The following is a 72089-nucleotide window of genomic DNA, read 5'->3' as shown; positions in this document are numbered from 1 at the left end:
TCAATATAGATTTAAACTGAGCCAAATTAGCATTTTTACCATCTGCAGAGAAAGATAATCAGGGATATGTGTCATTTACCGCTTGGTTCCTAAGGTCTGGTTGTTTATTCATTGTCTATAGGATGGTTCTCATAAGATGTACCATAAGATGATATAGTAGCAGGAAGCCAACTTTCCTCTCTTATACTAAAATCAATGGGAGGAAATAAAACATAGCCCCAAAAGTAGAAGTTAACAGAGGAGGCAAGACAGTAATATATGAAAAGATAACACAGAATTCACAGCAAGTATCAAAAAAATTATTATCAATATAGAATGCTGGAAAATTTGCTGAGCAGCATAGCTAGCCCTCCAAGTTAGGGAGATTTCAGTAGAGAAAAGAAAAAAAACTCAAATCTTAGTCTACCCACAACCAATAACAAGTTATAACAACAGATCCATTTATATTAGATCTAAGCTTTAATAACAGGTAAAACACATTGTTTACCGATGTTGGTTTCTTATACACTTAATGTGCAGTTTTCTTTAATTCTCATAGTTATTTTATGAGGTCAGAAGGAAATTTAAGCTCATTTTAAAGATGTGTGATGTTTAAGGTAGCTTAGTGACTGAACTGGTGAGTGTCAAAGAAATAACTCATGTTTAGATATTTCTTACTCCAACTGCATGCTCCTAACCACTACACTGTTCTTTATTTGCTGTTTTCAACTTATTTGGTATTAATTTGCAAATATGGCACATTTTCATATACTCAAATTTCATCATTCATGAGTGAATGAGAGGCTCATTGTGCCCTAAGTTTGTGTTTTGACTTCAACTTATAATAGCCATTTTAACATGAACAGGTCATTAATTTTTTCTGGGTCTCTATTTCCTCATCTATATAATGGAGATAAAATGGAGATTCAATAATTGCCTTGCCAATTATTTTGGCTAGCAAACTAGTTACTATATAGAGGACACTTAATAAATTTTACCAGAAGATGTTTGACATTCCACAAGGAAACAATGAAATATTAAAAAGGTAAGGATTAGCCTATAAAAGCAGTGTTCGTAAAGTAATTCTGGAACTACCAAGTACGTATAAAGCCTCCAAAAGAGAAGCATTTGGAAACTTATCTGATAATGTTGGATTATAATAAGGCAAAATATTAGTGTGAAACAAAAAGCATTTCAAAGACAAATTCAACTTCAAATGGCCAGAGAAGGAAAAAAAAAATTAACCATCTCCAAGTCCCAACTAATTTCATTGTTAGGTGCCCAATGCCTTACTGTTAATACCTTGAGGAAAATAGCTAAGTATTCTGTTTTCATTAGTGCAGTGAGTGTACTCCACCAACTAGACCTCAGTTTCCTGGATTGTAAAAATCATGACAACTTTCTAATTGATGCGTAAGTAAAAATTTGGGTAGCCTAAGGCCATGATGAACAGGATCCTTCACTTTTATTTTATTTATTTTATTTATTTTTATGTTTATTTATTTTTGAGAGAGAGAGAGAGAAAGAATCAGAGTGTGAGTGGGAGAGAAGCAGAGAGAGAGGGAGAGAGACTCTGAAGCAGGCTCCAGGCTCTGAGCTGTCAGCACAGAGCCTGACGCGGGGCTTGAACTCTCAAACCATGAGATCATGACCTGAGCCAAAGGTGGACGCTTAACCGACTGAGCCACCCAGGCACCCCAGGATCCTTCGATTTTAAAGCAATGTGTAGAAAATATTCAGTATAGAGGATAAAGAAGAACAGAACAAAACTGTAAACCACAGTCAATGTGAGAATTATACTAGGAAATGTGTAATGCTATACATTGAGAATAGCAGACTCATCCTCATAATTGTAGACACATTTCCTCTTACATTAACGGGTCTGTAAGTAATTGTACTAAAACACAATTGCAATACTGGAAAACTGCAGATATATCAATTTAGGTGATCTATAACACACAAGAATGGGAAACCACAAAGTACAAGTTTGTGTCGTGTTAATTAGCATAACTCTCCATTTCACACAGTCAATAAAAATTCAAGCTGATTTCCCGTATCTGTGCAGGATGTGAGAGTAATCAATGTTCACAGTCCAGTTGTGAGTTAGGAGATTCCAACGTTAAGATTTCTGACAAGAAGAGTCTGACTATATCTATGTGTCTTTCATCATATGTAAGTGCTACCAGCGCTAATAATAACAGGTCAGTGAATCAGCAGCTAGGTTTAAAATGTCTATTGTCAATAGAATTTGCAAGTACTCAAATAAAAGTCCAAATAGCTTTCTAAATTATTTCTATTAGTGCATGAGTAACTAGGTTTTGACTATCTACCATCTGTTCAAAATTGTGCTGTTAGCTTCTGTTCTGTTTCCTCTTCACTAATTGCTCAGATCTATACATTCACCCTTATCCCCAGCAATGTACATGTTTCAAATCTATTCTAGTTTGAATGTCAAAGCCAGAGCGGTGTGGTTGTCAATAGCCTCAGGTGTGCTCATCACTAGAATTAGTCCACTGATTGTAAACCTGTTCTGCCACAGTGAGTGCTCCCAAGGCACCTGTAGTATCCTAGCTAAAGCTTTCTCATGTAATCTGCTGTCACCTACTCCATTACACAAACACTCTATACTAACTGATTGTGTTTAGATTTGGATCTCACTACCTGTAACACACATATTTTCAATCAGCCTGAGCCCCTAAACCAATGGGAGTTCCCCTAAAATTTTTCTGAGCTTTTGCTAATGAAGTGACCTGAAACTTATTTCCTATAAGTAACACATTCCTCTCTCAGTCATTGCTCAAGATCATACCTACATTATATCAACTGTCTCAACCTAGGAAAAGAAGATCCCACCTTTCTACTCCTCTGACTTAGTAGGAAAAAAAAAGTGTCTTAAATTACATGCTGATGGGAATTCAGAAAGTCATCTATCATTATCCTTTCACAGAAGATAATGACCTGACATTCATAGTCACTGAGACATTGGTTGAAGAGAAGACTTCCATGATTCATTACTAGGATAGTCACACTACAAATCTCATGTTAATTCTCTTCCAGGAGAGCCTGACAGCAATAGAGTAATAGTTGATGTGGAGACATATTATGGAGAACTCTGAATACCAGGAATAAGAGTTTGCAATATACCTGATAAGTTGTTTCTTGAGTAGGAGAAATCCAAGTGAAAGTAGAGTTTTAGTATAGTGATCATACACTGATTTTCTCAGAAAAGATCTGGGTTTTACATATATCTGGTGTAACTTTTAATAGTGCTACCTTTCACTCTCAAGAAATTCCCGTTTGGAGAAAAAATTATTATCACTTTGTACTTTATGAAGTTGATGAACTGAGATAGTTTAGATTAATGGGCAAAGTGTTCATTGTGTGTAATGCCCTTGAAACAGACATTGGCCAAAAAAGTAATGTTTTGCTCAGTATCCTTTACCTACCATCTCTTGGCCAAACAAACATGCTCTTGGTTCACATGTCTCCTCAATTTTCCCACCTCTGCTTAGAACCATTTTTGTTGTGTGCAGATGAAAATATAATTTCTTAGTTCTGATTTGCCTGGAGGTTAATATTCTTTATTTTCTTATCATATTGCTCAAAATATCATTTTTTCCCATAATAATTTTACTTTTTTGTTATTGAAGCTTGATGTTTAATTATGCTACTCTCTTTTATTTTCCAGAGGCCTTTTGCTTTAGCATCTTGGCTTAAAGAATCAAAAAAAAAAAAAATCTGTGCCTGTTTCCTAATGAAGTGTCAATATAATTAACCATTTAAATCTTTGTTAAACAGTTACTAGGAAATGGGGGGATGTGTACTCAGTTAGTCAAGCTTCAATTAAAATTCAGATTTAAGTCCCAATAACTTAGAAATATCTGTATCAGCTGTGAAGACTGTGATAGGTGCAGTGCAAATCTCTTCTAGATATAAAAATGAAGAGACTATACTCTCCCATATCATCACACAATATCGTTCCATGAAAGACATAATGCCTCCTAAAATAAGTGGGATTAAAAAAAAAAACTCATGGAGATATATAAAGAACCTAATCAAACTATATATTTGGGTGCTGTACCTTAATAGCATCTAAACCCATCAGGGAAGCATAGGCTTTTCCTTGAAGCAGTGGACAATAGCACTGTGTTTATTTATAGGAAACTGTTGGCACATAGGTGGTTTAAGTACAAAGACAAATACGTACAGTTTGCTTTGGTGAAGGGACCTCACCTAACAGAGCAAAACATGGTGCAGAGCAAAACCTGACTGAGGTGGCCTGTAGTTCTGACTTTGTACATCATTCTTCGTCCAGGATTAGGATTCTAACAGCAATCATTTATACCAGGAGAAAACCAAAAGGAAATAAACTGACCACATATATGTACAGGTACCAATCCTTATTAGACATCCTTTTTTTCTTTTTAAGGGAGAGTGCATCAGGAAAAAATGGCTCATGAAAATACTTACTAATGGAAAGACAAAAACATTAATTCAAAGTGCAAAGAAAAAGAATAGTTTCAAGATGATTTACTATATACGTAAAAGAATACTTTAGGAATCACAATTCCACAGAATTTAAATAGATTTATGAGGTAAAAGATATTTTAAAAAAGAAGACAAATAACTAAAAATCTAAACGAGATATATGAAACAATGAAACCCAAGACATCGGACATCAAGCAATGGTGAACTGTGATCCCTAAGAGATAGGGAAAATGAATTGAATCCTGCATTGATTGTAGCTTCTTGTCTGGAGCAATTTCCAGTTGAGTTCAGGATGGGAAACACAGTCTTCATCAGTTGAGGAGACAGAAGTTTGGAGTCTGGAGAAGCTAAGGAGGCTAGAGTACACAGGGCAAAATAGCAGGAAAAAGCTCCACAAAGAGGGAATTTCATATATCTGCATAGCTCTTATAGCTTCCTGAATATATGGAATATAGTAATAACTTTTAATGTTCTTGTTTATTGATTCTGCTGTTACCACTTATAGGTTAGTTTTAATTTGTTTATTTTTTTCTTATTATTATGAGTTGTCTTTTTCTGAATCTTTCTGGTAATTTCTGATTTTATGTCAGACATGATTTTTACCTTGTTGGATGCTGGATATTCTTATATTCCTATAAAAATTGTTGAACTTTGTTTTTTTATACAGTAAACTTTGTAGAAACCCTTTGATCTTTTCAGACCTTGCTTTTAGGTTTGCTAGATGAGACAAGAACTATAGTGATCTAGGTTTAATTTTTTTCCTGCTGATGAGGTTTAGTTCAACATGATGCTCCCTCCAATATGGTGGTTTGAGTCTGGGTAGTGATTATAGCTGCTACTCTTGCTGTTGTCTGATTTCTGGGTATTGTTCCTGCTAATCCTTTTGGGTGGTTCTTTACTCTTGGGTATTTCCTCAGACGCAGGTAGTGGTCATTACTGAATGACAATAGAATTCTCTGTGAGATCATCAGAATGAATTAAAAAACCTAAGAACTGTATACACTGCCTAAAAAAAGAGTCATTTAAGTACAAAAACACAAATAAAGGTAAAAGGTTAGAAAAATAGAACACTAACACTGATCAAAGAAAGCTGGAGTAAAAATATTAATATCAGATGAAGGAGACTTCATGGCATAACTTTCTAACCAGGGATAAAGAAGATCATTTCATAGTGGTAAAGGGGTCAATTCATAAAGATAATATAACAATTCTGTGTATGCACCTAACACATAACATTAGTTTTTAAGTGTCTAAAGCAGAACTGATGGAACTTAAAGGAGAAATCTTATTGTAGAGAAATCCTCAAATATAGTTAGAGATTTCAATACTTCTATCTCATAATGAATAGTACAAGTAAGGAGAAAAAAATCAAATATAAAGAAGTATATAGAAATATAGAAACTTGAACAACACTATCAACCAATGTTGCCTAATTCATGTTTATAGAGTAATCCAAACAAGAACAGCAGCAGAATATACATCTTTTCCAAGTGCACATGGAACATTCACAAAACAGACCATATTCTGTATTGTAAGATGTTTTCAATAAATAAATTTAAAAGGATTCAAGCCATACAAGATATGTTCTTTTATCACAATGGAATTAAAGTAGAAATCAATAACAGAAAATAAAAATACCGAGAATCGCCAAATACTTGGAAACAAAATAACACGATTCTAAATAATGAGTCAAAGGTGGAATCAAAAGTAAAATTTATAAAGTACTTGAAACTCTAAAGTACTAAAAGTAGAGTTTAGTAAAGTACTAAACTTTAAGACAATCTTGATCAAAAACCAATGTTCAATGTTCAGAAGTTTTGAGGGACTGCTCTAGGGACTGGTTTCTGTCTACCCTGAATCTCATGTTCACAGGAAAAGGCTCTAGGATGAAGGCTTGCTGAGGACAAAAGCATGGTTTGGACTGGTACACACATACTATCATCCTTCCTTCCAGCTCAGTATGGAACACGTGGGAGGAAAACCACCTGCATTCTCCTTGGGAAGAAAGATTGAATCAATGTGTCCAATATTCAGGGTTTTTAAGTGGCCTGCCTGAAGGTCTGGTTTCTGTCTCATCTGAGTCAGGCACAGACAGAACCCAGCATATGCTAAAAGGGCTGCTTAGAACAAAAGCGTTGTGAGGTTTGTGGAAGTCCAGAGAACCTGCAGTACTGCCTGTAGACACTAGAGGGAGCAAGAGATCATAAGATCCTGAAAAAAAAAAAACTTTCAAACCTTTCTAATTGTGAATTTACAAGCCCAAGTCCAGTGGAGATTCATACACTGGAAATGTCTGAAAAGCTCCCAGAGTCTCTAGCTGGGCTGATTGGGGAAGTTCTTTCCCTATTTGATGCCAGTCTGTAAAGACTGGTAGAGATAGCTGGGGTTTTGTTTTGTTTTGTTTTGTTTATGTTTTTGTTTTTGTTTTTTTTTCAAGTAGGCAGATCCTAACACAAAGTTACCAGGTACATGAAAGAAAAGAAAAACATGGCACAAAGGAACAAAATAATTCTTCAGAAACTAACCCTAAAGAAATGGAGGAATATGAATTCCCTGAAGATAATTCAAAATAAGCATCATAAAGATGATGAAATGTTCAGTAAAACAATTGAACAAATAGAGAATATTAACAAAGAAAAAAAAATGAACAAAATGAGAATAGCAACATAAATGGAAATGATAAAAACAATAATGAAACAGAAATTTTGAAGTTGGACAATGCGATAACTGAACTGAAAAATTCACTAGAAGGGTTCAACAATAAAGTAGATCAAGCAGAAGAAAGAATCAGCAAACTTGACTACAGATCCTTTGAAATTATCCTGTCAGAGCAGTAAAAAGAAAAGAGTTAAGAGAGACTAAGGGACGTATAGAACATTAAACATTCCCACATTACTTATATTATCCAAATCCAGGAAGAACAGAGCAGGATGGGGCAGAAAACTTATTTGAAAAAATAATTATCAAAAACTTCCCAAATCTGGAGGAAGAAATTGTACATTCAGATTCAAGAAGACAAGCGGAATAACTATGATGGAATGAAGGAAGTTCAAACTGAGATACAATATATTTAAATTGTCAAAATTCAAAACAAAGATATTTGAAAGCAGTAAGAGAAAAAATGACATACAAGATGGCTACCAAAAGACCATCAGTGGATTTCTCAGAAGAAACCTTGCAGGCCAGAGGGCATGGGGTGATAAAAAGCAAAGTGAGAAATGAAAAAAAAGTGCCAACCAAGAATAATATAACCAGCAAAATTGTCCCTCAAAAAATGAAAGAGAAGCAAAGTCTTAAAAAAAAGCTAGGAGAGTTCATCACCAACAGAACTGGCTTACAAGAAATGATACAGAGACTCCTTCAATTTGGAGCAAAAGAATTCTAGATATTGACATGGAAACATAAAAGTATGTTGCTCACTGGTAAAGGAAAACATATAGACAAATACAGAATGCTGTAATACTGTAACAGTGGTAATTAATTTTAAAACAAGTTTTTTTAACTATAACTATAAAATATATTCATGGATAAACAATATAAAAAGATACAGTTTGTGACATCAAAAACAAAGTGTGTGGGAAGGTAAGTAAAATAATAGAGTTTTTATACTCAATTGAAGTTATTATCAGCTTAAAGATATTGTTATAATTATGCTTTAGGTAGCCCCATAGTAACCACAATACCTATAGAAGATGTTGTTTATAAGCCCAGTCAGTCTATGGCATTTTGTTATACCATCCCAAGTGGACTAAGGCACCACGGAAATGCAAATATAAACCACAAAAATACATCACCTCACATTGTTAAGATGGCTATTGTCAAAAAACAGAAAATAATATGTGTTGGCAAGGATGTGGAGAAATGAGAATCTTTGTGCACTGTTGATGGGAATATAAATTGTTTGCTGCCACTCGCAAACAGTATAGATGTTTCTCAAAAAATAAAAAATAAAAACAAAGTAATCAGCAATCCCACTTCTGGGTATTTATCTAGAAGAATACAAAAACAAGATATCAAAGAGATATTTGCACTCTTATGTTCATTATAGCATTATTTACAACAGCCACGAGGTGAACACAACCCAGTGTTCAACAACAGTGAATGGGTAGCGGAAATGTGGTATATATATACAATGACATGTTATGCAGCCTGAAAAGAGAAGGAAATAACATTATATGCTACACTATGAATTAATCTTAATGATATTATGCTAATTGAAATAAACCTATCACAGAAGGACAAATACTGTATAATTTAATTTATATGAAGTATCTAAAGTACAAACTCATAGAAGCAGAATACAGAATGGTGGTTATCAAAGGTTAGGGGAGAAGGAAATGGGGAGCTGCTGTTTAATGGGTTTATAATTTCAGTCCTAAAATATTTTCATAGGACTGCTGTAAAATAAAGTACACATAGTTAACAATATTGTACTGTCCTCTTAAACAATTGATCGATTTCATGTTATGTATTTTTTTTACCACAATAAAAAAAAAATAATGCTGAGGAGAATATAATCTACTCAGAAAAGCAAAGAGTGGAGCTTGGAAAGTGAGAAGAAAGTAAAAGAAATGGAAGTAATACCTAAACTTAAATGAGAAGAAATCACTTATTGGCCAAAGAAAGGTTTAAGTTCAGATCAAGCAATTTAATAGAATAACAGAATAATGAGAAAAGATAATAAAATGAATTGCTATACTATAAAAATTCTATCTGACAAGAATTCAGAGTTAAAAGGGGAAAAATGGTTATCTTTTGAAAAGAGACAAAAATCAGACCAGTTTAGATTTTTCCTTAGCCTCCCTAAATACCAGAAGCTAATGGATTCAATCTTGAGCAAGAGCAGATTGTATGATTCACAAAATAATAAGCCCCATCCATAAAAGCAATAGTGAGGCCCAGAATGACAGCTGTACAGCAGGCCTAGAGATCATTTAGAGCTGATGAAAATAAAAAGCTGTGGGTCTTTTGGGTAAGAACATGAATATACCACAAAGGCTTCCTTCTTATCTATCCTAGGCAATTGGTCTGAAACAGTTGTTACTAAAATTCAAATCTAATCATGTTTTCTCCCTAATCCAAGGTACTGGTATTCAGGGGTTGCTCATTACCTTCAGAAGAAAACTTAAAAATGATCTAGAAGGACCTACACACTTGATCCCTACTGCATTTTCAGCCTCACCACCTCCCTCTTATAATTCCTTAATTTTTAGCTGTACAAGTCTACTTGCATTTCCCTAGACTAATCATTTTTTCTCACCCTTTTTTATTTTGCTCCTATTATTCTTTATGAATTGAGTATTTTCCATATTTGTCCATTTTAAGACTCTGTCTAATGGTCTTTTTATCTTCTAAATGTTTATTATTAGTGCCAGCCTTAGTTAAATATTGCTTTTCTGTGCTCATTCTATAACATCCCATTGAAAAAAAAGTGAGTTTTGTTATAGCACATTACCACTGTGTTGTAATAATTGATTTTTTTCTGTCTACTATAAGAGATACAAATACCTTGAGGAAGATGTCTTATTTATCATTATTTTCCTAAAACATATAATGAATTCAAAATATATCTGTGTGCATGTGTATGTGTGTGTATATTTTTTTAGTAAATACTTGTTAAGTGAACCAATGAATGCAACTAAAATCTGTGGTTTCTTCCATGTTATTCCAGTGTTTTAGTATTCTTCAGAAAATAATGACTTCATTGAAATATTCTATTTTATTTTCTGCAGCGAAATAGAAAAACTATTCAATGTAATTTTCGCACAATTCCTCCTGTTCTTAAAATATCATTGTCTAGAGAAATGTTAACACTTCATGAAGGTAGAGAGTAACCAGGATCTAGATGCCGAATATTCCCATAGCTCATATAAGGATGGAAGACATTGAGGTCTCAATTGACATAATAAAGACTCTATTTGAACAACCAGGACATTCAGTAAGAACCTAGAATCATCAAATCATGGTAGTAGGGCTGAAGTTCCCCTAAATCAATGGGTTTCGACAAAGGGCAATATTGTCTTCAAGTGGACATTTAGAAATGTCTAGAGATATTTTTGGTGTTTCAACCATGGGGGTGAGGGGTACTACTCTTATCTGGTGAGTAGGGACCTGAGATGCTACTAAATGTCCTACAATTCCCTGGACAGGCCACTGAAACAAAGAATTATCTGGAGCCAAATATTAATGGTGTTGAGGATGAGAAACATTGTCCTATGCTAAAAGCTACTCTAGATTTTCCCTAACAACACTTAAAAGTCTTAAAGGGATCAAGCTGATTGGCAAGAAACTTAATAGCCTTGCTTTCCAAAACACTCTTAAATGAAGGCATCAAAATCCAGCATTCAAACAACATAGGATTCACAATATCCAGAAGTCAATTAAAAAAAAAAAATTCCAGGGAGCAAGATTCCAGGGAGCAAGAAATGTGATCTATTCCCAGGAGAAAGATCAGGTGGAAGAAACAAACCAGAAATGACAGAGATGATGGAATGACTTTAATAAAGACTTTAAGCAGACTTTAATAAGAACTTTAAACAGCTTTTTAAAATATACTTAAGAATTTAAAGAAAAAGATTAACATAATTAGGTTAGTCATCAAGGAATTAAAAGAACCAAATGGGACTTTAATTTTAAAAATTTACTAGATTTTATATTAATAGCAATTAGATATTTCAGAAATGATCAATGATCCTGACAACATAGCTGAAACATAGAAAAAAATGAAAATTTGCAAGGTAAGGTAAAAATTAAATGAAGAGAACCTCAGTGACTGTGGCCAAATAGCAACTACTATACTAAAAATTTTAGAAACACATATTTGAAGAACTACTAGCTAAGAACGACAACAGAAAAAAACACCACACTTGATAAAAACTATAAAATCACAGTTCTAAGAACATTTCAATAAGTAACAGCAGAATAACCATTTGTTTCAGGTATACATAGAACCCTTGCTAAGATAGAACATATTCTGAATTGTAAAGCAAATCTCAATACATTTACATAAATTAAATCATATAAAATATTTCAGAATTAAACTGGTTACCAATAAAATAAATATATATATTTTCCAAATCCCCAAATATATGGAAATTTTAAAATGTATTTCTAAATAGCCATCGGAAAACTGCAAAGGAAATTAGAAAATATATTGAAATATTTTGAACTGAACAAAAATGAAAACAAAATAAAACAGATCAAATGCATTGCTTCTGGCTTCTGCTTCAGGATTTAGAGATCTGGAAGAGTAAAGCTTCTACACTGAAAATAACAGCACACCAAACAAATGGCAGAGTCATTAGTTTTCTTGAACCTGTAAGAGCACTTTGGTCACAATGCAAGCAACCAGTCCAAAATCTAAGGAAGAGACAAGCAATTACAGGGAAGGATGTGACATGAACATCGGCTTATACAGATACAAGCAAGCATGAGAAAGAAGAGTAAGAATTAAGCTGGCAGAATTAAGCTAGAAGTGGTTGGCAGACTGATGGAGCCTCAGTCTGTACACTGGGGCTTTTCTTAGTGTCCCGGGGTGGCCATAACAAAGTACCACAAATTAGGTGGCTTAAAACAATAGAAAATTTTCTCTCACAGTTCTGGAGGCTGAAATTCTAAAATCAAAGTGCCTGCTGAGCCATGCTCTCTCTGAAGCCTCTAAGGGATGATCCTTACTGCTTCAGCTTCTGTTAGTCCCAGCATTTTGTGGCTTGTGGCAACATAAGAACTCCAGCCACTGTTTCTGTCTTCACGCAGCCATCTTCTCGCTTGTCTCTCTCCTTCTTTATGGGCACCTATGCTATTGGATCAAGTACCCACTGTACTCCAGAGTGACATTATCTTAACTGATTACATCTGCAATGACCCTGTCTCCAAATAAGTTCACAGTTTGAGGTACTGGGGGTTAAGGCTTCAACATGTCTTTTTTTTTTTTTTTAACGTTTATTTATTTTTGAGAGAGAGAGAGACAGATCATGAACAGGGGAGGGGCAGAGAGAGAGGGAGACACAGAATCCGAAACGGGCTCCAGGCTCTGAGCTGTCAGCACAGAGCCCGACGCGGGGCTCGAACTCACGGATCGCGAGATCATGACCTGAGCTGAAGTCGGACGCCCAACCCACTGAGCCACCCAGGCGCCCCTCAACATGTCTTTTGAAGGGATACAATTCAATCCATCATAGGGCCCAAAAAATTCTCCCTAAGACCTAGGGAAGTAGAACCTCAGCCCCTTGGGAGGTGGCAGAACTCCACCCACATCCTTCTCTCCTATTTTCTCTATGTTAGAAAGCTTTAATCTGTGAAGAAAGGCAAGAAACAGTGTCCCCCATAGCTGCTGAAGTGAGGAAAATAAACATTCCCAACTACACCAGAGATGGAGATTGATATATTCTTTTTTGTTAAGATACTCCTATCTATCCTTAGTCAAGTTTAACATGTGTGTGTGTGTGTGTGTGTGTGTGATTATATGGAGGAATAAATTTCACTAGCCTTAGTCATTTACCATGTAGTACAAATTTGGTTTCTTGCATCAGGCAGGATTGAGCAGAAAGAAAAGAGTATTTTCTTAAGCCAACTCCACCAGCATCACAGTTTAGCAGAGGGCATAACTCCATTTTTCACACTAGAGTGTTCTGGTCATCAGTCAATTTTTATTTTAAGTAGAAGTGTATTGGCAGCAGAGTTCTGGAGTGTCATCTGTAGGGGAATGTCTAACTCTGGGATAGGCTTGTTTTCTCATTGAAAGAACCATTGCTGTGATCCATCAAATAGTAGCTCACTCTATACATATTTAAAACCCATCCTTCATGAGAAACTGTGGTGTTGCTGAGTCGTCCTCACTGTGGCAAGACAAGATATTAATGGCCCCTGCTGCCTCTCTCTGAAGCATCTCCAGAATATACTATGAATCAAATGAAGAATTAGCATTGGACCAGAAAATTCAAAACAGAGGTCAGTAGCAATAAGTGAAGAGGAATTCTCTTTTCTACCTTCTGAAATTCCATCAATTACTTAGTACAATAATACTCTAAATTCCAAAGTATGAAACCAATGTTAGTTCCTAACCTAAACATTATTCTTAAGCAAATAGCAATGTTATTCAAAATCTGTTCATATTTATAATGACTTAGAAAGGCTGAGCCCTCACTGAGGCAAGTTTCAAATATGTGAATTAAAAAAAAACTTTATTTTTGGTAAAATGTATCATTAATGCAAGTGGAAAGTTGTGATCCTGAATCCCTCCAGTGCCATCATTCTCCCTGGTAACATCCGAGGACCCAAGAGAGGTACAGTTATCTTTGAAGCCACTGTGAGACACTTACTCCAACTAGGATTCAGATTCTAATTCTGATGGCTCAAGTTTTAAATAAAAGAATGACATCTGATTTTTAGAGTTATGACAAAGTGTGGATAGTGGATCTAAGTCTCAGCCTTGACGATTCTGAGAATGAGGAATGTATTATTGACCTCACACCTTACAGCTATCCAGGATTTCTTTCCTTAGCTAAAATGTACTTAGCATTTACTGTGTGTCAGGAATTCTGATAAGTACTTTATATAATTAATTTAATTCAGTTGTCGCAGCTACCTTTTGTGTGGGTACTGTGATTATTTTCATTTGTTATTTCATGCAAATCAGGGTACAGTCATACTTTGACCAAGTACCCACAGCTTTCTAAATTCTTTCTTCTTAACTTTAAGAATGAACTCTTAAATGCCATGTGCAACAAGTACAACAAAATCTCAGTATCTTACAAAATCCAAGTTTTGCTTTTGCTCATTTTTGACCATCATAGTTCATTTAGGACTCAGCTCCCTACTCTCTTCATTCCACATGTGCGCACTCTAGTTGTAGTACACCTGCCTCATGTCAGGGGGAAGACAGAAGATGGCCATCTACAGAATAACTGTCAAAACTTTGGCTTAAAAATGGCATATATCAAATTTGATGGCCAAGTCTGACATTAAGAGGATGAGAATACATAATCTTTTAGTTACATTAATATCCTGAAGAGAGGAGCAGTAAATATCTTGAACAACAGTACAATTTATTGAAATAATTGCATCTTATTATTAATGGCGTGGTATCATGAATTAAAATATGATTTAGAATCATTTAAAAGAATATCTACTTTTTAAAATGACAATGAGGGGGCGCCTGGGTGGCTCAGTCGGTTAAGCGGCCGATTTCGGCTCAGGTCATGATTTCGCGGTCCGTGAGTTCGAGCCCCGTGTCGGGCTCTGTGCTGACAGCTCAGAGCCTGGAGCCTGTTTCAGATTCTGTGTCTCCCTCTCTCTGACCCTCCCCCGTTCATGCTCTGTCTCTCTCTGTCTCAAAAATAAATAAACGTTAAAAAAAAATTACAAAAAATGAAATGACAATGAGTATAAGTAATCTAAGAGAAATTAAAGTTGATTTAATGTTTCAAAAACTATGATTAATTCAAAAGATTGGGCAAGAAAAAATTATAAAAAGCTTACTCTAAATGTATTTCATGAGATACTTTTAGATAAATTGTCCAGTGGTTAGGTGTGTGCTTGAAATAGGGGTTTGTGACCTTTTAAAATAGGGGTGAGCTTTTGAAATAGGGGTTTGTGATTAGTCAGCATATAACTCATCATTAAAATACAATAAGTGGATGGAATTCTCCTGGGAGAAAAATCTAGAGTAAAAAGTGAGGTGGCTGTAGATGGCACATGAGAGAATAACACAATTTAAGTAGAAATAAGAGGTAAGGAATCTAACAAGGTATACTCTAAAAGAAAATGACAGCTATAGAAAATCAGAAAAACAGGATCAAAAATCAATTTAATCAACTTAAATCTCTACATTTTCTACAGAATTGAGTGTTGATCATAGCTGGAATCTTGAAATTTCATGATGTATGCTGACTATCCTGTGGAAAAATGCTGTCCAATAAAAACAAGCCAAATCCTTCCTTTGGAGAAGAGGAAGTTCAATACCGCAGCTACCCTCCACCTCCCCTCCAACTGGTTTTCATCTTTCATTCTCTGACATCTGTTTCAAACATGCTCTGGAGTTTGGGGTCAGTTGGTGTGCACTACTAATCAACAGAGACAAGAAAAGGAGTGGTGAATGGAACTTTACTAAAAGTGGGAGCAGGATAGGTGGGAGCCCACCTTATGTGAATATAGGGCAAGTAAGTCAAAGTTCCTGCTTGTAGAATATTACTCTTATAGCTTAGGTCTCCACTGCCTGTTAAAACACAGAGCTGTCTGGGAGACAGAATGCTTTGAATGAACTGTACTCTCTTGGTCATATTCACAAAACACATCCAGCACTTACAAAATGTCTAGAGGCAGGAAGTTCAAAAAATGTCATTAATGGAAAGCAATTTTAATCTGATAGTTTTCTGAGAACAGATTTTGACAGGATATTGATAACACCATTATCCTTGCACTAGCTCAAGCTAACCGTATCGATCTTATCCTTGGCTTTGTCCCTCTCTCTCCTGCCCACATACAATCTATCACCAGCTCGGTGAATTCCACTTCCCAAATATTTCTGAATCCACCTGTTTATCTTCATCTCCTTGTCACCACCCTTTCAAATTCTTATCATCTGTTTCAAGGATGGCTGTTGATCTCTTGGCTTCCATTTTTTGCCACTTTTACAACAATGGATGATTTTTTTTAGAATGTAAGTCAGTGTATTTCACTCCTCTGATCAAAGGTCCTCAATGGCTTACATTTTCTCTTCAATTTAATTCTAACACTTTTACTCTAATCCATAATGTTCATCATGATCTCATTCCCCCTGCTCTCTTTTCCCCGTGTCTTTCTATATCAAGAGAATTCACTTCTCTTCTTTAAAACACCAATACCCTTTCCTGGTTGTGGATCATTGAACTTGCTGTTCCTTCTTTCTGGCTTGCTCTTTTTCCAATTCTTTTCACAGTGGGCTCATTTCATCCTGTAGATTGGTTCAAATTCTACCTCCTCAGAGGAGTATCTCCAATGTTCATATATAAACTGATTCCCCCTTGCTGTTTACTTTCTTATAACCTTGTTAATGTCCTTCATAGATTTTTCACAATTATCAGTGATCTAGTATATTTTTATAAATTGTTTATTACTGTATACTTCCCCCAGATAGAAGGGTAGAGACTTTATCTGACCTGCTTAATGTATCCTCAGAAACTAGCAGAGTACTCATTTCAAATATATATTTCATACACTTGTTGAATAAAATAATTAATGGATGAACAATAAGGAAAAGAATAGCTTCTGAAAAGCAAATGGGGAATAAAACTGGGAAGTGGAGAATTAAGAAGACAAAGTCCACAAAACCACAGTTTCGCTGAAGTCTGATTCTGTGTGTATTGCTTTTGTGTATTGAGCCAGTGTGTGGGTAAAGGAGAGAGCTATAGAGAGAGCTCAGATGATGCATCCTTCAGAGAAAAGCTTCCCAGATGCCCTTGGGAACAACAGATGGCTGCTAAGCTTCCATTTGTTCCCTCTGAGCCTTTAAAATCTCACCTTATTCCCAGCTCTGAGTCAAGGGGAAATATCAAAAGGAATAGAAATTTAGAAAAAAATTGTTTTAGCCTAGCATTGCTCCAGTCACATGTCTCCCAGAACTGTTCACGTGTAGCACTAAAGCCCTTAACATATTGCAGGAGCATCAGAGACGTACTTAAGGATATATATAAAGTTAGGAATGTACTTAAGACCAGACCTCTACATGCTAAGATATCTATCTTGCCTTCCTCTTTCTCCTCCTTACCTATTACAAATACATTCTAAACACTTCCCCATGAGCTTTGAAGAATTCAATCACCTCTTGTACCATATTAATAACAACTATTTTTCTATATAATGCACTGCAATGAGTAGTTCCCATGCATTAATTCATTTCATCCTCATTTAATCAACAAAATGACAGGTTGTCCCCGTGTACACATAAGAAAAGTGATGTTAATTCTTTAGAGCTTATAGAATTTACCTAAGATCATATATCTGGCAAGTGATAGAATTGGGATTTGAACACTGGTAGTTTGCACCTGCTTAATTGATTGTTTCTCAGTGCAGTATGATCAAAAGCAACAATTCTGTCCCCTACAGAGCAGGACATCTACAAGCCCATCCAGAATATGTAACTTTTCTTTAACCAAGTTTAACTCCTTTCACTCCTTGCAAAAAGCCTACCAGAATGCATTTTATGTCAAATGCAAAAGAAATAAATGTTTTTCTTAGACCCTTTCCAAAGGGAGTAAAAATTCAAACCACTCTCCACAACCCCTCCCCCATTTTAGCTTTAGATATTGCATAAATGTATGGGGGAAGCTGGCGGTAGCACTGATGGGTAGTGCCGGTGGACTAGAGACATATGCCTTTGCACACACTCTAATGGAAGGCATGATTAAGGTATTAACCCTTGAGGTTATGTAATGATGACTATGTGATCATTACCCTTATGATTACATGAGTCTCTGAGGGGCCATATGGAGCTAAGAGAGGTAATAATTGTATAATTTGCAGGGCCTGGTGTAAAATTAAAATGAGAGACCTATTCTTTAAAAATTATTAAGAATTTCACACAAACAGCAAAACATTAAACTGAGTTCAGGGCCCTCCTAAACACATGGACTTGTGTGACTACATAGTTGTGCACCCATGAAACCCTTCCTACTTGCAGACAAGCTCTGACGAAAATTGTCAAGATGGAAAAAGTTCCCTTTTACTACATTAACATCTGACTCCCTGAAGATTCTCATTTCCACCTTGCCCAATATCCCTTCTGTGGTTTTCTTCAAGAGCCTGAATTCAGCCAACAGTGCCCTTGTAGAGATTTTCCCTGCGTTGTCTCCCTCATCAAACTTTCTTGTCTTTTCCTTCTTGAAACATTGATTAATCACATATTATATGATCATCTTTAATTAATACTGGAGATTGAGAGACTAAAATTATATAAATTTGCAGGGAAACACAAAATAATGGGAGGGAAAAAGAGTAAATAATAATTTGCTATCTAATGGCATAGTGCTATTGTTTTTTTTTTATAATATATGAAATTTATTGTCAAATTGCTTTCCATAAAACACCCAGTGCTCATCCCAAAAGGTGCCCTCCTCAATACCCATCACCCACCCTCCCCTCCCTCCCACCCCCCATCAACCCTCAGTTTGTTCTCAGTTTTTAACAGTCTCTTATGCTTTGGCTCTCTCCCACTCTAACCTCTTTTTTTTTTTTTTTTTTTTCCTTCCCCTCCCCCATGGGTTTCTGTTAAGTTTCTCAGGATCCACATAAGAGTGAAACCATATGGTATCTGTCTTTCTCTGTATGGCTTATTTCACTTAGTATCACACTCTCCAGTTCCATTCACGTTGCTACAAAAGGCCATATTTCATTTTTTCTCATTGCCACGTAGTATTCCATTGTGTATATACCACAATTTCTTTATCCATTCATCAGTTGATGGACATTTAGGCTCTTTCCATAATTTGGCTATTGTTGAGAGTGCTGCTATAAACATTGGGGTACAAGTGCCCCTATGCATCAGTACTCCTGTATCCCTTGGATAAATTCCTAGCAGTGCTATTGCTGGGTCATAGGGTAGGTCTATTTTTAATTTTCTGAGGAACCTCCACACTGCTTTCCAGAGCGGCTGCACCAACTTACATTCCCACCAACAGTGCAAGAGTGTTTCCGTTTCTCCACATCCTCTCCAGCATCCATAGTCTCCTGATTTGTTCATTTTGGCCACTCTGACTGGCGTGAGGTGATACCTGAGTGTGGTTTTGATTTGTATTTCCCTGATAAGGAGCGACGCTGAACATCTTTTCATGTGCCTGTTGGCCATCCAGATGTCTTCTTTAGAGAAGTGTCTATGCATGTTTTCTGCCCACTTCTTCACTGGGTTATTTGTTTTTTGGGTGTGGAGTTTGGTGAGCTCTTTATAGATTTTGGATACTAGCCCTTTGTCCGATATGTCATTTGCAAATATCTTTTCCCATTCTGTTGGTTGCCTTTTAGTTTTGTTGGTTGTTTCCTTTGCTGTGCAGAAGCTTTTTATCTTCATAAGGTCCCAGTAATTCACCTTTGCTTTTAATTGCCTTGGCTTTGGGGATGTGTCGAGTAAGAGATTGCTATGGCTGACGTCAGAAAGGTCTTTTCCTGCTTTCTCCTCTAAGGTTTTGATGGTTTCCTGTCTCACATTCAGGTCCTTTATCCATTTTGAGTTTATTTTTGTGAATGGTGTGAGAAAGTGGTCTAGTTTCAACCTTCTGCATGTTGCTGTCCAGTTCTCCCAGCACCATTTGTTAAAGAGACTGTCTTTTTTCCATTGGATGTTCTTTCCTGCTTTGTCAAAGATGAGTTGGCCATACGTTTGTGGGTCTAGTTCTGGGGTTTCTATTCTATTCCATTGGTCTATGTGTCTGTTTTTGTGCCAATACCATGCTGTGTTGATGATGACAGCTTTGTAGTAGAGGCTAAAGTCTGGGATTGTGATGCCTCCTGCTTTGGTCTTCTTCTTCAAAATTACTTTGGCTATTCGGGGCCTTTTGTGGTTCCATATGAATTTTAGGATTGCTTGTTCTAGTTTCGAGAAGAATGCTGGTGCAATTTTGATTGGGATTGCATTGAATGTGTAGATAGCTTTAGGTAGTATTGACATTTTGACAATATTTATTCTTCCAATCCATGAGCAGGGAATGTCTTTCCATTTCTTTAAATCTTCTTCAATTTCCTTCATAAGCTTTCTATAGTTTTCAGCATACAGATCTTTTACATCTTTGGTTAGATTTATTCCTAGGTATTTTATGCTTCTTGGTGCAATTGTGAATGGGATCAGTTTCTTTATTTGTCTTTCTGTTGCTTCCTTGTTAGTGTATAAGAATGCAACTGATTTCTGTACATTGATTTTGTATCCTGCAACTTTGCTGAATTCATGTATCAGTTCTAGCAGACTTTTGGTGGAGTCTATCAGATTTTCCATGTATAATATCATGTCATCTGCAAAAAGCGAAAGCTTGACTTCATCTTTGCCAATTTTGATGCCTTTGATTTCCTTTTGTTGTCTGATTGCTGATGCTAGAACTTCCAACACTATGTTAAACAACAGCGGTGAGAGTGGGCATCCCTGTCGTGTTCCTGATCTCAGGGAAAAAGCTCTCAGTTTTTCCCTGTTGAGGATGATGTTAGCTGTGGGCTTTTCATAAATGGCTTTTATGATCTTTAAGTATGTTCCTTCTATCCCGACTTTCTCAAGCGTTTTTATTAAGAAAGGGTGCTGGATTTTGTCAAAGGCCTTTTCTGCATCGATTGACAGGATCATATGGTTCTTCTCTTTTTTTTTGTTAATGTGATGTATCACGTTGATTGATTTGCGAATGTTGAACCAGCCCTGCATCCCAGGAATGAATCCCACTTGATCATGGTGAATAATTCTTTTTATATGCCGTTGAATTCGATTTGCTAGTATCTTATTGAGAATTTTTGCATCCATATTCATCAGGGATATTGGCCGGTAGTTCTCTTTTTTTACTGGGTCTCTGTCTGGTTTAGGAATCAAAGTAATACTGGCTTCATAGAATGAGTCTGGAAGTTTTCCTTCCCTTTCTATTTCTTGGAATAGCTTGAGAAGGATAGGTATTATCTCTGCTTTAAACATCTGGTACAACTCCCCTGGGAAGCCATCTGGTCCTGGACTCTTATTTGTTGGGAGATTTTTGATAACTGATTCAATTTCTTCGCTGGTTATGGGTCTGTTCAAGCTTTCTATTGCCTCCTGATTGAGTTTTGGAAGAGTGTGGGTGTTCAGGAATTTGTCCATTTCTTCCAGGTTGTCCAATTTGTTGGCATATAATTTTTCATAGTATTCCCTGATAATTGTTTGTATCTCTGAGGGATTGGTTGTAATAATTCCATTTTCATTCATGATTTTATCTATTTGGGTCATCTCCCTTTTCTTTTTGAGAAGCCTGGCTAGAGGTTTGTCAATTTTGTTTATTTTTTCAAAAAACCAACTCTTGGTTTCGTTGATCTGCTCTACAGTCTTTTTAGATTCTATATTGTTTATTTCTGCTCTGATCTTTATTATTTCTCTTCTTCTGCTGGGTTTAGGCTGCCTTTGCTGTTCTGCTTCTATTTCCTTTAGGTGTGCTGTTAGATTTTGTATTTGGGATTTTTCTTGTTTCTTGAGGTAGGCCTGGATTGCAATGTATTTTCCTCTCAGGACTGCCTTCGCTGCGTCCCAAAGCGTTTGGATTGTTGTATTTTCATTTTCGATTGTTTCCATATATTTTTTTATTTCTTCTCTAATTGCCTGGTTGACCCAGTCATTCATTAGTAGGGTGTTCTTTAACCTCCATGCTTTTGGAGGTTTTCCAGACTTTTTTCTGTGGTTGATTTCAAGCTTCATAGCATTGTGGTCTGAAAGTATGCATGGTATAATTTCAATTCTGGTAAACTTATGAAGGGCTGTTTTGTGACCCAGTATATGATCTATCTTGGAGAATGTTCCATGTGTACTCGAGAAGAAAGTATATTCTGTTGCTTTGGGATGCAGAGTTCTAAATATATCTATCAAGTCCATCTGATCCAATGTCTCATTCAGGGCCCTTGTTTCTTTATTGACCATGTGTCTAGATGATCTATCCATTTCTGTAAGTGGGGTGTTAAAGTCCCCTGCAATTACCACATTCTTATCAATAAGGTTGCTTATGTTTGTGAGTAATTGTTTTATATATTTGGGGGCTCCGGTATTCGGCACATAGACATTTATAATTGTTATCTCTTCCTGATGGATAGACCCTGTAATGATTATATAATGCCCTTCTTCATCTCTTGTTACAGCCTTTAATTTAAAGTCTAGTTTGTCTGATATAAGTATGGCTATTCCAGCTTTCTTTTGGCTTCCAGTAGCATGATAAATAGTTCTCCATCCCCTCACTCTCAATCTAAAGGTGTGCTCAGGTCTAAAATGAGTCTCTTGTAAACAGCAAATAGACGGGTCTTGTTTTTTTATCCATTCTGATACCCTATGTCTTTTGGTTGGCGCATTTAATCCATTTACATTCAGTGTTATTATAGAAAGATATGGGTTTAGAGTCATTGTGATGTCTGTATGTTTTATGCTTGTAGTGATGTCTCTTTTACTTTGTCTCACAGGATCCCCCTTAGGATCTCTTGTAGGGCTGGTTTCGTGGTGACAAATTCCTTCAGTTTTTGTTTGTTTGGGAAGACCTTTATTTCTCCTTCTATTCTAAATGACAGACTTGCTGGATAAAGGATTCTCGGCTGCATATTTTTGCTGTGTAGCATACTGAAAATCTCGTGCCAATCCTTTCTGGCCTGCCAAGTTTCAAAAGAGAGATCAGTCACGAGTCTTATAGGTCTCCCTTTATATGTGAGGGCATGTTTACCCCTTGCTGCTTTCAGAATTTTCTCTTTATCCTTGTATTTTGTCAGTTTCACTATGATATGTCGTGCAGAAGATCGATTCAAGTTACGTCTGAAGGGAGTTCTCTGTGCCTCTTGGATTTCAATGCCTTTTTCCTTCCCCAGTTCAGGGAAGTTCTCAGCTATTATTTCTTCAAGTACCCCTTCAGCACCTTTCCCTCTCTCTTCCTCCTCTGGGATACCAATTATGCGTATATTATTTCTTTTTAATGTATCACTTAGTTCTCTAATTTTCCCCTCATACTCCTGGATTTTTTTATCTCTCTTTTTCTCAGCTTCCTCTTTTTCCATAACTTTATCTTCTAGTTCACCTATTCTCTCCTCTGCCTCTTCAATCCGAGCCGTGGTGGTTTCCATTTTGCTTTGCATTTCGTTTAAAGCGCTTTTCAGCTCCTCGTGACTGTTCCTTAGTCACTTGATCTCTGTAGCAAGAGATTCTCTGCTGTCCTCTATACTGTTTTCAAGCCCGGCGATTAATTTTATGACTATTATTCTAAATTCACTTTCTGTTATATTATTTAAATCCTTTTTGATCAGTTCATTAGCTGTTGTTATTTCCTGGAGATTCTTCTGAGGGGAATTCTTCCGTTTGGTCATTTTGGATAGTCCCTGGAGTGGTGAGGACCTGCAGGGCACTTCCCCTGTGCTGTGGTGTATAACTGGAGTTGGGTGCAGGGCCGCAGTCAGTCCTGATGTCTGCCCCCAGAGCACCGCTGGGGCCACAGCCAGACTGTGTGCCTTCTCTTCTCCTCTCCTAGGGGCGGGATTCACTGTGGGGTGGCGTGGCCCGTCTGGGCTACTTGCACACTGCCAGGCTTGTGATGCTGGGGATCTGGCGTATTAGCTGGGGTGGGTAGGCAAGGTGCACGGGGGCAGGAGGGGCAGGCTTAGCTCGCTTCTCCTTAGGTGATCCACTTCAGGAGGGGCCCTGTGGCAGCGGGAGGGAGTCAGATCCGCTGCTGGAGGTTTGGCTCCGCAGAAGCACAGAGTTGGGTGTTTGCGCAGAGCGAACAAGTTCCCTGGCAGGAACTGGTTCTCTTTGGGATTTGGCTGGGGGATGGGCGGGGGAGATGGCACTGGCGAGCGCCTTTGTTCCCCGCCAAGCTGAGCTCTGTCGTCCGGGGGCTCAGCAGCTCTCCCTCCCTTTGTCCTCCAGCCTTCCCGCTTTCCGAGCAGAGCTGTTAACTTAGGACCTCCCAGACGTTAAGTCGCGCTTGCTGTCGGAACACAGTTCGTCAGGCCCCTCCGCTTTTGCCCGCCAGACTCGGGGGCTCTGCTTGGCCGGCGAGCCGCCCCTCCGCCCCGGCTCCCTCCCGCCAGTCCGTGGAGCACGCACCGCCTCGCCGCCCTTCCTACCCTCTTCCATGGGCCTCTCGTCTGTGCTTGGCTCCGGAGACTCTGTTCTGCTAATCCTCTGGCCGTTTTCTGGGTTATTTAGGCAGGTGTAGGTGGAATTTAAGTGATCAGCAGGACGCGCGGTGAGCCCAGCGTCCTCCTACGCCGCCATCTTCCTCCTAACCTCCCATAGTGCTATTGTTAAACCAAGGAAAAGAAGCCAATACAAGGAAAGAAGGAAAGGAAAGGAGAGGAGAGGAGAGGCGAGAAGAGGAAAATAAAAGAAAGGAAAGGAAAGGAAACTACCAGTGTTCAAATCCCAATTCCACCATTTACCAGATATATGATCTTAGGTATTTTCTATAATCTCTAAAGGATCAACATCACTTCTCTTATGTATACATGGGGACAGCATGTGCAAGGTCGTTTTGCTGATTAAATGAGGATGAAATGAATTAATACATGGGAAATACTCATATCATTGAATAGGAAAATAGTTGTTATTAATATGGTACAAAGGAAAAGAAAAGAAAAGGGAAGGAAGGAAGGAAGAAGAAGACAAAGAGAAAGATCTTTAGTTGAAAAAGAGACATATGCACCAATTTGAAAATCTCAGTTCTCCATGTCAGCTGTGATATTCTAGGCAAAAAAGACATCATCTTCTTAGCATCCAGTTGTTTACAGCATGACAAATATTTGATGAATTCATTTGAAATAATATAGTGATTTTTCAAAGGGTTTGGAAAGAGAGTGGATAATCCTCATAAATACACAGGAAACTTCTTGGACCTTTTGCTTCACTCTAACGCCATTGCTTATTAGCCCGTCCTGTGGGAGCTGATTCCATTGAGACAAAGTCAAGATAGACTACCACAGCTAGCCATGTCTGTTAATAAGAAAGAATTGCAATTTCCTTCAGGTGGGTGATCACAAAAAGTTGAGAATTAATGATAACATACATGTACTCAATCACAATAAAATTAAGTTTTAGTCATGTTTCAGTCTCCATAACTAGCTAAGGTAGTGGAGGAGGGTTTAAGAGGAAGAGGGACAGATACATGTTCATAAGGCTAGCATTCCTAGTGTTATTTAAAATGTAAATCTGCATTTGTAATACTCTCCCCTCTCCAAAAGACCTAATGAAAATCTTGAGCAAAACAGTACTTTAAGGCCCCAAAGGCATTCCTCTGGAATTTACCTTCTGAGTTTTTTGTAAGCTCATGAAAATATACTCTAAAGTAACCCCATTCTTGGTTATGGGACTTTCAATGACTCTGCCCGATTAAAATAACTGTTCTGATAGCTTGAGGCCTTTTTGATGCTCCTTCTTAAGCACATATGGTGTTATGTATCCTAATGTAGTCTAGGAGTAACTTCATTCTATATACTTCTCACATACAGAGAACCCAAATATTTTGGTGTGTATGTGTCATAAAACCTCAGGTGATCTATTTTAATTTTTTAATGTTTATTTTTTTTGAGAGAGAGAAAGAGAGATAGCACATGAGCGAGTGGGGAAGGGACAGAGAGAGAGGGAGACACAGAATCCAAAGCAGGCTCCAGGCTCCCAGCCATCAGCACAGAGCCAAACACAGGACTCGAACTCATGAGTTGTGAGATCATGACCTGAGCTGAAGTCGGATGCTCAACTGACTGAGCCATCCAGGTGCCCCTCAGGTGATCTATTTAAAAAAAAGAGCACAGTTAAGATAATAATTCCCCTTATGAGTAGAATAATTGCTTTCCTTGGTGTTTTCATACACAGAGAGCCAATGCAATAACAATAGACAAATTTCTGGGAGTGGCTAGACAGGCAAATATAAAGGCAGAAAGTCAGAAACAATGATTAATAAGGAGATGGAATCTTACAAATTAGGCCTCAGTGGCCTACAAAACTCCCTATCAAAGCTGATCCCCAAATCTGATTCCATTGCTGTGGCTAATCAGAACCATGGGAAGGACCACGGGCATGTGTCTGTACCATAATGGCAAATAGGATAAAGTTCCTTTCTTCAAGATTGTGCAATACCCTGAGTGCCAAGATCAGGATCCCAGTCTTTAAATCTATCAAGAAGATAGAAAGAGAAAATTATTATCTAAGAAATATTCTAAAATTCATAGTACTTTATATTTATTTCTGAGAAAACATTACTTTACAGAAGATCCAACACTGTTTACAATGCACATGACAACACATCTTATGTTTGTGTTGTGTATGCAAATCCCCTAAATTTATGATTTTGATTCACAAGATATACAATATACTCCCAAAAGTCCCAAGTAGTGTATATAGAAGGTCAAGGGACTTTTTGAGGAAACTGACTTTCTCCCCAGAAAATGAGGAATATTGTGTGATTTGCCAAAAAGTATACAAACAACAAGAAGAAACACACTCATCCTTCAGCAGTTCTTGAATTCCCTTCATTTTCTTATGGTTTATGAAGGAAAGAGATCATATAAATAAGAAAATGGAACCCTTATGACTTACTGACATTTTTATGGGATCAGAAGTCAGATTTTGGCCCCAAAGGAGAAGATTTCTTTTCAGTGATTAACATATTACCCAGAACTCTCTGGCTTCCTGGAATTCTCAATAAAAATTCCAAATCTCTTGGCAATAACTTTCAAGCATCACAATATCTGCCAATAAAAGAATGATCATTCAAGTTGTGTTAAGCATGCTCTCACTTTGGTTTTCTGAGAGTCCGGTTAGGGAAGACCAAATTGCTATTGTTTTGTGAGTATTGCTTTACATGAAGAATGTATCTGGAGTGGAAATCACGGGGTGCTGCTTGGTGCAATAAACTAGGTGTGTACCTTGTTTGAGGAGAATGTTTATCATGGTACAAAGACCTCATTTCAAATGAGAAAAAAATTCAGGTTAAAAAGTATTTATGATTTAGAGCTCAGGATTTCCATCCCCTAAATTTATGATCTTTGGATAAATACATGTGGTAACACACTATGTGCAGCTTTCTTGGAAAACAAAATTTAACTTAGGGAACCTGAAGGTGAGATACTAAAGGGCACTAAGGCATTTGGAAAATTACAAATAGGCTATGGCAATGGAGGAAAGCTATATGGACCCACCCATATAAAAATCTTTGGGGAATGTAGCACAAAAAGAAAGTGAGCAAAGGATCCTGTGAGAGCCAGATGCTCATTCTTATATGAAGAGAACTACCTCAAGCAAGATCCACTTCATCTGGTTGGAAAGAAGTTTGATCTGAATCGGGAAATAATTGTTGTCATGTTCTATGTAGACAAGGAAACTACATGACATAATAAGCCATTAATTGTTTTGCATTCTGGTATCATTTTCCAGATGCATACAGTCAAAACAACTTAATGAAAACATAAAAAAGTAATCATAGAGACAATATTCACTGCTTTGGAACTAAACAGAGCAGGATTTGACTCCAGTTGTGTCATTTCATCTTTTTTTCTTTTTTTTTTTTTTTTTTTTTGAGAGAGAGAGAGTGTGTGTGTACCTGTGAATGGGGTAGGGGCAGGGGGAGAGGGAGAGAGAGAATCTTAAACAGGCTTCATGCTGAGAGCCTGACCTGGGGCTTGATCTCATGACCATGAGATCCTAATCTGAGCCAAAATTAAGAGTCAGAAGCTTAACCAACTGAGCCAGCCAGGTGCACCCCAGTTGTATGATCTGGATAATACCATCTAACTTCTTTGGTTCTTAGTTTACTCACTTTTTTTTTTAACCCAGGAATAATATTTCCTGCCTTCATGGAATTGTGAGTATTAAATGAGTTATTCCACATAAAGGATTATGTATGTTAACGTCAAAGTGCTGTAACACTTTTGAGTACTCAAAAAATATTTTCAGTGGTAGTACTAGAAGTAGCAAAATATATGAACTGAGGCCCAGAGAACTGATGATTTGTAAGGTCAATGGTTGGTGGCAGAATTGAGTTTCAAATTAGATCTCCAATCTCCCTTCCAGGGATTTTTCTACTACATCACATCCCCTAAAAAAGCTCATCTCTGAGCTTTGATGATTTCATGTTCCAATATGATCAGGACCTATCTGGCCTCTTCAACCATGAACTTCCCTTATAGTCTAATAAAAAAAAAATGACACAAATATATAGAGGCAAGCAGCAGTAGCAAGTCAGGATTTCATCAAGGAAAAATAACAAAGTCCAGTTAGCTAATGCTGCACTCAATTTGCCAGTTTAGCTTTAACTTCTCCAAGTATTTCCTACATGAGATACGCATCTTCATTCAAACTGTTGCATTTGAATTTGTAATATTACTTTCAAATTCAATTTTATTGAAATTGAAGCAAAAAAAAAAAAAGAAAAAGAAAAGAAAAACAGAGGGTGCCTGGGTGGCTCAGTCAGTTAAGAGTCAGTTAAGAGTCCAACTTTAGATCTTGCAGTTCATGAGTTCGGACTTCACATCGGGCTCTGTGCTAACAGCTCAGAGCCTGGAGTCTGCTCCCTCTCTCTCTGCCCCTCCCCTGCTTGCCCTTGGTCTCTCTGTATCTCAAAAATGAATAAACATTAAAAAAAATAAAGAAATTGAAAAAACCAAAGCAAATTGAAAGATGGGTTCTTTGAAATAAGGCAGAAGTAGAATTCAGAAACCACAAATGACCTCTTATTTATGCATTTACATACTTAAGTATTTATTCTCTTAAAAGATGTAAAAGAACTTATAATTAAAATCCTTCCATTTGTCAATTTTTCTGCCTCAACTGCTCCCAGGTGTCCTCTGATATTTTCTGGAGTCCTGCAGGTTGCCAAGCACTTGTGGTGCTGGATCTGTGGTGAATCAGTGAAGGTGTGGCAGCCTGAGATTTTATTCTAGCTATGGACCTGGATGTTGATAATTTTACCTTATCTAAGTATATTAGGCAGAATAATGACCTGTCAAAGATGTCTACACCCTGATCCATGGTATCTCCGAATACATTACTTTACATGGTAAAGGGATTTTGCAGATATGCTTCAAGTTGAGATGGGAGAGGAGCCTGGATTATCCAGGTGTGCCCAGTCTAAGTATATGAGTCATTAGCAGTGGAGAATTTTCTCTGGCCACAAGGAGAGATGAGGCAGAAAGAGGTCAAAGAGATTTCAAGCATAAGAAGTATTTGTGCCATTGTTGCCTTTCAAGATGGAGGAAGGGATCCACTAGCCAAAGAAGGCAGACATCCTCTAGAAGCTGAGAAAGTCCCCCTGGGCCAACAGCCAGCAAGGGAATAGGGCCTGCAGTCCTATAATAACACGGAACTGAATTGTATCAACAAGTTGTATGAACGTGGAAGCAGGATTTTCCCTTGAGCTGACACTCTGATTTCTAAGCAGACAAATCAGCTGGACCCACTCGGCTTCTGATCTGAAGAAATGCAAGATACAAATTTGACTCATTTTTAGATACTAGCTTTATAATTTCATCACAACAGTATGCATATAAGTTTTTGTTGTTTGTGTTTTTTTTCTTTTAATTTTTTTTAACGTTTATTTATTATTGAGAGACAGAGACAAAGCATGAGCATGGGAGGGGCAGAGAGAGGGGGAGACACAGAATCTGAAGCAGGCTCCAGGCTCTGAGCTGTCAGCACAAAGCCCGACATGGGGCTTGAACCCACAAACCGGGAGATCACGACCTCAGCCAAAGTCGGACGCTTAACCAACTGAGCCACCCAGGTGCCCCAATGTTTTTTGTTTGTTTTGTTTTGTCTCTTAATGCTATTTTGACCCAGTTTTGATGCCCTCAGTAGAGGCAGGTCAGTTCTCTTTCTTAAGCAGCTGAATCCAGGTTCCAATCAATTCCCCTATCTGGCTCTTACCCTCTGGGCCACCACACACCCACCCTAATACTCCCAGGTTCAGTTACCAGACTCTCAGGGACAGCCCCTGTGCTCTAGAACCTGCTCACCTCACCTATTCCTTTCCATGGAAACCCCAACAAATGCGCCTGCCAGTGGTTTCCTTCTCTTTGCCTCCTGACTGACCCCAGCGCTTCCCCCAGAGTGTCATGGCCGTCTTCTTCTCAGGCAACTGTGAGCAAACATAAAACCCTTACCAGTGTCTCTTTCTTCAGCTGTATCTGGTCTCATTATACCTCACCTGAACTAATGTGGGTAGAACACAGGGATAGAAAACTAATACATGAGGTTACACCAAGGTTATACAATGACTGTCATATGTTCCAACCCTCACAAATTTACTTAACTGTCCTGAAAAGGAGGCCATAGGTTTATTGGGGTACTTGATGGCACTTTCTTCCCTTCCCCCTCATTAGCAATTCTGCTGCAACTCTGTCCTGTTGTAACATTTTTATTTATTGGTGAGACAGAATTAAGAATATAGGCTTCAGAGTGATGTTCAACCTATTTCTGTGAAACTCTAATATCTCTAAACATGTATTTCCTCATCTATGAAATTAATAAAGTTGCCTTACCAGGTTGCTGTGAGCATGAAGTGAATAAAATGTGTTAGTATATGCCTTTGCTTGGTAGAGTGCCTGATATTCAGTAACATAATATAGTAGCTACTGTTTACTATTATAATTAACTTTGGGATTATTCTTGTCCCACTGAGTCTCTCCTTTCCCTTTTACTGGCTCTCTATTCTCATCTTTCACTTAAAAGATAGATTCACAGCAAAGTTTATGTATCAGCATTCTCACCATCTTCTCCTTCTCTTTTTCTCCCTTCCCCAACCATATTCAGGGGTAAAGGCCAAAGAAGCAAATGCTTCAGTAATTTGACAAACATGCCAAAAAAGTACCAAAATGATTTAAAGAACCATAAAAACATTATTCGAAGTGAAAGAAGTCAGGCAAAAGAACCACATATGTTTTCCAGGATTTCCCTTTTAATTCCTAGACAAGTTCTTGTTTCCCCAGCTGAAATCACAACCTTAGGCGATGAGACATTGCCAGCAGTTAGCTGTTGTTTTGGAAATGCCTTGGAGGTAGGCTGCAACTCCTTTGTGAGTTGAGCTTAAATCAAATGAAATAGCCACCATATGTTTGACAATAGAAGTTTACCGGGTAACTGCAAGTTCACACAAATACTGACTATACCCTAGAGATGGTGCTTTTAACAGATCTCCAAGTGGTCACATATTACTGTTGTCCACAATGCTGCCAGATCCTGGTAACAGTAGCACTGGGATGGGAAGAGATATGGGAAAAGCCATACATGAAAATGCCCCAGACTGCTGATATTAAAGTGTCTGTAGTTTCCCTGGGATAGAGAATTTTCCGTTGATTCCGTGACTTCATTTAATTGCCAAATGTCTGCACTGGTTGATTTTAGTTGTTTTGCTTTTATTTTTATTATTTATACAGAGAGCAAGTTCACCTATTCCTCATTTCACTGTTCTAGAACTGATTAAACATTATTTTTAAATGCATCATTAATCTCTTCTATGTTTGCTGATTTTTCATCTATTGTATCTATCAGTTAATCATAGAAATTTGTTAAATCTCAGTTTGATGATAGATGGGTTTTTTTTTTTTTAGTTCTGTCAATTTTTGTTTTATATGTTTTGAGACTATCTTGGGGACTTGATTTGATTTGATGGGGATTTTGATTATGTATAGTATAGTTATACCAGCTTTAATTTGATTATAACTTCCCTAGCATATATTCTTCCAATTTCTAAATTTTATGCATAGTTAAGTCATATCTTTTTCTTATAACAAGTATCTGAATTAAAAATTTCTATTCTGACAGTCTTTCAAAATGTAACATTTGGTCCATTTACTTTTATTGTAGCTGTATTACCCCATTTAGAGTTCCCTCTGTTACCTTATTTTGTGCTACTTGCACCCCTTTTAAAAATTTCTCTTCTTTCCTACCTTAATTTGAGTAATTTTTCTTAGTTAACTATCCAGTAGTTTGGAGGTTATATACTTTATTTCTATTTTATTATTTTAGATATTTTGATGTGCACATTTAAGTTATAATCGCAACTTAGTCTTCATACTTTTCTTATCTTAAAATATTAACAAAGATTATAAAGCACTTCAACTATAATTGGTAAAAGTACATGGTATTGTTTTTGTTCTTTTAGATCTGCATTGATATATTTTTAAAATTTATTCATTTACTTTGAGAGTGAGTGAGTGTAAGTGGGGGAGGGGCAGAGAGAGAGGGAGAGAGAGAATCTCAAGAAGGCTCAGCACTGTCAGCACAGAGCCAGATGCAGGGCTTGAACTCATGAACTGTTAGCTGAAATCAGGAGTCAGATGCTTAACCAACTAGGCCACCCAGGTGTTCCAACTACAAGTAATTCAAAATTACTTGTTCACATTTACCCATATATTCACCATTTTCATTGTTCATCATTAGTTTATGTTTCTCAGATATTCTACCTTGGATACTATCCTTCTGTCTGAACTATAACCTTAAACTTTTCATGAGTAAGTGTTGGTTGGTAGAAAATTATCTTTTTGTTTGAACAAATCTTTATTTTTCCCCTATTGCCAAAAGAATGTTTTGTAAGCTATACAATCCTAGATTGAAAAGAATATTAATATATTGACAGTGTCATTTTTGGTCATCTGGTTTCTATTATTTTTGTTAGAAGGCAGCTGTCAGTCCAATGTTTACTCCTTTTTAGAATATCTGTCTTTTCTCCCTGGTTGAAATATTTTTCCTTTGCAGTGTTAGACTCATTCTGATGTATCTTGATGGGGATTCATTTTTATTTGTCATGATTGGGATTTTTGGCATCTTGAATCCATGATGTTGATGTCTTTTATAAATTCTTGAAAATGTTTGTTATGGACTGAATTGTGTCTAACCAAATTAATATGTTGAAGTCCTAATCTCCAGTGCGATAGTATTTGGAGATGCCTTTGAGAGGTAACAGACTTACATCAGGTCATGAGGTTTGGGCCCTAATGTTGGGATTAGTGCCCCTCTAAGAAAAGACCTCAGGTTGTTTTTTTTAATCTCTTTGTCATGTGAGGACACAGAAAGAAAATAGCTGCCTGCAAGCCAGGAAGGAGTTTTCACCAGAAATCAAATTTGCTGGCACCTTGAAACTTGGACTTCCTAGCTTTAAAACTGTGAAAAATAAATTTTAGTGGTTTACACTATCTAGTCTATGGTATTTTGTTATGGCAGCCCAAACTGACCAAGACAGTTCTAAATCATTATTACTTCAAATATTTCTTTGCCTAATTTTTTCTCTACTCTTTTCATTTACACTTTTCATCTGTTTCACTTTCCTACTTTCTAGACATTTTTTCCCCAAATCTATCTTACAAGTAATTCTTTAGTCTCTAATCCTGTTCAGTGTGTTCTTTTAAGAAATTTTGTGTTAGTTTTCAGTTTTAGAGGTTATGTTTGATTATTTTGTGAGTATAATTAACTTGTTTTTAAGTTTCAGATGTTAAGTTTGCAATTCCTTCTTTTTTATTTAAGTATATTTAACAAATTGTTATGTTCTTCACTTGATAAATCACAGTATCTGAAGATTTAGGGATTTGATTTTATATTTTCTGCTAGTGTTTTTTTAGTGGTTCATGTGTGTGTGTGATCGAGAGAGAGAGAGAGAGAGAGAGAGAGAGATTTTTGAATGGAAATATTGTAGTTTTTAAAATTAGTCTATCAGGAAGCTTTACTGCCTGATTGAAGACAAGTTCCTCTAAAAGAGAAATGTTTCCTTTAATCAAGAACAAGAGAACACTGAAAAGCCACTTTTTAACTCAAAATCCCCTTAGAACACTAGGAACATGCAAACTGGGACTTCACATACAGGTGATCACATACAGTTTAGTGATCATGAATTATTTCTAACATAGATTTTTCACTGTAGGGCCTGTTTTGACTTGAATTATACACTGTTAGTAACAAAGGAATATTGGGTTTATTTCTAATTCATCTTTACATGGAAGGTGCTGTATTTCAGGGTCAACGTTGTGCCAAGGGTAGGCTTGTTTCTCTTGGACTCTCCACTTGGATAAGTCCTAGACTTCCTTCCTCTTCTCTACACACTGAGGGGCTGCTAAAATCAAAACTCTGTGGTCTTCAGTTTCAGCAAATGTTCTCAAAGGAAAAATTGCTTTAATGCCCAATTTACCTGTCGGAATTCCTACTTCCTTAAGCCATCTTTGACCTTGAAATATTTATTATTAGACCATCAGGTCATTGATACATTTCAAGAAATTATTTTAAAGCAATTTTTTTCAAATGTTTAGAACATGAGTGTCATACAGTTTCCTATTATTTCATCCTGCCTGAAACAGAAGTAAAAAGAGTTGGTGTGATTCTATTGTACATAGAATTTCTGTTACCTAAAATTACTACTCTGTTGTATAATTATCTATATTTTGTGTGTGTGCATATATGAAATACATATTATATAGTGTATATATTTATTCTGAACCTGGTATCTTCCCCTCTCTTTACTGGCCCCCACCATATCCATCCTTTGTTAATCACTCTTCCCAGTCTAAGTACCTTGGCAGTTATAACATCAAATGGATTTCACTCTGCCATGTGACCTGACACTACACAGAGCTGATATGAGGATTAGTATCAAATAAAAATTGTTGTTTATTAACTGACTACAGTGCTGGTGGTTTCCTCAAATCTAAAATTGGGGGCCTTAATTAAAAGTGAAGACAAACAGGGATGCCTGGGTGTCTTAGTTGGTTAAGTGACTGACTCTTGATTTCAGCTCAGGTCATGATCTCACAGTTTGTGAGTTCAAGCCCCACGTTGGGCTCCAGAACCTGCTTGAGATTTTCTCGCTCTCTCCTCTCTCTCTGTCCCTACCCCATTCACTTGCTGTCTCTTTAAATAAATAAACTTAAAAAAATTTTTTTTGAATGAAATCAAACAAAGGAGGGCTATGCACGTGAAGTATTTACAAATGTGATTTTCCAACACCGTATCCCCCCTTCTGCTGAGGTCGTTCTCCGATGTTCGTGAATCTTGTTCCTCAGTAAATCAGATCTGGTTCTTTTTGTCTTTGATGATTTAAAGTTTTCAGTAGTTTGTATATATGGCAATTCATGATACACAACATTTAATCTTATTTGGCATTAAATAAACTCGTACGAATTAAAGGATTAATTATTTTTCTTCAATTTCAGGAAATGCTCAGGTTCAGATATTTCCTCCCCACTGTGTAATTATTAGCGTTCCTGGTACTCTTATTACACTGATGTTGACACTTTAACTTCTGCCTCCCTCATTTCATCGCTTTATCCTTTCCTTCTAAGTGCTGGGTAAAGTTCTTTACATTGATCCACTGACTTACTCATTTATTCTCTGAATGTGTTCATTTTGATGGCCAACCTATCCACTGAATGCTTTCGTTTAACCTCCTGCCTCCACCACTTATGATGAGCTTTCCTTTTCTTAGCCTCCTGCTAAGTGATGAGAGTTCATGGCAGTTTAAGTGCTCTGGCTGCTCTAATGGCATACTACCACCCCCAAATTGCTCAGCCCAATTCTAACCGCATCTTTCAGTGCACTTAACTTAAGATTATTAACGATAAAATGTCTCCCATATAAACGGGGAGATGATTATGGGGAGTGGTTGCTGCTGTTGCTTATTTCTTTTAATTTTGCTTTTGTTTAATTTACAATGGGATTTTTCACGAATAGTACTATTATAACAATCTCAAATTCAGCTTGGTAGTATTTTCATCTCTGTCCCTAGAATTAGTTTTATTTTATAAAATTGAAGATTTTGACTTCTACTTAAAAATAGGATTCATTCTTCTTATTAAAATATATGAAATACTGTATATTAATGTCTATTTAGTCAAAACAAAAATAACACCTGCATAGCCTGCAAAAGAAAAAAAAATGAATATGAAAATTTTTCATTGTATTAGTGTTCCTGCTCTTTTAACAGTGTTTAATCATGTTAATACAACTCCACCATATGTTATTTTTGACATATGAAAGTGGTTTTACTCTCAAAATATTTTTTCACTTGTTTGCCATGAATATAGTCTCTCTTGATGAATGTCTCACCTAAATATGCACCTAGAAAAAAAAAATCACTGTTGTTAGGTGGAATTATCTGTAAAATGTCAATTAGAATAAATTTGTTGGCTGTATTGTTCTATATCCTTACCTATTTTCTGTCCTTAAATGTTATATGACTATTTAAATTACCTGTATCATATTGGCTGAGTTGTGCTAGTTTGCACCTTTAGAGGAATTGATCTAGTTCATCTACATTGTTAAATTTATGTTTGTAGAATAATTAATTGAATTTCTTTATTATCCTTTTTATGTCTGTAGTCTATAGTGAGGTCTCTAATACTAGTTTTATATTATTTATGGCTTTTTCTTTTTTTTCCTCAATCACGCTAAATGTTTGTCAATTTTCATTGATATTTTCAGAGAACCAATCTATGTTTCATTGACTTTCTGTATTTTATCTATTTTTATTAATTTCTCCTGATTTTTCTTATTTACTTTCTTCTGGTTTGTTTACCCTTTCTCTTCTAAGTTCTTGAGATGGAAGTTTACAGTATGGATTTGAACGTTTCCTCTTTTCAAAGATACGCATTTAGCAGTATGAACTTTGTTCTCAGCACTGCTGACCTGCATACCATACGTTGTGATATGTTGTGTTTTTATTTTCATTCAGTTCCATGTACTTTAGAATATCTATTTAGACTTCCACCTGGCATCATGATTACTTAGAAGAGGGGGAGGTGTTATTTGTTTGTTTGTTTGTTTTTAGTTTGGAAATATATGCACATTTTTCTGTTATCTTTATTGGTTTCTAGTTTAATTCATTGTTGCTAGGAACACACTCTATATGACTTCTTTTTCTTTTTAATTATTCAGGTTTTTTTTAATGGCCCAGAACATTGTCTATTTTGGTGTATGTATTGTCATCACTTGAATGTGCTATTAAGTAGAGTAATTATGTTTAATTATTGATAGTTTAGGACACAAGCCTGACATTTTTATTTTCTATTCTCCATTTTTGTTTCAGTGTTTTATTTTTTATGCCTTCCTTTCAATTACTTAAACATTTTTTTTTGAATTTCATTTATATTTCCATATAGTGTTTTTCGATGTATCTTTTTCCAACTTTTATAGGGGTTGATATAGGTTTTATATTATATATACATAACATATTCCAGACCACTGGTGTCATAATATTATGGTTTGAGTGAAGTACAGAAACCCTGCCTTCTTCATGTCTCCATACCCTCCTGCATTTACAATATAGCTTCTTCAATATTTTGTTTACATATATTTAAGCAAAATCAGATGGTGTTATAATTTTTTTTGCTTCAAACATCAAACACAATTTATAACACCCAAGAGAAGGTAAGCCTACTACATTTAACCCATATTTTTGTTTACTGTGTTCTTTCTTCATTCTAGATATGCTAAAGTTTCTTCCTTGTTATTTACTTTCTGTTTAGAGAACATCCTTTAGCCATTCATTTAGAGTGAGTCTGATGGTGGCAAATCTTCATTTTTCTTCATCTCAGAATTTTTTGAGAGAGAGAGAGAGAGAGCGTGCACAAGCAAGGGAGGGACAGAGAAAGAGGGAGACACAGAATCCGAAGCAGTTTCAAGGCTCTGAGCTGTCAGCACAGAGACCAATGTGGGGCTTGAACCCAAAGACCGTGAGATCATGACCTGAGCCGAAGGCGGATGCTTAGCCAACTGAGCCACCCAGGCACGCCTTCAACTGAGAAGTTCTCAATTACCTCTTCATTCTTGAAGGATATTTTTTCTGGGTGTATAGGTTTCCAGGTTGACAATATTTACGTTTAGCACCTGAAAAATATTCTGCAATTTCCTTTTGGTTTCCATGGTTTCTCTCTTATTGCTTTAAAGAACTTTTGTCTCTAGCTTTCAGGTGGCTCGTAGTGTGGATTTCTTTGTATATATACTGTTTGGGGTTTACTCATTTTTTAAAATCTGTAGACTTATATATCTTACCAAATTTGGAGTTTCAGTGATGGTCTCTTTGAGTATATTTACAGCCCAACATCTTTCTCCTTTTTTTCTTTGATTTCAACAATACATCCATGCTAGAGTTTTTGTTATAGTCCCACAGTTCCCTTAGGCTATCAGTTTTATCTGGCTACTTTCTCTCACTATCTACATTTGCTAATTTCTATTACTCTATCTCCTGTTAGCTGATTTTTTCCCTCTGTCTCTCCTCTCTGCTGCTGTGTTCATCTACTAAGATTTTTATTTGAGTTACTGTATTTTCCTGTTTTATAATTTCCATATAGTTCTTCTTTTTATCTTCTATTTCTTTGTTGATTTTTAAATTTGTTGGATGGAACTTTTTATTCTTTTAAATTTTGTTTCAAGCCTGTTTGTAGTTTTTCACTTATATCATACTGATTAGTTATCTTTTTTTGTCAGATGATTCTAAAATCTAACATCTTGATGTTTATTAATTTGTTTAGTCAATTTGAGATCTTTCTGGTCCTTAGCAAGAGTGCTTTTTCAATTGTATCCTGATCATTTTTGTATTATGTCGGGGGATCTTAATTATACCATATATTCTAGCTGACTTTTTCTGACACCACTCTGGCAGAAGAAGGGGATTGCTACATAGTTACTGATAGTAGGAGATAGAAGCCTAGATTCTCTACTTGGATACTGTGGATACCTGAGGGAAGGGGGCTCCTCATTACTGTTGAGTAGGGGTGAGAATTCTGGCTCCCTATGTGGTCTCCACTGACACTGTAGTTGCATTGATCTCATAATTGCTGGGAAATGAGGAAAATGCTGACTGTCCACTAGACCTCTTCTGATACCACTTTTTTGGGGAGGACTATGGTTCTTGTTACTGCTGTGGCTAGAAATCTTGGCTTTGCACGTGGTTTCTATTGCCACTGGAATAAGTGTCCAATGTTAGTGTCCAGTAGGAATGAAGGTCCTGGCTTCCTGTTCATCCTTCTGACACCACCCAGCACAGTTAGGGCATATATCATTACAGTCTTCCAAGAAAAGATGTCTAGGATTCCCACTTGATCTTTGTTGTCATGAGTACAGGTGGAACCACAGTTTTTTTCTGTGGTGCTTGGCTGGAGTAGAGAATACTGTCAAAGGGTTTTCTTCCTTGCCGGGCTACCACTTCCTGGTCTTTGACTAGAGAATTCAGGTTTTTGTTGTTGTGTTTATTGTCATTATTGTTTTTCCTCTTGGGTCTGTGCCCCTTAGTGTTTCAGTGTCCTAGCTTCTTTGCCTCCAAGACTGGAATATGTGACATAAAAGGAAATTATTTTTTTTAATATTATTTTTTTGAGAGAGAGAGACAGAGACAGAGACAGAAACGGAGTACAAACAGTGGAGGGCAGAGATAGAGGGAGACACAGAATCTGAAGCAGGCTCCAGGCTCTGAGCTATCAGGGCTCAAACTCACAAACTGTGACATCATGACCTGAGCCAAAGTTGGATGCTTACTTAACCAACTGAGCCACCTAGATGCCCCCATAAAAGGAAATTTCAGAGAACTCACCACCATGTCATTCCTGAAGTTCCAAGTTCAGTAGGACTTTTGCCTTCTTCTCCACACTTTCCAGAGTCTCCTTTTTGGGTTTCATGTGTAATATTAAGAGTATTTAGTTGTATCTAGGAAAATAGGGAAACATATCTACTCCATTTTCCTGAAAGTATAAGTTCCAGATTGAATGTTGTATATAATTATATTGTATTTCCAATACTGGATTATTATTTATAGCTCTTTTAAAATAATTTTGTAGTTTACCATAGAGTTGCAGTATACATCTTTAATAATAACAGTCTACCTTCAAATAATATTATACTACTTCATGTATAGAATTAAAGCTTTATTAAAAATGGACTCCCAGTTTCCTCTATCCTTTTTTGCCATCATTATTTTAATATATTTTACCTTTTACATATGCTATAAATATACTGACCATTGATAATTTTTTTTGTTTAGGCAGTCATTTTTTTTGAAGTAATTAAAATACCAAAATAATATTGTATTTACCTTCAAGTATGTCACTCAGAGCACTCTTCCATTTCTTCGTGTAGGTGAAATTTGCTTTTTGGTGTCATAGTCTTTCTGCCTGGAGAAATTCCTCTTGACATTTCTTAGAAGGGATGCTGGCAATGAATTTTTTGTTAGTCTTTATCTGGAAAAAAATCATTATTCCTCCTTTATATTTTGAAGATATATTTGCTGTTAGGATTTTTTTTTTCTTTTTTGCACTTTAAAGACATCATTCCATTTTCTTCTGATTTGCATAATAACTTCTAACAAAAAGCCTGTTGTAATACTTATCTTTGTTCCTCTATATATAATGTGTCTTTTATTCCTCATTACCTTCCAGATTTTTTCTTTATTTTTAGTTTTCAAGAGTTTTATTAGGATATATCATGTGTGTGGGGGGGAGGGATGTGGATGGGAGGGGAGATTTATGTTATTTAGTCTTACAGAAGATCCTTGGATCTGTTGTTTGGTATCTTTCATCAATTTTACAAAATTATCTGCTCTTATCTGCTCAAACATCTTTCTTCTTTTCTCTGTCTTGCTCTTCCTTCTGGGATTACAATTACATATGTGTTAGACCAAATGAAACTGCCTCGTCTATCTTGGAAACTTCAATTGTTTTCATTTGCTTTTCTCTTTGTACTCCAATTTACATTGTACCTATTGATCTAGAATCATATTCACTGATTCTTTTCTCAGCTGTCAGTCTATTGATGAGCTATTGAAACTAGTTTTCATGTTACTGTATTTTTATGTCTACCATTTATATTTGATCCTTTATTATAGTTTCTGCTAAAATTCATCACCTGTTCATTCATATAATAGACCTTTTCCAGTAGATCATTTAATATTTTAATCATAATTATTTATATCTGCTGTCCTAATATCACTGTAATATTTGAATCTTATTCTGTTGACAGTTTTGTCCCTTGACAATATTTTTATTTTTCCCTTCATTTGTATGTTTCATCATTTTTGGTCGAAAGAGATATACATTTGTAAGGTAGTAGAGATTGAGTTAAATCTTATTTATTCTTGGAAATGGGCTTTCCTCTTCTTTTTCTAGTCCTTTGCATGGAGGATTGAGTGAATTGAGCTGAGATTAGAGTTTTTGCTACTAAGGTTTTACTCAGTACATCACTAGTCTTTAAATTTTTCTAACATTGCCTTCTGTTTAGAGTGGAGCTAGAGAATTGTTTATAATATTTGCTGAATTCTGCATTTAAATTTCCTCTCTGTTCCTGTATCACAAAGAGCATTTTGCTTCTTGCTTTTGCTCCTTCCCCTGCAGTATTTTGGACTGCTCTTACTTGTTCTTTTACACTTGCTAGCTTTGTGGCAGAGCCAGGGGAGGTGGAGGAGAGGGGTCACATGAAGGAGAAAGTCTTCTCTGTTTTTCTGGTTCAGCCTTAGTCTTATGCAGATGGTACATCCCTGAGTCTCAGGGATAGTCTTTCTCAGAGATCTGGCCCTGTCCCCAGTGGAAAGGGATCCTTGATGATCTGGCCCTAGGATGTTTTCCTGTCCCTTCCCCAAGGAAAGAGGGATTTCTTTTGTTTCCTTTAAACAGTTATTATTATTGTTGTTATTATTATTATTATTTTTAATGTTTATTATTTTTGAGAGAGAGAGAGTGAGAGTGGAGGGATGGGGGTGGGTCGGAGGAGGGGCCGAGACAGAGGGAGACACAGAATCTGAAACAGGCTCCAGGCTGAGCTGTCAGCACAGAGCCCTTTGCAGGCTTGAACTCACAACCAAGAGATCATGACCTGAGCCGAAGTCAGATGTTTAATGCTTAATCTACTGAGTCACCCAGGCACCCCTCCTTTTGCCAGTTTTGATAGGTATTTATCTGTACTGAGAATATGACAGAGTTTATTGTTCTTTCCCCAGCTGATGTTGAATTTTCTTCCTTGGGGAGTAGAGAAGAAGTATCCGGGCAAGGTTTCAAGTTTTGTTCCCATGGCAGCTGCTGTTCCCCTTACCCAGGTCTTTATAATAAGAGATACTCTTTCTAGTCTCTTGCCCTGCTCCCAGTATTTCTCATGATAACTTAGTGATGCCAGTGGAGAAGAGCCAATGAACTGGAACTCTTGGGTTTGCAGTTTCCAAAATTTCTATACTTTCATACTAGTCTATAATCAGCATTCAGATATTGATTTATATTTATTAAAATTCACAATGAGTTATATGATGATTTGTGTCTTCCATAGATAAGCAAGCAACTCCTTTACTCTCTCCTTGGAAGAGTATCTTATATTTTGGGCTAGTTGATTTTCTTGTGAGTTCAGCTCTGATACATTCAAAAAGGTTGTAATTTTGTAGATTACTGGTTTTTGTTGTTATTGTAAGTGTGGGTGGGAGTGATGGTCTTTTCAACTTTCCATATCCCAAGACAAAGTTGAAAGTTACGGTGACATTTTAAAGTAAATTGTGCAATGGGATTTGTAACTCTAAGATAAAAGATATGCTTTTGCCAAAATTTGGAAATGACTAAGTAACTAAATATGAGGATAAAGATAATACAGCCCTTAGTTTCTGAAATGTTATATGAAGCTAATGAATATGAAACATTATGTTTTAGTTTATCCAGAGTGACCACATTACTCTTTCTGTATTAAATGAGGGTCCATATATCAAAGCTCTAAGAACAGTCTCCAAGAAGGAAACTTATACTACTCATGGTATCTAAAGCTCTCCCATGTCTTTCTGAAGAACAGAGAAAGAGGGATCAAGGAGGTGTTTGTAGCCATTAGAAAAATAAGCTGACTCTAAGTGCTAGCTAAATTCCTGAAATTAAGTGTATATATATATATATAAATTTTTTTTTACATACAAGTATATATATATATATATATAATTTTTTTTTACATACAACAATAAATGATGAAACTTACAAATGATGAAACTTACTTCCCAGAACCGTCTCTACTTGGGGACTTCAATTTACAAATCTCTGTCACAACATGCTTCCCTAAACTTCCGGGATAATTTTATCCATAGACACAAGTAGAAAACCCACCTTTGGTTTATTTTCATAGCCCCATGTGTTTTAGGACTTCTAAAGGAAGTACTGTTTCGATTCTTGCAAGAGGTATAATACAATTACACCCTCAAATATTTCTATAAACAAGTGGATTTTTTGGAAGGAGGATAACATGGATTACATTTCCAATAAAATTAGTCAATCCTAAATTTTAAGTAACGATCAATATTATAAATATTTTCTTTCAAAATCAACCTGTACTTATCCTTGAAAAATTCTTGCCCTCAGAGTATTCTAGAAATTATTACAAAACAACAACAACAACAACAACAACAACAAAAACCAAACCAGACAAGCAAAAGGGTGAAGGAAGATTGCTGAAACCTTGACTTTCATTTTGCTTTAGCTTTGAGAGAAGCAGCTATTTTTATCTTGCTGATTTATTTATGAGACATAAGAAAGAAGTCGGTAGTGGAACATTTCCTCTGAACTGGATTTGAGCATCAAGGAGAAAACCATAAGGGACGCTTTGGTTACAATAAGAACCGACCCTACTAGTACCCTGATTGTGAAACACAGCTTTTGTGACTGATGTTGTTGTTTGAAAGGGTTTCCTTTCTTGATTAGCTTTCATTCTCACCTGTTCTATACTACCTGGTCCCTGCTGAGCTGACCCTGAGAATAAAGGTGTTTTTGTAAAGTTTTCAATTCTGTTCCCTGCCAGTTGGAGTTCAAAGTTTGTCTGAACTCCATGGAGCTTTCTTGATTCACATGCAACTTTTCGGCTTTTGAAATTTACCCAGTAAGAAAAGAACAAGGTTTGTGGCCAGTATCAGATGAAAATATTAGGACAATTGTGAGATCTTGTAAAGCCCATTGTATGCAGCATATCTCACAAATGTAACAGGAAGGACCCCATCTGACATTCATGGCTCCTATAGGTTACTCTGTCCACAGTCCAGCATGTATTAAAGAAAAATAAATCTCTTATTTACTTGTCTTTTCTGAGTGGCTCTTTATGTGGCTAAATATTCTGCACTTTAAGAGATTTTTTTTTTAATTTAGTAAAACACCTCAGTTAGTTTCAAGATATGTAAATAATGGCCTTGTCCGGAGATAGAGAACTCTTAACAGGTTAATAAAAATAATAAAAAAACAGGTTAGGTTTTTGACTAACACCTGCGGGAAAGGGATAGAGGAAATCTAATAATATGGTGAGAGACTGGGCCTGGAGAGTAAATACATGAAGATGTCTGAGGTACTGTAATGAAGAGAGAGATCTAGTATTAAATTTAGAGTTTTTCTTCATCATGCACTAGTATACAATTTCCCAACCCCTGCTACCCCAAACCTTCAATGACTACCTGCCATACAATATTATGTGTTGTAATATTTGATGCTAGAGATGGGTGGATGAAGCAAAGAGAGACCATACAATAGAAGAATACAGTGCAATGGTGAGTCACTAGATGCAGGAACTAAGTAAATAGGCAGTCTTAAAGGCTTCTGCTTTAGCCTCTGGTTTTCTTCCTTGACTAACAGGAAAAGACTATTGAATGAATTGCTGATGCTTATGCTCAGAATCATATAGCATATCAGTTTTCTTCCAACAGTCAAGGCCAGTAAGAATGGAACGAGTCATTAATAGCTAGATTCTAAGCATTGTGGCAAATTAAAATGTCTTTTAAAATATTTGGTATTTAAATGAAAAGTGAGAAAACAGGTAACAAATATAGTGATTAAATGGGTCAAATTAGAAATTTGCTGGGCAAAAAAAGCAGCATGAAGTTGGGACATGCTCAGACCTTTACTCATTTACCACTGTGGTAGATATTAGTGCTGTTCACCAATATTTCCGGTTGCTTTCCTTACCTGTTTCCATGATCCAGAAAGTAAATATTTTTATAAAAGCGCGATCTTGGTTCTTCAGATGAAGGACAGGTAACCTGGAAAAATGCGTGGACTCTCAACATACTTTATGTAAGCAAGAAATCAATCTTGGTTGTTTAAAACCACTAATATTTTGAGATTGTTAGCAAACAAATCCTAATTAATGCCATCACCTGCATTCACATTGTTTTTAGAGATGTCACAAAGTAGTTGTATGATACACTTATCCTATCTTAGGCTTTAACAGACTTCTTTCCTCAACATTTGTAAAACTTGTTTGAGAATTATTTTTATTTGCAGAGAGCATCACTACATGTGCTTAATCCTCCCGCTCCTCAAACATCAAGCCATTAGCATTATCTAAGGCATAGATCAATTCTTGTCAATGGTGTCTTAATGAAAGTGTGTTGCAATTATTTTGAGGTATGTCTCAAGTGATCTATTTACTAATTATTATTAAATACATAAGTTCATGAGTGGAATAACATTTTCCAAATTAAAGTGGGTTCAAATTTATTATATAACGGAAATTTTACTTCTTGCATTCTAATATTGAATTGAGGTGAAAGGTGTAAAAATAAAGTTAGTTCATAGAGCAAACCTGGCTATACCCATTGGACCACACTGCACTCAGGACTGCCATCTTGTGAGTTTCATGATGAAAACAAGTGTTGCAGTTCTCTGTCACTGGTTGTAGAATACCAGAGGTGGAACAGACCTTGTACAATCTACTTACTGATTTTATATTGTTTTTTGTAGTCATGTGAAGGCCATAGAACAGATAAAATTAAGTTCTTATTGGGCAAATGTCAAACCCACCTTTTCTACTTCACACAAAACATTTTCATTTGTGTTCACATATATATCATCTGCTTAAAATATAATCTGAGTAGATGATTTACAGTTGGGGGGAAACCTTGACAACACAATGAAAATTCTTGATAGGTCAACCCTCTTATTTACTGGTTTAAAAAGGTTAAAAAATGAAGCACTGCTTAAACAGTACATTTTATAACTTGGACTTAAACTTAATTTTCTTAAACACTGTTTAGTATTATCCAAATAATATTTAATTCAATAACAGACAGCAAACCCATTTTGCTTTTTATTTTCTTTTCTCTTTTCACCTTCCACGGATACATCAAAACCAGGCTATTTACAACCATGATTGTTAGATAAAAGAGCTTTCTTTTTTTAATAAGTACTCTACTTCATCCTTGTAGTTTCAAGTAAAAGAAAGCTTAATTATTCTTTTTCTTCTGACCTATGACCAAATTTCAGAAAACATTCAGAGGCAATGTAATTAAATAGAAAGAACCAGGGCTTTAGAATGAACAGATCTGAGTGGCCATCTGAATTGTTAATTAAGATTATTCAGAATCATTTTCTTCATCTAAAAAGTGAGGAGAATAATACCCTATCACATATATGAATTACACAGATCATCCAGCAGGGTTCCTTGAACACAGTAGACAACTCACAAACACCAAACCCCTCCTCTTGAAGTTTACCTTTGAATTTATCAAATAATAAATACATCAGATCATTTATTCAAAGGCAGAGTAGAACAGTGCTCAGGAGAAGTGGGCATATGGGCAGCCTGCTTTGGTTCAAATATGGCTTCAATATATGCTTGCCATTGGACTGTGGTCAAATTATTTAACTTCCCTGTGCCTTAGTTTCTTTACCTGCAGAACAGGGATGGAAAAGTATCTACTTCATATAATTGTTATGACAATTAAATCAATGTATACATTTAGAAAACTTTCAAAAGTACCTGACACCGATTAATTAGCCAATAAATTATGTGTTGTTGTTGTTATTGTTAAACATTCACAATATGTAAAGACCTACCCTGAGATTTGGGGCAATATGGAAAAGGCAGATTTACTTAACTAATTAGTCATGTCAAAATGATTTTGAAGATAATGTACAAATTTGTTATGAGTATAGGCTGCTTTAAAGTACTTTTGATACCTTGAAAAAAGCCTCATTGATAAGCTGGCATCTTTTGAAAAACTATTGATGGCAATGAATATATTAGCATTCTAATTTTATCACAATACAAATGTAATAAAACCTGTTTTATTTTAAAATATTTCATTATTCAAGCTTCAAAAGAATTCAAAATCTGCGTTAGTCCGAATTTACTCAAATTAGCTTTGTTTGACACTTTTCTATAATTTGATAGACTCTTGACTGCAGAAAGAAACCCCAATTATTGAAGTTATATTGTGACTTAACACACAAACACACCCAAGAGATGAGGATTTGCCAATGTGTTATCCATTCAGGTTAAATGATTTTGGGTTCCACTCCAGTAAAATTCTGCTTGAAGCATAACTGTGTTGCCAATGTTCTCTCATATGATGAAAAATGAGTATACCAGCCAACTCTGGTCTGAAAACTAAATTAGAAATGAACTTTGAAGAAAAAAATCCCTCACTTCTAGAGAAAAATAAGATCTTAAAAATGAATTAAAGCCTAGAAATCAAACATTGATAAGGGTCTTGTATCTATTAAAGCAAGTACTATTAAAACTATTCATTCATCTGAGTTTAAAAGGTAATGCTAACACTTTCAACCTAAAGGCCAATTTCATCCTTGATGTCTTGAAAATTATCATTGGAAGCAGTGATAGCATTCAATTATAGGGATGCTTTCCAAGAGAACACTAACAATCCCCACATGTACCCCTGATTTTGCCAAAGTCATACAACATTTTTATCATAAAATCTTATCTGTTTGCTTTACAATTTTTATTAACAAATAATGGAAAAAATAGCTCAGATTTAGCGTTTGATCTGTTTCCAAGTGTTGAGTGTTGGATTCAGTGAAAATCAAGCAGGAGAGAAGAAAGGAAGGAAGACGAAAGAACAGTCATTAGAGTAGATGGTAACATAGAAAAGAAAATAAGCCAAAATGAATTGTCAAACAGCAGAAGGTAAGTGTTAGTAAAGGACAGGGACATGTCAATTTAACTGGCAGTATCTGGGCATATCCCTCATAAAAAGATAGTCACAAGCAGGAATGGATCCAAGTTTTGATTTATCACTGATGCCAGACAAAGATAAGGACTCCCATAAATAGTACCCCTGTTATCTTGCAATAGCTTGACAGGCCTCTTCAAATGAGGAGAGGGGGAAAAATAGGCAAAAATACTATTCCTCACAGGATCAGAGAAATGCAATCTGACAGAAAGTTCACATAATAACTGTTGGGCATCAATCAGTTGACATCAGGCCAGAACACAAAGAGCAAATTGCTCTCCAGGTATCTCAAATATTGAGCAATAGAGCTGAATACTGAGACCATGGAGAAATCATCATTTTTGGAGAATTATTAATGGTTAAAAAATCTTGAGTACCCACTGTGACCATACATTGTCCTTGGCACTTGATTTGTGATGCAGAGAAAACAATTTGTACTTGGATGAAAATCTATGCATTGTCTAGAACATTCCCTTTAGAGTTTTCTGGTTCTGGTTTTATGGGGGGCCATTTTACAACTCTCTAAATTGTAGATAAATGATAGCAATGAAAAACATGCCTACAGACATGTAAATTTTTTGTACCAGAGGTTCAACTGATTTCCCTAAGGCGGAAATAACTAGTTGGACCTCCGTTTGTATGTTCATGATTCTAGGTTTATAAATATTTCTCTTCTTTGTATTCTCCTATAAAATGGTTGTAACATCTCACCTATTTCCTCATTGAAATGATGAGTTAAATAATATATTTAACACATACTTATGTTTTATGTACTTGGGAGTCATTTTTTTTTTTTTTTTTGAGAATTAGACTGAGATGAAAGGAAATTTACACATACTCTTTTTTAATCCCATCATTCTATAGGTAAACAAACTGAGTCCCAATGTGATAAAATGACTTTTGTGAAGTTGCCCTCTTACTGGCAGAGCTAAAACTAGAACCTAATCCTTTCCCAACCACACCCAAAGCCGCATGAATTAGCCTTTTTATTTATTATTAAGACTTTACTTTTTAAATATAATTTTTGATTTTTTTTTTTTAAATTTTAGAGAGAGTGCATGTGGGGGAGAGCAGCAGAGAGGGAGAGAGAATCTCAAGCAGGTTCCGCAGTCAGCATGGAGCCCCACACGGAGCTTGATCTCATGACCCCAGCACCATGACCAGAGCTAAAATCGAGAGTCATATGCTCAGCCTACTGAGCCACCCAGGAACCCCAAGCCTTTGCATTAAAAAAAAAAAAAAAAATTTAATGTTTATTCATTTTTGAGAGACAGAGTACAAATGGGGGAGGGGCATTGAGAGAGGGAGGCACAGAATCCGAGGCAAGCTCCAGGCTCTGAGCTGTCAGCACAGCGCCCCACATGGGGCTTGAACTCAATGAATCGTGAGATCATGACCTGACCTGAAGTCGGACACTTAACTGACTGAGCCACCCAGTAACCACCCTCCCAAAGCCTTTGCATTTTAAAGCAGTTTTAGGTTCACAGCAAAACTGAGGGAAAGGCAGAGAGCTGTCCCATATACTCCCTGACCCCACATGTGAATAGCCTCCTCCATTATCAACATCCCCCACCAGATGGTACATTTGTTAAAATTGATGAGCCTGTATTGACATACAATCATTTGGGTTCACTCTTGGTGTTGTACATTTTGTGGGTTTGGTCAAATATATAATGACATGTAACTATCATGAGGGTATCATGATAGGGTATTTTCATTATCCTAAAAAAATTTCTGTGCCCTGCCTAGTCATCCCTACTCACATACAACAACCCCTGGCAACCACTGATCTTTTAACTGTCTCCAGTTTTGCCTTCTCCAGAATGTTGTATAGTTGCAATCACACAGTATGCAGCCTTTTCATATTGGCTTCTTGAATTCACTTTTTAGTTAGCTTTTTAAAGAGAGAGAGGTATATAGCCCAGAGAATGGATGGATCATAATAAAATTTGAGGCAACTGTACACTGGTGTGTTTGGGAGTACAGGATTTTGAGAGAGAAAGGAACCTTTCTGGCCATCTTTTCATGTCTGAAATAAATCTTTCAAGATGATACCTAATTCACTTATATGTAAACTTAGCTCTGCGTGTATAGTAGAGTAAATGGCAAGACCTGAGAATTAACTGACAGTCTGGGAATCACTGGGAGCTAATAATTATGCTGGCTTCCCCTCCTGATTCCAAAGTGCAAACATGCTTTAAACAGATTGCCAGTTCCCCCAGGGAAGAGAGAAGGAAATGGCTGGATTAAAGTCAGAAAGCAGGGAGCCAAAAAAATCTAGTATTCATTACCATCCCCATCAATGAATATTTATCGAGCTCCCACAGAGAACCTAGTATCAGGGCTCAGGAATTCAGAGAAGTAAATACAATTTAGAGCAGTAAAAGTTCTCTCTATCCAAGTCTGCCACATCGCAGTGGGGAAGAACCCTAGATGCCAAAGGAAAGAGAGGAAAGAGCCAGGAAAAAGCAGACTTTCTCTTCCCTCTTCCTCAATGTTCAGAAAGGAATACATTCTGTCCTGTAGGCTTGATTTCTCATTTTTGTTTAATTGCCTGAACATGAGTGAAGGTGTCCATTTTTTAGCTTCAAAATTTATATTCACTAAGGCTATCTTGGTGTTTTTTAAAAACTTCCAAGTGCCTTCAAACTCTCAGGTTTGGTGATAATTTGACCCATAATGTGAAGAATAACAAAATCTGTGTGATGGCAGATATTCTTGACAAAGAATTCCTTTACGTAAGATCTTAACTTTCCAAGAAATGACACTTCATAGACAGACTTTTGTACCTAAGCAGGATGGTGTAGCTTTGAAAAAGGGTGGAATTTTGCATCTTCTATGAAAATCCTATCTTTGAGTTATAAGAGTGTGTGGCTTCTAGTACTATAATTAGAAAGGATCATTGGATTACTTGTGTGCTGGCAGTCATGCTTATGAAAGCCTACCGATTCTTGATGAGAATTTCCAATTATTTCAAAAAAACAGCAGGCTCTGTGGCTCCTCCTCCGGGGGTTCCTAGTATAACAAGGTAAATTCAGTTCATGCTGATGCTGGAAACTGCTGGCACAACTAGAGGCCCCCTTTTGTCCAGACAAGATGGATCTGGTGGTCTCTGGAGAACTCAGGCTTCTCAAATGATGCCCACCCTCCCTTCTCCATTATGCTTGTCTCCTGTCATGGGCCTCAGCTGATTTTTACTTGGGTGAGACAGTTATGCTTCATCTCTGGGCTAGCCATTAGACCTAGGAAGGGAGAAGGTTTACTTTGATACTATTCATTCCTGGCAATTCTGTGTTCTCAGTGGAAGGAGACACTCAATTTTAAGGAAAAAAAAAAAAAACAAAAAAAAAACCTTGCTTTAGGTTTCATGTTTGAAACTAGGGTAATAGAATTAAGCCATTTTTTTTCACAAGATCATTTTCCATGGAAATGCTGCCCAAAGTGAAACATGCATAATTGGTGTATCTTGTTTAAGTCCTCCAAAACAAGTGAGTAAAGAACATGCCATCATGCCCCACATCTCTCTATTCTGTCTCCTCCTTCTGTTTACTGTCATTCTGTATTCATCCTTCTTTTTAAAAATTTATTTTGAGACAGAGAGAGAGAGAGAGAGAGCGAGCAAGCAGGGGAGAGTCTGAGAGAGAGGGAGAGAGAGAATCCCAAGTAGGCTCCACACTGTCAGCACAGATCCCCGTGTGAACCTCAAACTCACAGTGAGATCATGACCTGAGCCGAAATCAAGAGTCAGATGCTTAACCGACTGAGGCACCCAGGCATTCTCATCCTCATTTTTATGTTCTTTCTCCATGCCAGAGTTTCTCAACCTTGGGACTATTGACAGAACCAGATAATTCTTCACTATAGGGGACTATCCTGTTCAATATAAGGTGTTTAGCAACATCCCAGGAGCTAGCACCAGGAGCTAGCTGCACTCCCCAAAGTTGTGACAACCAACCAAACTATGTTTCCAGATGTTGCCAAATATCCCCTGGGGGTTAAATCTCTCCTGGTTGATAATTACTAATCTAACCCTGGATATAATTCTTCCAACTCTGCCGTAATCAGCTGTATAATCATGACCATGTAACTCTACCTCTATGGGCAACAGTTTTAACACTTTAGTAGTTGCAGAATTTTCTACATGGCATCCCTCTTCATTCTTTAAACCCATTCTCCTGCTCAGGGCTTAAGCTTACCAGTGGGCCCAGTTCATATTTCCTTTAACACTTCTACATTATATATGTATATACTTTACACACTCTACCTGCATTGTAGCCAAAGTTAAATCTGCTTTTTTCACTAACATAGTTCTGCCAGCTTCACTCAACATTTCAGTAATATGTATTCCAGAGACACTGAGTTTTGGATAATAAATGAATGAATGAAATTACGAAATGTTGAATTAATTGCTGAATCAATGAAAGACTGTATTAATAATTTTAATGGCTTGAGTTACCTTCACATGACAAAAGTACTGCGCACCTTCTAAAAGCAATTTTTCCTCAGTTTCTTCTGCTTATATCTAGAGATTGACTGAATGAAAAGATTTTTAAATCATCACATCAGTTTTTCCTACATTATTTTGTCCAAATATCAAGGCAACCTTATTGCTAACCAAACAACTCTCATCTCACTTTCGATCTCCATTGTATATGGCCTCTGCTTCCCCAGGTTACTACCCCTGGATTATATAATAAGGAAGCTGGACCAAATAATAACAAAAAGGAGAAAAAAATCTTGTTAAAAACTTACTAGTGAAAACACTGGAAGGGTTATTTACAAAGTGCCACTTCTGGGGTGCCTGGGTGGCTCAGTCAGTTAAGTGCTGGACTTTAGGTCATAATCTCATGGTGGGTTTGAGCCCTACATCTGTGCTGACAGCTCAGAACCTGGAAGCTATCTAGGATTCTGTCTTTCCCTCTCTCTCTGTCCCTCCCCCACTTGCACTTTCTCAAAAATAAATAAACATTAAAAGAAAAAAAAGAAAATGCCACTTCTAATTCATTAAATTATTACCCCTGTCCAGCCTTATATATCTCGATTCTTCTCCTTCCCCTGTCCCCTGGGTTAAATCTTTCCCAACAAAATACATTTCTGAAGAAGTTATATAGAAGCAATTGTTTCCATTGGGGCTTTTTATCTCTAGAGGAAAGCATCATCTCCAGATGGCCAAAATTGCCTGTCCTGCCTGTACAACTTCCTGAGCTTTTTAATTTTTTTTTTTCAACGTTTATTTATTTTTGGGACAGAGAGAGACAGAGCATGAACGGGGGAGGGTCAGAGAGAGGGAGACACAGAATCGGAAACAGGCTCCAGGCTCTGAGCCATCAGCCCAGAGCCCGACGCGGGGCTCGAACTCACGGACCGCGAGATCGTGACCTGGCTGAAGTCGGATGCTTAACCGACTGCGCCACCCAGGCGCCCCTCCTGAGCTTTTATGTAAATATAACTACAGCTTTTTTTTTAAGCTAAAAAAAATCACACATTTTTAGTGAATCCATAGTTTAATAAATAAATTTTTCCAGGGTGCCTGGGTGGCTCAGTCGATTAAGCATCTGACTTCAGTTCAGGTCATGATATCCCAGACTGTGGGTTCAATCACCGCATCAGGCTCTGACCCTGCTTCGGATTATGTCTCCCTCCCTCTCTGCCCTTCCCTGACTCGTGCTGTGTCTCTCAAAAATGAATAAACATTAAAAACAAACAAACAAACAAACAAACAAACAAAGAAACCTTTCCTTGGGGTACCCAGGTGGTTCAGTCAATTAAGTGTCTGAATTTGGCTTAGGTCATGTTCTCACTGTTCCTGAGTTGGAGCTCCATGTTGGGCTCTGTGCTGGCAGCTCAGAGCCTGGAGCCTACTTCAGATTTTGTGTCTCTCTCTGCCCCTTCCCCGCTTTGTCTCTCTCTCTGTCTCTGTCTCTGTCTCTCAAAAACAAATGAACATAAAAAAATTTAAAAAATATATAAACCTTTCCTTTACAAGCGTCAAATATAGGTTTAAACTGTATGTCTTGAAGTTGGCTTAAGATGCTATGGTTTTATCATTTCAAGCTCCAATAAGTTTCAAAGTTGAATGGTTATATCCTACTCTGAAGGTCTTAGAATTTGGATACTTAGGTACCCATGAATAAACAATTAGTGCTTCTCAATTATGTAAAAAGCCATAGATAACAAACAAAATGAATGGGCTCTCTTCCTAGGGGCATGGAGATGAACTCAATTTGACTGAGAATAATGCTAAGGAAAATGAGATCAATGCTTAGATGCATATGAGAAAAACAATTACTACATAGGCTAGACTTGCTTGGCCAGGACCTTTGCCTCCTATGTTATGGTGCAAAGTCAGTGGGGGAAAGATTACCTTTGAGATGACTGCCTCTGCACTGTTGAATACCTTGTTTACAGTGAATACCTCAACTGAGTGTTCCTACTTAGAGAATCATCCTCATCAATGTTATTTGGGTTGTGTTAGTGGTTTGAAGCATGAAAACATAGTATTATTGAAATATAACTTGTGGGTTATCTAATGCAATCATTTTTTATAGTCAAGGAGTATTTAATGCAGGAAAATGACCCATAAACCATCTGTCCAGCCATATACTGGGTTTTTTTTTCAAAAATTTAATGTAAATTTCACCTAAATTTGGTAAAAAGATTGATGACAATCACAGTGTAGAATTTTGACTGTTTGATTAATGTCTCTTAATCATTCAAAATCTTTCCTAATTTCCTTTATGAGCCAAAGGACATTATTACAATACAAGTCATTCCTAATATTCTATATAAATGGATACTATAAATCCAGTCAACTGGTCTTCTGCTATTCCTTGAATAAGAATTCAGTCTTTGTTCTTGCTTCTTTCTTTGCTTGGGATTCTCTTTCCCTAGAATCTGCATTAATGGCTCCCTTATTTTCTGTTCAAATTTCATTATATCCCTGAAGCCTTCTCTGTCTACTGCATGTAATATAACATCATGCCATTTCTGGCATTTCCTATCTCCTTATTCTGTTTTATTTTTCTCAAAAAAAATACATTGTATTATTTGCTTGTTTTCTTGTGTCTTCTAATAGAATGTAGGTGCCATGAGAGCAAGGGCTTTGTTTTGTTTTCTGTTGTATTAATGGCACCTGGAAGAGGGACTGACACATCATAGGCACTTACTACATATTTGTTGAAGAAGTCAACTAGATCATCAATTATCAAGTCAAATTAAAGTTGTATTTTTAAAGAAATCAATCAGAACTGAAGAAGAATATTTAGTAATTTAGATCTGTTATAAGACTCTCCACCAGATCCCCAGACTTTAAATTAGAAGCCAAATCCTTCTGATACCTTATGATGAATTTAAAAAGCATATTTCCTTACTTTTATCAAACATTTAGGAAAATAAAGTTCACATAAAAATAAGGATTTCTGGATTACTTTGAATATCCGAATCCCACTCTCTATAGTTGGAGCCAAACAGTGGCTCATTCACATACATCAGTTGTATGCTCTGTTGACCATCACAACCTGCAGACCTCTTATGGTTTCTTTAATCTGGCCGCTTCTAGTTATGTTATTTGCTTGGCTACTGAAAGCATTGCTAAATGAACTGCTGAGTGCTTTGTCTAACCACTTAGGGGAATTAATGACTAATCACGGAAAAGGTGAATCATCACAACTAGAGTTATTAATGGTCACCAACACACTTTTAATACACAACTCAGAAAACACTAAAGCAGAGAGTTGGGGGGCCGGGCTTGTTTGGCAGTGATCACGCAAGTGGAATCTGTCAGACACTATCAACACTTCTGCAACACATCTGTGCCATCGCATTCTTCCCTCATTGAGCCCTTCTTTCAAGTTTACACACCCAAACTCTCAACCCTGAATAGAGTTAGCATACCGTTCTTGAAATGGTAACCTACAGTCTTTAGCTATGATTAGTCCAGTGACTTGTATAGAGCAGTGAAAGAAGAGGACATGGAGCCAGTTAAAATGAAAAAATAGGCAGTAAGGGAAATTTCAGACTTCTCAATTTGGTCAAGTAAAACTCTGTCTCAGATGCCACATCTGTGAAATAATCACTGTTGCTTATTGAGAACTCAATATACATGATTCTAGATACTTTATACATATTAACTTATTTTATCTTTGCAATGACCCAATAAGCAGTTAATTAACTAGGTCAAGACCTAAAGCTAGGAAATGTGAACCAGGATTTAAACCCAGATATTCCAGCATTAGAGAACATTTTGCCATCACATGCCAGAGCATTGTCTTCATAAAACCCACTAATGTATGTAAAGTTCTTTTTAAATTAAAAAAGATTATTTTACAAACCTGATTACCCTTTATTCTTCTACAAATGAACTTTGAGAGTTTGGAGGTTGTGGCAGAGAAGTGCAGCTACTCTTATACCCTGAGGGAAGAATGGTCTTCCTCTATGGAGAAGGGCTCCTCCTGTTTGACCCAGTGCTCAGCTTCAGAAGGGAAGCACGTGGAGTGGTGTCAACATGAAATGAACAAACCTTTTAGAACTCCTGTAAAAAGGAAGAGAGTTGAATTCAAGCCCAAGTTAGGACAGCTTCCCTGCCTGAGATATATAGTCTTCACAAAGAAGAGAATGCTCCATAAGGGAAGGTTTGGAGGTGTGGTGTTATGTACATTTTTTTTTACGTTGAAAGTTACAAATTATTAGACAAAGGACATTTCAGAAAGTTGCAGACCTTAAGTTCTAGTGTATGCAGGGATATATGACTTGAATCTTATGGAAGTCAGAGAAGTTTCTTACTTTTTCTTATCTTTTGTGTTCAGAATGTACCCTTTTGGTCATTTTCTTTAACGAAGCAGGTGTACAATGTGTGCTTGGGGCAGAAATAGAGTCCATGCTTTGGGGTTTTGCAGAGTCATTGTGACCTTGGTAAAAATGTTAAAGTATAGCTTCCCTAGGAGCCTAGGAACAGGGCCCACAACCAGTAAAAGTTGAAAATTTCCTTTATCAATAGTGAGAGAGAAGGGAACATTTGCCTAGATAGACGATTCAGCCATATCAACCTGGCTGTCAGTGGGGTGACAGATGTCACAGCCAGATAGTCCTTACATCCCTTATGCAAAGTTCTTAGCATAGCTCCTGACAGGTAAGTTGTCAATATAGTCAAGTTATTATGTAACTTAGAACTTTGAAGTCCCAGTGGGTTTCTTTTTTGGTTTCTTTTTCTTTTTTTTGTTTTTCGGTATAGTCTCCTTTGCCCCATTTACAACATCCCCAAAACAATGCTCTTGTTAAAATTCAAGACTCCTTCATTGGCATTTCCTGAGCCAATTGTGGAACCTGAGTCTCTCTCCATCTGCTTCTAGCTCCTATAACTGGATTTCTATTTCATTTTGGTCTGCTTTCTAAATTCGTCATCCAACAACCTGTCTAATACCCCCAGCAACACCTGCATCCATGAATTAATCTTGCCAGGCCCTTCCCAATTTCTGGAGCCCTGCCCCTGGGACTTTGTGTTCCACTTGGTAAATAGAGTTCTGAAACTGGTCCAAGCTCTGTTCTGTAATAAAATATGCAAGCTCAAGATGCTATTAATGAAGCTACGGCAAAAACCCAGGGGTTCTACCTCCAAGCTGCTGTCTGAGTCAGTGGTTAAAATAATCTAAAATAGCAAATCTAATTTTCCTACACACATGCTTATATATCCAAACAAGTATATTAGAATTCTGTGGGTTTTAGACTATCCCTTAACAGAATATTAGACAACAGGAACACACACACTTATTAGATAAGAGAAGATTCTTTAAATTATTCTATCATCTCAACTATGCCATTATATATTTTGTACTTGATTTTTCTCATACAAAACTAAATTGAAAAATTATTAAAAAACAAAACTATCTAGGCATCTCTAGAAAAAAGAAAAACAGCAAAAACACTTTCTCCATTTAATCACCCACCTATGAAATCAGCACGTGATTTCTCAGTTCTGTTGGCTTTAAGTGAGCATGAGGAGTGAGTTGTCACAAAGGACTCCTCAGGTTGCTTCCATATCCTGGTTATTGTAAATATTGCTGTGATAAACATAGAAATGCATGTATCTTTTTTCATTAATGTTTTCCTTTTGGGGGATAAATACCCAATAGTGGTATTACTGGATCATATAGCATTTCTGTTTTTAATTTTTTGAGGAACCACCATAGTGTTTTCCACAGTGGTTGCATTTTTGCATTTGTATTCTCACCAACAGTGCACAAAGGTATCCTTTTCTCCACATCCTTGCCAAAAGTTGTTATTTCTTGCCTTTCTGATTCTAGCCATTCTAATTGTTATGAGGTAACATGTCATTGTGGTTTAAATTTGAATTTCCCTAATGATCAGTGATGTTGATCATATCTTCCTGTGTCTGTTGGCCATTTCTATGCCTTCTTGGAAAAATGTCTATTTAGGTCCTCTGCCTATTTTTTAATCAGATTGTTCTCTTTCTTTCCTTCTTTTCTCTTTTTCTTTCTTTCTTTTCTCTTTCCCTCTTTCTTTCTTTCTTTCTTTCTTTCTTTCTTTCTTTCTTTCTTTTTTGGTGTTGAGTAGTATAAGTTCTTTATATATTTTGGATATTAATTGCTTATCAGATATATCATTTGCAAAAATCTCCCATTCAGTAGGTTGCTTCTTTGTTTTTTGATGAACTTTTTTTTCTGTGCAAAAGCTTTTTTCTTTTGTTATATATAGCCTCAATAGTTTACTTTTTGCTTTTGTTTCCCTTGTGTGAGACCTATCCATAAATATGTTGCTAGGAGTGATGTCCAAAAGATTACTGCCTATGTTTTCTTTTAATAGTTTTATGATTTCATGCCTCACATTTATGTCTTTAATCCATTTAGAGTTTATTGTTGTGTGTTGTGTTAAAAAAAATAGTCTACTTTCATTCTTTTGCTTGTTAATTATACTTCAATTAAAAAAACTATGCCAAAAATAAGAAAAAAAAACATAAATCATACATAGCAGGAAACAAAGTATTATGGGCTGGTAATGCTAAGAGAATAATAAGGTGGCATTATAATAACATTATAACAACAAAAAGTCTTTTCAATGTATGCTGGGTCTTCTCAAACTATAGCCAAATCCCAAATTATGATCTATACAATTTAAGGGAACTTCACAATGTAGGAATATAATCTTTATGTTGTGGAGACTAAGTTCTTAAATAGTAAGATCCCAGGAAGTTTTCAAGAAGGAATATTTTATCCACCAACATTGCAACTAGGGCAATAGGGAGTATTTTGAGATTGGACACAAAAAGAAATGAACTAAGACACAGACATAGAGAGCATAATAATGGATTGTGGAAGGAGAGAAAAATAACTGAAAACCAATGGCCAAAGCCAAATGTATTCAAATGTTGTAATGTGAAAATAACTTTCATATGATCATTTGAGGAGTAAAAAGACTAAAGATTTTATAGAGTAGATTGAGGAAGGTAAATCAAAGTTCAGTTTTGTCCCATGAATTATTCACTGTTCGAATTCTCCAATGCTGTATGACAATAATCAGAAGGAGATAGAGGCAGCAAAGCTAGGGTCACAGCATTTGGATTGACAGTTGGGATTAATGAAGAGGGAATTTGAGGAATAAGGATGGAGGCTTAGGTTTTACAGGTTCACAGTGAAGAGCTTATGGTCCTTAAGGATCATTCACAATACACAAAGAATATTTTTCAAATTTTGATAGCTTGAGAATAGTTTTAAATCTGGAGACAGGTTTTCTTTCTGTTCTTCTCCTCTTGTTTCTAAGAGAGTATATGGATAGGGCAAGAGTTAAGGATACCTAGATCAGGATTTCCTTAGAATTTTAACCAAGAACTAGAGTTGAAATAATTTTGAGGTTTGAAACTTCCCTGTGACAGCAATGGCTGTAGATCATTAAGATGTTCCATCACGAGAGAATCTGCTGTGAGGAGAATTGTTGCTGACAGACTGCAGCTGCCACAATTTCAGGATCCAACCGAGCATTTTTGATGAAGCTACCGTACCCTTTACTGCTCCCAACCAATGACTGCACACAAGGATAAGGCTAGAGATGGGCAATCGCTGCCTAGAGCAGGTCTCCCCTGATGAAAAGCTTTGCTTTGGGGGCTCTCAATAAGCCTGGACAAGACTTTGTCTCCATCCATCATCCTCCCTCTTTCCTTCCCTTCTTTTCCAAGGTCAGACTGCATTATCATCCAAAGGCTCCGCTTGACTGCTCCTGCTCCTTCTTTCATTACTGTCAGAAATGTTCCCCCAGTAAATCTTCTGAACTTTTAAATCTGTCTTGACGTCTTACCTTTTGGGAGACCCAAACTGACACATTAACTCATTTATCAAAATAGTGAAAACATATCTGAGAAACTGTGTTTAACTAATGGATACATCTTTACTCCATATCCAAAATCTTCTAGAGGTCATGACACCACTACAAAGAGGCGGGCGAAGCAATCCACAGTAACCACATTGATCCAGAGAGGTCTTCAAAAACTTCCTTGGTCTTTCCTAGAAGAAAGGAGACACTATAGCTCACATCCATGTAAGTGGATATAGCCATTTTCCTTGTAATAGCCTGGATTATCTACAGAGGGATTGTGAAATGTGAAACAAATTAACTTGGAACAAGTCAATGATGATTGATTGTATTTTCAACCTGTTTTTCCTTCATATCTACTTAAACATAGGCATTAGAATATTATTTTTTTCTTTATTTTGTACAAGTGAGTTAGTGATTGTTGTAGATATTTTCAAGAACATCTTCTTATTAATTGCTTTTTTGTAAGGCCAATTCCTTTTGTTCTTCTTAGTGGTTAAAATTCACTTAAATACTGTGCTGGGATAACTGGCAAGGAAAGGTACTCTATTTCCTACATGTAATTAAAAGTATGTTGAACCCCAAAGTCTGAAACTACAAATAATAAATCCTAGCAGTAAACATTATAATATTTCTTGATACTTCAGTAAACAATAAGTCAGACACTATAAAAAAGAGTTTACACAGTAAATGAACAAACATATTAACAGCATTAATTGTGATGATTAATGTATATTACAGTAACTAGAGTGAGACCAGATGCTTATCTAACGATTTGGGGGAGAAAAACAGCTTATTTTAAGGAGGGTTTATTTGGAATTGAGATGGCATCTTAGAACCAAGACAAAATACCAGGCAATGCACTATGAACATACCCTAGTATTAAAACATATCAGGTAACTAATGTCATGTTTCAGTAGACTCCAATTACCTTTAGACCCATTATTACTGCTATTCTTAATGCTTCATCAGGAATACATTTTTTTCCTTCGAGTTTATTTTCAATTTTGTTACTGTATTCTTTAGTTCACTTTATTAAGCACCAGTCAGGTATGAAGCCTTGTGGATATCAACAGCAACAAAATAAACAAGATATAGTTTCTGAACTCTGAGATCTAATATGATTATTTTAAATACATCATGGAGTATAGTTCCCTGTTAAAAAGCAAATAGTTCTACAACTACAGACAAAGGAGATATGTGATTGCCTACCAAAGTGACAATATATTATTTAGACCAAGACACTTTTGAGAATGAAAAGATGAGCCATTAATTGTTACTCTGAATCAAAGGGCATTCACTGGGACTGACCAGACAATCTAGGATATTTAATCATCTATCTGAAACCAAATTCCCTGGAATGTATCTTTTTCTATAAAATGTCATATGCACTCTGCTCTGTATCCACATCTCTCAGGTTTGGCAGATTCACCCTAAACAGAAACAGGAGAAGGTCAGGCATAAGTGTTGGTGCTTAACTAGTATCCTCCTGAAAGTATGGAGAGAAGTTAAACTCATCTGAATTGTTAATATCACTTTCATGAAGCATCCAATACATGTGACTGACTCTATGAGAGAATGAAAGGACAGCACATGAGTGATTAGATATTTTATTCTTATTCTATCTTATTTTATTAGATATATATTCAGTGGTGAGACACCAAAAAAACAGCCTACCAGCAATTTCAATAGGGTTAAAATTTATTTACTTACTATTTTTATTCTCAAAGAATAGGGATAAGAAGTCTTCAGACTGACCTAAACTTATCCACAATTGGGAGATCCAGTGTGATCTAAGTCACTGGAGACTTAGATCTAAGTCTAAGAGAATTAAGTCACCAGCTTTAATAAAAAGCATCTTTTATGAAAATTTCAACCCACCAAAATGTCTGTCACCTGAATTCCACCAGACTTTACAATATTCTTTTATACTTATGTCTTTTTAAGCTTACCTTCATATGTTTTCTATCAACTTAAATATTAAGTCAGTAATAGGACTCAGGGGTCACACAAAATCTTTCCTCTATGAATAATATTTTTTGCTCATCATGTGAACATTTAATCCTTTCCTTGACTATAAATAAGCAGCCAAAGTTTATAACTGACTATTCATGTACTACAGTAAAACAAAGAACATAAAGAACACTGTAGCTGCTCATAAATTGAAGCTTTGGTCTGAATTACATCATTCATATTATTTCTCAGAACTGAGTCCACATGAAATCATTTTTTTACATTCAAATGATCAAAAAGTCCTTTTCACATACTGAAAAGTTACTTTACTCCTATGGCTCTATGCTGTAAATACAGTTGAATGTGGAAGACCAATATTATCTTAAGTTCCTTAACAGCAGACATGATGGTATATATACACTGGGTCAACTGTGGCATCTCTGGAAGGGTTGCCATCCCTGGCTCTCCTTTCAAGAAATGATTTATTATTCAACTGCAAGAAGTGTAGTTAGCCAACAGCTTGGAGCTGTGAGTGCATTTAGGATCCACCTCAGCTTTTGGGTGATGGCCATATATTTCTGGGGCAGCTCCCAGACAAGGAGTTAGATAGTAAGCTAGTATATCTTGGATATTTCTCTATACATTGAGATTCTTCTAATGGGCAATCTCTTCTCTGGAGGCCCCCAGTTGAGTTACTCCTGCCCAACCCTTCTTCCTCCCTTTTGTTATCTTTCACAGGCATTAATCTCCAATAAACCTCTCCACTCTCAGCTTCATCTCAACACGTGTTTTATAATAGGCCCAACTAAGACACACAAACTATTTTAAAAAGTGTCTGTGCCTTATGTCTGGTGCCATTAGTTCTTCCTTCATAAATTATTTCAAGGTCTGCTATGTAGTATTCTTCAATAAGCCAGCTCTGGGATTGCTTATCCCTAAGCTTTTTTGGACAATAGTCCTCACAGAGAGTTTTATGAAAGCTATAGGCCATCTATATTAAAAAACCATACATAAAAATTAAAATTGATATGCATTTTCAGGGTTTCATGGAGCCATGTTTTAAAACTGGCAAGTGGACCCATGCAATAAAAATCATTCCCTTAAAGAAAATGTCAAATTTTGTGTGGTTTGGAATACAGAGGAGAGATTGAAGGCTTCTCACTTGGTGACCATGCCTGTAGGGTCTGAACTGCTTGGTGTGTTAAGTGTCTATTCAATATCCAGTTTATTGGTCAGAAATTTTCAGTGGCTCCTATTGTACACATACAGAAAAAAAGCAGTCTTTTGTCAGCCAACATTTACTTTAGATAAGGCCAGCCAGTGTTTCTTGCCTGTCACACCCTTTGTGTTATTCTTCTTCAGTTATACCAGATTCTAACTAGTCCCTTTGTGTACTCAATTCCTAAACTTCTAAATCTTTTCTCACTGTAATACCTATTCATTGAATTTATTTTATACTACTTCCTCCCATTTCTATCAGTTCCTATTAATTTTTTAAAGATCAAATGCAATCCATCCTTCTTCCTATGGCTTTCCTAGAATTTACACATCAATCTGTTACTCTCCCAATTTATTCACTCTTTGTATATTAAAAAAAGAAAAAAGTAGCAGGCATATCACCCAGTTTTTGTCTCCACAAATAGGTTATATTGAACTTCTTTTGCCAGAATTTATTATTTCCCATCCCCCAGAAGAAGGTCAAGAACACAGAATTGGAGTACATTAGCTGCCTAGCACCACAAACAAATGACATACCTTCTACTTCTTCTTTTTTTTTTTTTTTTTCCTACTAGTGTTTTTCCAGTAATTTTGGCTGGTCATTTTAAACAACAAGCCAAGGAAAAGTAAGGAAGAATTGCACATTAGGCACCTCGTGGAAAAATATTTTTAATATGTATGGAGATATTACCATACATAAATGCATATTTGTTGTTACATTTTGCTTCACTGTGTTTCATTCTGTCTACAAGGCACTAAACTTACTTATGAAAGAATTCCAGAAAATCACTTTAAGTTTTGCTACTATAACAAAAGAAGCTTCAGAAAGAAATAGAGGCATGCCCATAACCCCTGTCTCATAATAAATTCATGTACAAGATAGTTTAAAAGTAGCTCCATTTCATTGACTGTTCTATGTCAAGAGAAAAGGGTGTAATTGATATTTGGAGCTCAATGAGAATGAGCTTATCATATCCTCACCTAAGTACAGGTTTTATTAAGAGAGGAAATGAAAGAAAACTGTGAGGATTCTGGATAGGGAAGGAATGTGCAAACAGATAAAGTAGAGAAAAGAGGAGTGGGAAGAGGAAAAGAAACAAAATAAGATAAAAGGATAAAAGGAAATTCTAGTTGTGAAAATACATGGAAGGAAATGAGAGTGGAGGGAGAAGAAAGCAAATATTGATGACTGTATATTTTTCCTTATTAATCTACATATTCTAAATCCAAAAGAGCTAAAAAAAAATCCATCAAGTTCCATTTTAGGCAAGTGGACTGAGAAAAACTCACATTCCAAGAACAATCAAAAAAGCTTAATAAGAAAAATAAAATAAAGTCACTGGAGACTTACTAAGATAAAGATCCCAAAGAATAGAGAAGTCAAGTAACTTGATCTTGGAATATGGGCTCTTTTTTGTTCTGGGTAACTGGTTATTTGGTAAGCAAAAGTGGTGGTTGAGAAGCTAAAGTGCTGAATTAACTTTCAGTAATCCCAGGACTAGAGAAGCTAAATTGTACTTAAGGAGAGATCCTAGTAAACACCTTAAGCTTTCAGTTAGACCCAGACGTGCTGTCTTCAAGGACTTCAAGGTGATCTGTCCTAGAAGCAACATTTAATTCTCAGTGAAGAATAAACTCATATACATTTTATTTACAATTAAAAAAAAAAGTCCAAAATTTAATCAAAAACAACCAGGCCTAACAAAAGAAAAGAAATAACCAAATGTAAAAGAAACAATACAAAATAAGCAGACCAGGGTGTGGAATACTCTTAAAAAGTTAAAAGTATACCTAGAACTCGATCATTCCACTGCTATAGGTGAATCTCATTTTCTAGAGTTTTATGTCAATGGAATTATGTAGTATATACTCTTTTTCATTTGACTGCTTTTATTCAGTATCATTATTTTGAGACTTATCGATACCACTAAGTGTAAGTAAGTCCATCTCTTTTGTTGATCGGTTTAATGTTCCACATTTGTTTATAGATTTGTACATGTATTTATGTAACATACTTGTTTACATATTAAACTGATGAGAGGCATTTGGTTGTGTCCAGAGTTTGGCTATTATAAATAAAGCTTCTATGAATATTTAAGGACAAATATTCATAAGGTATAAGCTTTCATTCACTTGGATAAATAGGAATGGGATGACTAGATCATCAGGATATCTGTTCTCACTGCTTTTAGTCTATATAGTATTGGAAGTCCTAGCTACCATAATAAAGCAAGAAAAAGATATTAAAGCATAATTAGAAAGAAAAAAATCAAACCATTATTTCAGTGGCATGATGGTGTATATAGAAAAATCCCAAGGAAACTACAAAAACTCCTAGAAAAAATAAGTTCAGCAAGTTTGTAGTATACCAAATCATCATTAAAAAAAACACTCATGTTTCTAAGTACTATCAATGAACGCTGGAAACCAAAATTAAAAATAAAGTATGATTTGCAAACATTCTAAAAATAAAATCCAGGGTGCCTGAGTGGCTCAATTGGTTAAGCGTCTGACTCGATTTGGCTCAGGTCGTTATCTCACAGTCATGAGATACAGCCCTGCAATGTAAATGAGCACAGAACCTGCTTAAGATTCTCTCTCCCTCCCCCCCCCGCCCCCTAATATTAAAATAAATAAATAATAAATAAATCAAATAAAATCTAAGAAATCTAACAAGATGTATGCTGAAAACTACAAAAGACCTTATTATGGTGGCTAGGATTTCCAGTATTTTCCACTTTTCCAGACTAAAAATGATGAGAAAAGATATCCTGACCTTCTTCTTGATCTTAGGGTTATAGAACTTAGTTTTTCACAATTAACAATGGCCATAGATGTAGATATTTTATAGATGCTACATATAATGTTGGGGAAGTTCTCTCTATTTCTAGTTTCTGACAATTTTATCATGACTTGAATTTAGCCAAATGCTTTCTTCTGTATTAACAGGACCATGTGATTTTTTGTCTTTATTGTGTTAATGTGATGCTTTGCAATAGATTGATTTTTGACTAATGATCTAATCTTTAATCCCTATAATGAACTCCACTTGTTTATGGTGTATAATTTTTTTATGTATTTGTCATCTTCTTCTTCTTCTTCTTCTTCTTCTCCTTCTCCTTCTTCTTCTTTTTTAGAAAGAGTGCACATGTGTGCATGAGTTGGGGAGGGGAGGACAGGGAGAAGGAGAGAGAGAGAATCTTAAGCTTTCAGTTAGACCCAACATGGAGCCTGACATGGGGCTTGATCTCATGACTTGATCTCAAGATCATGACCTGAGCCAAAATCAAGAGTTGGATGCTTAACTAACTGAGTGACCTAGGGTCCCCTATATATTTCTGTCTTCTATTTGTTAATATTTTGTTGAAGATTTTTTTAAGTTTGTTTGTTTATTTTTGAGAGAGAGCTAGAGAGAGAGAGAATGTGGGGTAAGGGCAGAGAGAGAGAGATACAGAGAGAGAGAGAGAGAGAGAGAGAGAGAACAAGAGAGAGAATCCCAAGCAGGCTCTGTGCTGTCAGCGCAGAGCCTGAGGTAGGGCTTGATCCCACAAACTGTGAGATCATGACCTGAGCTGAGATCAAGAGTTGGATGTTTAACTGACTGAGTCACCCAGGTGTCCCTGTTGAAGATTTTTTAACTATATTCACAAGTGATCTTGGTCTATAATCGCTTTTGTTTGTTTGTTGTACAGTCTGGTTTTGTGACTGATGTATTACTGGTCTCATAAAATGATTTGAGAAGTGTGATAAATGTTCCTCTTCTGCTAATTTCTGCAAGAGATTATTTAGAATTGGTGTTAATTCTTCTTTAAACATTTGGTAGAATTCTTTGAAATCATCTCGGCCTGGAGTTCTTTTTCAGGAGTTTTTTTCTTTTGTTTTACTAGTGAATTAAAAGTTTTAATTGTTATAGGGGCATTTAAATTGTATATTACATATTGACTGAGCTGGTTTATGCATTTACAGGAATTGGTTCATTTCATGTCTATTGTCTAATTTATCTGTCGAGAGTTGTTCGTAGTGTTCCCTTATTATCTTTTTGAGGTCTACAAGGTTAATAGTGGTATCTTGTACTTCATTTTTGATACTGGTTATTTGTATCTTCTTGTTCTTTTTTTTTTGTTTTGTTACTCATGTTAGAGGCATGTTACTCATGTTACTCATGTTTTGTTACTCATGTTTGTTACTCATGTCAATTTTATTAAGGTTTCCAAATAACCAGCTTTTTCCTTCATTGACTTTCTCCATTATTGAGCTGTCAATTTCATTAAATTCTGCTTCTATTTCATTTTGTAAAAATAGTTATTTATGTTGAGAGAGAGAGAGAGAAAGAAAGGGAGGGAAAGAGATGCAGGAAGAGAGGGAGAGAAAGAATTCCAAGCAGGCCCTGCACTGTCAGCATGGAGCCCAATGTTGGGCTCAATCCCATGAACTGTGAGATCATGACCTGAGCTGAAATCAAGAGTTGGACACTTAACTGACTGAGGCACCCAGGTGCCCCTGCTTATATTTCCTTTTATATTTTTTGACTGATTTGGGTTTATATTACCCCTTTATTCCTAGTTTCTTACAGTTAGAGCTTAGATAACTAAATTAAAACTTCTTTTTTTCTAGTGTAGACATTTGGTGTTAAAGACTTGCCTCTCAGTACTGCCTTAACTGTATTCTGCAAATTTTTACATATCCTATTGCCATCTATATTTGGTTCAGTGTAATTTTTAATGTTGCTCTAGACTTCTACTTTCATCAATGGATTATTTAAAAGTGTAACTCCAGATGTTGGAGATTTCTGGTAGATCTTTCTATTTTTACTTAATCTGACAATCTCTGCCCTTTAATGAGGGTGTTTAGATAATTTATATTTAATATGATTATTGATATGCGTAGGTTTAAGTTTGTCATCATGCTATTTGTTTTCCATTTATCCCATCTGTCTTTCCCTTCTTTTTCTCTATTTTCTTTCCTTCTTTTGATTGAATGCTTTCTGTATTTCTATTTTTCTTTATGGTTTAATAGGTATATCATTTTAGCAGTTGCTCTAAGGTTCATATGTATCTTTAACTTATACATATATTTTCCTACAATATTATACTTTTATTTCTTTCTTTCTGGTCTTTGTGCTATTGTTTTCATATATTTTGTTTATATATATCTTATAAACTACACAGCAAATTATTACTATTTTAAAAGAGATTTTAAATATAAGAAAAATATCTCACTGTCTACTCATGTAGTTAGCATTTGTCATGGTCATCATTTCTTTGTGTAGGTCCATATTTATTTTATTTTTGATATCATTTTCCTTCTGCCTGAGGACGTTCCTTAACATTTCTTGAGTTAAGGCCTTTTGGTGATAAATTCTTTCAACATTATTGCTGGATGTAGAATTCTAGGTTGACTCTTTTTTAAATTCAATGCTTCAAAGATAGTGCTCCACTTCCTTTCCATCAGCATTGCTTCTGAGGAGATATGTGCTCTAAACTTCATCATTATTCTTGTACACGTTATGTCTGTTTCTCTTGATGTTTTTAAGATATTTTTCTTTATCATGCATTGTGAGAAATTTGATTATGATGTAGTTTTCTTCCTATTTCTTGTGCTTAAGTTTCATTGAGATTCCTGGAGCTGTGTTGCTTTTTAAATATAATTTGGAATGCTTTTAGTCTTTATTTCTTTGGATAATTTTGTAACACCCTTATCTTTCAGGACTTTGAATTACACACACATTAGTCTGCTTGAATTTTTCTACAGCTAAATGATGTTATTTTTATTTTAAAAAACTTGCATTTTGAATTTCATTTAGGTAGTTTGTAATCACTAGGAGTTCAAGTATACCAATCTTTTGTCTGCAATATCTAATGTGCCATTAATTGCAACCAGTGTATTTTCACCTTTGATGTTATAATTTTCATATCCATAAAGTCAAATTGACTATATTTTTTTATATTTTCCATGTCTCTATTTAATTTTTGAACATACAGAATATAGTTATAACTATTGTTCTAATTTCCTTTTCTGCTAATTACAATATTTTTTTAGTTCTGATATGGTTTCAATTGATTTATTTTTCTACTATGTTAGGTCATATTTTTCTACCTCTTTGTGCACCTTGTAACTTTCTTTTATTGGATGCTAGACTTGAATTTTACCTTGTAGGTGTGGATAAATTTGTATTTCTATAGATATGTTTAAGTTTTGATTTAGGATACAATTAAGCTATTTGGAATCCATTTGATCTTCTCAGATTTCTTTTTTAGATTTGTAAGTGAGAACAGAACAGTATTTAATATACCATTAGTCATTCCCCATTACTGAGGCAAGTATCTTCTGAGTATTCCATCCAGTGATCCATTGATTGTAATGTTTTCCAGCCTGGTTTGTAGGAATAGGAAATATTCCTATCCATCTGCCTGCTGATTAATGTTCTCTCTAATCATTTGGCATGGTTCTTTCCTTATATTTTCCTAATATTTTCCATTGTTATTTCCTTATACGTGTGCAGTGATCAGTCTTAAATGAGCTTTGTGCTACCCAGAGTCTCAGTTAAACTCCTAAATTCAAGAAGTCCACTGAAAGAAGTTCCATAGTCTGTAAACTCTCCCAAGATAGTAATCTGTGGCAATTGAAGAGCTTGCCTATTTGTCCCCATACCTCAGGAATCATTCTTTTTAATGACCTGGTGTCTAGTGTCTTGAAAATTATTTTTCGTACAAAAAGTTGTTGTTGTTGTTGTTGTTGTTGTTGTTGTTGTTGTTGTTATATGCAATAGGATAAATCTTATCCATGCTGCTCCATCTTGGAAAGCAATGAAAGTCCTTTCAGCAATATCAGTACAGCAGTATAAAGGATTGGAGAAATGTCAGTCTTTTAAATAAATAATATTATATTAGTTAATCTTACTCATACCTCATACCATATAAAGAAATCAACATTTGTTGACTTAAAAAAATTTTACCATGTACATTCTATATTAATATACATACTTAATTTTTAAAAGATTGAGACACAGTGTAGGCATAGAAAAAGAAGCTATGAAATCCATATCAGTACAGAACTTCTAATATTATGGAGAAGATGCAGAGAGTAGCCAAAATGGTATGACCTATTTTCTGATTTATTTAACAAATATGAATCAAATACCTTTCAGTGAAGTGCTTTTGAGTAACATAAAGAGGATAAATAAGGTCACTGTTCTCTAGAAACTTAGTTGAAATAGATAATAGCTATATAAAAGATTTTTTAGGTGAGGAGGAAGCAAAATGCTAGCTTTCAAAGAAAAGAAATGCTATTATAGTTGAATTGACCAAGAAAATAGATAAATAATAGAAGACGTGGGTAGATAAGAAGCCATAAGCAAAAAAGTATCAGAGAAGGAATTTGGGTTATTTGGGGTCAGAAATTGGTGTAATATTATATCAAATATTTTGGAATAGAAATTGTGCAAATAAATGTATAAATAAATGCATCGTCGTAGGCACATATATAAAATGGTTTTATCTCAAATATAATGGCTGGAGTTTTATAAGCTTAATCCATTTGAGCTTCAATGGGAAACTGATTTGGTATAGGGTTAATTAAAAGAGGAGATTTTGACAGAGAGCATCAGGAAGGGTATTCAGGAAATGGAAGTTAGAACTCACAAATAATTATTTGGAATTACAAAACCAAAAATAGTTACAGAGTTTGGAAATGGCAAAAAGAAATATATATCTGATTAAAGCAGAGACATGGGGTAAAAATAGACATGAGATTAATCAATCAAGAACTAGTAAGTGAATGACAGCTGCATCTTCAGCACTTGGCAAGGTGTGCTCTGGGATACAAATGTGTCCTCATCAATTTTATTCAAGAATTATTGATGCTTATGATGTGCAAGATAGAGAGAACTACTTCAAAGGGCTTAAATCAAGACCAGCAAAGAGGGATATAAATAATGCAGAGATAGAAGCATTTTAAAGCAGTATCAACTAGGTCCAACTGAGAGGTAGGAATAAATGGTGCTAGGGGAATATACTTGATGGGCTGGAATTGTTAGTACAGATTTCATGAATGAGAAGATATTATTTTATCCAAGCCTAATGTGAGATTTGTATAAGAAAAGTCTTTCAGGTAGAGGAATTAAAAAAAAGGGTAAATGATAGGTGAAAGAAGAGTGGAAAAATAACTCACCAGAAAAATGGAAGATGCAAGATTACCAGAATGTAAGAAAGAAGAATCACCCCTAAGCTCTCTATTTCCCTTAAGCTCCTATAGCATTAAACCTCAAGTCCATTTCTGTTGGCCCTCAACTTAAAATGTTCCCTAACTGCTCAGTTTATGGAGCTTATTTCCCCTACCAAGCTAACAATGTCAGTATAGGCACCTACAGTCCATGTATTCCCAAAGTAATATGTTTGGGTTGTAAAGAGTTTAAGCCCTGGAGTTGGACAATGTGCATTAAAATCTTGAATCAACTTCTTGCTAGATAAGTTATCTTGGGCAATTAACTTCATGTTTCCGAGCCTCAGTAAAATATGTTTACCAACCATAAAAATGAGTAAAAATGACTTTATC

This window comes from Leopardus geoffroyi, chromosome A3 (assembly GCF_018350155.1).
Source record: "Leopardus geoffroyi isolate Oge1 chromosome A3, O.geoffroyi_Oge1_pat1.0, whole genome shotgun sequence".
NCBI classification, from domain to species: domain Eukaryota; kingdom Metazoa; phylum Chordata; class Mammalia; order Carnivora; family Felidae; genus Leopardus; species Leopardus geoffroyi.
This window is presented reverse-complemented; position numbering follows the sequence as displayed.